Raw genomic sequence first — 72,089 nt, 5'->3', positions numbered from 1 at the left:
AAAGATTACCGGGATATATTCGATTTGGGAGAAAAATGGATGTGTGTAACGACCAGAAGGAAACATTTCCGAACCCATAAAGAATATATATATTCTTGATCAGCATTAATAGCCTTAATAGCATTAATATCGGATCAGTTTTTTGGCAGTTTTTCATGCAAAACCTTCGTCTCTTAAATCGATCTACAAGCTGAACGACTCAAAAGCACAGAATGCTTAAACTTAGGTAATGGAATATTTAAAGAATACATACAAAAAATATAAAAATTTAGTTTTGTTAAATCAAAATAAATGGTTTGTTAAATTAGTTTGTATTTCGAACTGTCTATTTAACGGATCAGTTTTTTTTATTGAATATTGATATGTGTACATATGTATATGTACATATATGTAATATGATATGATAAGAATGAATACTTACACCTAATAAAAGATACCAGGAACACAACCACCGGAAAGAAGAAGTTGTGAAGAAAAGTTGAATAAATTTTGGCACACTGAAACAATTTCAAACTTTCAGAGCACATACTATCTCCTAAACTAAAAGTCAGATTATTTCGAAAATTTCAATTTTTAAATGCTCTGGTAATTCATTTTATCCAAAGCGCTCATCGAATTCTTTGAATTTTACCAACTCTTTTCGTCTATAAAGTGTATCCGAGCACGTAAATTACATAAAAAATAAGTTTTTAAAGTGCAAAACTTTAAAGAAGAAAAATTTAAAGAAAAATATACCGCCATGAATTATTGTATTTTAATTTGAAAAAATTAATACTTCTAGGCGGTAAACTAAAGCTATAAAGATTTCGGGTTTTGTATAGCTGCATGTATCAGCTTTTTAGAATTGCAAAGTTCAATACAACTAGATATCAGATACTTAAATTATGTGAAAAATAAAAGCACTGCTCACAAAAACATTAGAAAAAAAATATTTCTAAAAATTACCAAAAAAAAAATTATGACACCATAGAAAAAACAAATTTTTTTAAGCTATTAAATAAAAATCACAGGTCTAAACACTTTTTTGGTAATTCTGAGCAAACTGAAGAAATTTTCCAATTTTTTTAATAATTTAATTAATTTGATTCCTTTATGTAACTAATATATATTTACGTTGTTTATTGTTTGGAGTTCAATGGTCAATTAGAATTTACAGGACAAATTTACAACATAAATAACTCTACAAGCGGCAATGGCAATTTCTATGATATCAAAGGAAAAGAGATGGACAAATTTATTGTAGTTACGGTAGAGGCCACGAAAAGATTCATGATCAGAATAGTTAGAAAGACAGAGTTGAAGATGAAGAGTAAAGTAATCCCTAGACGGGCGGGACGGAACAGCAATACTTATAACACTGATGAGGGCCGTTGATTCAACCCCACCAGAGAGAAGTTTGTGGGGAAAGAGAACTCCATGGCAGATCCTTCGGGGTTTCAGAGAATGGATTTTAATTAGTCGTAGCCGTCTTTCATAAGAAGGATGATGTATAGAAGCGTCCCAATTGATTCCACGGAGCGCAAAGATGGTAGTAGGAGACCAGACACAGGAACCACACCCCAAGATAGGCCGGACATGAGAAACACAAAGTGGTTTTGTGGTATAAGGGTCAGTGAATGCCTTAGACCATCTTTCGATAAAACGAAGGACCACTTTGGCTTTATTGGAAATAGTGCATTTATGGGAATTAAATCATAAATTGGGTACAAAGACAATGCCCAAGTCATTAACTTTATGCAGACGTTGTTAGGAAATAGTATCGGTTGAGTACTCGGAAAGGTATAGCTTGTAGCGAATGTTATGACATTATGTACATTTGGAAATGTTAAGAGTTAGAAGGATTATTAAACACCAATTATTAAAGCGTCAATATCCAATTGAATATATAACGGTGACTCGGGTCCACTATAGGAAAAAATAGCTTGACATTATCAGAACACATTAGGACTCGGAAATAAGTTGAGATTTGGGGAAGAATATAAATAAACAAATTAAGCAACAAGGGACCGAGATGGCTACATTGAGGCACAGCCGAGGAGACAAACACCGGATCAAGAGAGAGGAATTAGTGAAGAAACGCTGAGAACGATTTCAAAGATATGCATTAATCCCGCGAAGAGATAGGTAATGGATAAATCAATTATGATTTGCTGAATCAAAAGCTTCACTTAAATCACTATAAACTATGTTACATCAGTTTGACACTGTTTTAGAAATCCGCCAGTTACACGGGTGGAAAACTCAAGCAGTTTAGTAGAGACAGAGCTACGTTTCACTAGTCCGTGCTGAGATTGCGAAAACAAGAAACTACGGAAGTGTTGGATCTGAGACGTAATAATTTTTTCAAAGAAATTAGAAATGGAATGTAGGTTGGAAATACCATGGTAATTTGAAACATCCTATGTAGACCCCTTGTATGTGTATAGGGATTTTGATTGGTCCGCTTTGTACTTGTGCACTGATGTCACAAAAGGCACAAACATTTTTTACAATGCTTTTGGCACATTTTTTGATCTGGAAAACCCCCTTGGTTTACCAAAGAGTTATCCAGTCTAAAAAACTTAAAATCAAGACTTTATAAAAAATTTCAAGAAGTGGGCTCTCCTACTTCTCACTCTCGTTATGTAATAGCTCGGTCAAACTTTTCAGTTCTTAATGCTCGATGCTATAAGAACTACCTATCTCGTTGCAGGATACGTTTTTCTCAGGACCCTAAACAGTTTTACTGCTTCGTAAACAGTAAGCGTAGAACGTCCGCACACCCATCCTCGCTATCATTTTGTAATACGTCGGCAAATAATGATATGGCAATTGCCGATCTTTTTGCCCAGTTTTTCCAAACCACCTATTCGGAGGAAAGCTACTCTGGTCAACCGTACCCATACGGACTACCGAGGTCGAACGGCATTTTCAGTCCCTTGTTAAATGAATGTTCCCTACTTCATGATCTTCGACTAGTTAAGCCGGTGTTTTCACCGGGTCCAGACGGGGTTCCAGGTTGTGTACTCAGGTACTGCGCCGAGGCTCTGTGTGGACCTTTGCTTAAAATATTCACCCTGTCTATTGATTCCTCTTGCTTCCCCCCAATCTGGAAGGAATCGTTTATAATTCCACTCCATAAAAGAGGTAGCAAGTCTGATGCAAAAAATATAGAGGTATAGCAAAGTTATCCGCTATTCCCAAAATGTCTGAGAAGGTTTTAACTCCGGACTTGCAACATCTCTGCAAGTCACTTATATCTCCAACTCAGCATGGATTTATAAGGCGGCGATCAACCACCACGAACTTTTTAGAGTTTACCTCTTTCATTATTAAAGGCTTTCAAGGTAACTTACAGACGGATGTTATTTACACCGACTTTAGTAAAGCATTCGACTCTGTAAACCATGCCCTTTTAGCACATAAACTTGACCTTTTAGGGTTTCCGCCCAACCTCCTGAGATGGATTTCTAGCTATCTTTGTTCTAGGTCTCAAAGAGTCCTCTTCAAAAACTCCCTCTCTTTACCAGTAAAGGTTTCTTCGGGAGTACCACAGGGCAATAAGGCCATGGGCGTGCTTGGGTTTATAATGGTCAAAGGAATTTGATGACCCCAATATAACAAAGACTCTCTATACCTCGCTTCTTCGTACGATCTTAAAATACGGCTCCTGTCTATGGTGCCCTCAGTAAAAAGTACACCAGGACCGTATAGAATCAGTGCAGAAAAACTTTTTACTCTTTGCTCTGCGGGGCCTTAACTGGAATGCGGGTGTAAGACTCCCATCTTACTCTAGTAGACTACTATTAGTAAACCTCCCATCCTTAGTTAAAATGCTTGGTGTGATTTTTATGCACAACTTGATCAAGGGTGATATAGACAGCCCTGATCTGTTGAGCCGCATAAACTTCACGATTCCTATTAGACTGACTAGAAATTTTATACCTTCCACTTTGTAGATCGAATTATTCCTTGCATGAACCGTTTAGGGTCTTATGCTCGGATTATAATTCCCTCTACCATATTACATCCAACACTAATTCTCTTCCTCTTATTAAATTATTAATCCTTACACACCCTTCTATTAATTAGTAACTGTAGTGGTATTAGTATTTTGATTGCATGCTTAGTTTCTTAGTAAGTTTAGTGCTAATTTTCCTCGAATGTTAGTCTAATAGCAATCTTTCTTGCATGCTCGCGTTTGGTTCGGCTACGCACCGCGCGTCATGCGGCAGCGCCCCTCGGTCGGTTGGGCGGGAGGAGGGCTGCGTTTTGCCTGGGATCCGCGCGTAACAGCCTTCTGCTGGTGTCACACGGGCCACTTGACGGTGCAGTAACTGCATCGCCTCTTGAAAGATGCAGTCATTGCATGTCAACGTCCAAAAAAAAAAAAAAAAACAAATTTAAAAAAATAAATAAATAAATGGCACTGAAGAATAATGAAGAAGGAAATCGCGAAGATTTACATATGTAATTAACAAACCTAAAGAATTACTTAGGAACATGCTTGAAGCTCAAGTTTACATTTGGTCAAGGATGTAGTATTAAATTTAAAAATCTAGACTGTGCAACTGAATTGTTATACTTTAACAAATCCGACTTCGAACCAGATCTTTTAAACTTCTTATACAAACGAGATTTAATATTCCGTAGGTTTATTAAACGCAGAGTGAACCAGCTAAGTTTATTGAAGGGGAAACTAAAGGGAAGTAAGTATTGAAAATGTAAAATACAAAGCAATTGTGACTTGCTCAAATTCTTGAAAGTCATCGAGGAATGGCCAATCGATCTGAGAAAGTGAAGGACTTAAGGAGAAAGTCTGCTTTGTAGCCATTTCAGTCATATTCCATTTACCTGACCCAACGATTAATCGGTAACCAATAAATATTTAACCAACTTGCCTATCTATTTGCGAACGTTATAATTGTACGGTTATTTTTATTTTGTAGGTTAGACTGAATTTTTGTAAAAAACTCTGCTCAATGTTTGGATGTATATCAATAGAAATGCTTCCAATATTGTTAGCTTGATATTTTAGCAACTGCAGATATATATTTAACTCAGCTTGCAGAAAAACGATGAAATAAGTAAATATATTGATTTATCAGAAATTCAAATCGAAGTGAGCTTGCCAAAATGCTGTAGAAATATGAAAAATTTAAGGAGATTCATTTTGATTGGCTATTGTCTTAAGTAAGCATTAATAGAAGAAATATATAAATACTCATCAAATAATAACGTCAATAATACTATATTACTCAATAAAAACAACTAGTAACGAGGGGGAACGTTGTGAGTTGCTGCGGACACCGCAACTCTACGGTTATACCCGATACTAAGTCAGTATGGCTCTCCTCCGGCAGACGCCGCTAATATTTAACGACACGACAAAGAGTGCGTGCGAGAGAGACAGAAAATCAGTCTGCGCGTGACGTCGGGCGCTGCGTAGCCACTGCTAATTGATTTGTTCCTTTTGGCTATAAAAATGATCTGATCTGATCCAGATTCAGCAATCTAATAGATATGGTCATTATCTATGATTCTGCGTTTTTAGTTTTCTCGTATCGTCGAAATTGTGGATGCCACAGATTTTCGCCCTTTGTGGGGGCTGAAGTGGGCGGGGCAAAGTTTTGAAATATTTTTCGAGCAGTGACATATCACAGAAGTCTGGATCCAAAACATCGTTGCTCTAGCTCTTATAGTCTTTGAGCATTAGGCGCTGAAGGGGACGGACAGACGGACAGACGGACGGACGGACAGACAGACAGGGCTCAATCGACTCGGCTATTGATGCTGATCAAGAATATATATACTTTATAGGGTCGGAAACGATTCCTTCTGGACGTTACACACATCCACTTTTACCACAAATCTAATATACCCCAATACTCATTTTGAGTATCGGGTATAAAAATTGAACGTTGTATGGACAGTAGGGGTGGGCGTTGTCGGATCGGTCTGAAGTTTATCTCCAGACCTATATATACATACGTAAATGTATGTACCTAGTTTCAAGTCTCTAACCTAATTTTTCGAATGTGCATTGGCGCCATTTCTGGAGCATTTTTAGGGCCAAAAGTGGTACTTTTGCTGTCTTCTGAATACGCTACCCTCACAAAACCTTAGGGTGGCGTGCTGATATCGCTAGCTACCGACTAAAAAAGCTGCCTTCCAAAATCGTATTCCACTTTAAACCGATTTGCTCAAGCGTTTAAGAATACTATCCTACTTTGATGGTCGTTTGGGGAGGTCTTTCTTTTACTTACTGAGGTGAGGGTTCACTTTACTGAACCGCGTATTTTCGAAATTCCGTATAAAACTGTTTTAAAAAGACTGAATCATGGTGCTAATAATGCCATATCGGCTTTAGTATTTATTGAAATTTTTAAAATTTGTATGAAAAAGAGACGTTAATTAACAGCTAATGAATGTGTTTACACTATAAAAAGGTTTACCGACTGACTTTAAAGATTTGAATTACGCGCGATCGGTTGGTTAACGGGCAGTTTGTTTCCCGTTAACAAGCAGTTTCATACTTGGTTAACATGAGTGTCAAAATTTCACTGTCCGCTACTGTATAAAATATACTGACTAAAAGTATAAAAGTAAAGCCGCGGCCCTTGCCGTAACAACGTTCCCACTCGTTTTAACTTTAAATGTTTGCGAATGTCCCGTGCTACATCATGGAATTGGCCAGTAATATACTTTTTCTTAACAATTATAATTTATATTACAATAGTACAATACAGTACATATTACAACGGGGAGAGGCAACATACAAATTTATATTACGAAAGTATTATATAGTGCAATATGTGCAAACTAGGAAATTACAAAATAAAACTAAACATAAGCCACAAATTTGATTAAAAATAAGAAGCTTAATTAATTACAAAATCATTTACCATATCAAAGACTCTAAATGTTAGGAATGTATGTGCAATGCCATTATTTGCGTAACGATTTCTTATTTGTTTTGTAAATGTTGTGGGTAAATTAGACAAAAAAAAAATATAACAAGTAACAATTAACTCACTTGGGGCATTAAGAGTGGGGACATTATACTGTATCCATCTGGTGTTATGGGTGTAAACGAACCAGTATCACAAAGAGGTTTGAATATTGTATCGGGCTTAGTATTGGCCGAAGTGTTTAAATTGCTCAATTCCTCACATTCCTGTATTTGATCAGATTGACTTTCCGGCAATTCAATAGAAGTGGCAGGGACTTCAAGAGCAGGAGTTAATAGTCGAGGGTAGTTGGAAATGTACTCCACAACCTCCAAAGCAGTAGGACGTTTGCTTGCTTCCTGGCTCCAGCATGCCTTTAAGAGACCCTCTAGTTGGGGCTTAACACCTAACGGTATATGCATCGTTTTACCATTCTTAACATATTCAAGCACCTGATTATTTGTTAAACCTTGGTATGGATATGAACCGAATGAAATTACTTCATAGAGTACCACCCCGAATGACCATATATCAGAAGCTGGAGTAAACAATCCTAGGGCTAGTGTTTCTGGTGGCATCCAACGAACAGGAAAAAGCTTACGAGCACCCTTTCTGTTATACCTATAATAGTCACTCTCAAACGTTGGACGAGCCATACCAAAATCTGCTATTTTGACAACCCGCTGGGCATTAACTAGGCAATTTCTAAGCGCGATATCACGATGAACGTACTTCTTTTCTGCCAAGTAAGCAAGACCACATGCAACATCCATAGCATACAGCGTAAGACGCTTTGGCGAGATATCAGATTCATCTGTAAACTTCTCTTTCACCATGTTCCTGCGAGCCAATAGATAAGTTTTTAAATCGCCGTATAACATGAACTCCATTATTGTATATATTGGTTCATTCTGCAAGCAAACGCCTAGTAGCTTTATAATGTTTTTGTGATCAAATTTCTTCATAGCCTCTGCTTCTGACAAGAAGTCCAATCGATCTTCCATAGACTGCCCAGACTTCAGCGTTTTTACAGCTACAGCAGTCCACTGACCAGAAGTTATCTGTGCTTCTCCACCGTAAACCATTCCAAAAGCACCCTCTCCTAACCGACGGTTAACCACAACATTCTCCTTTGGAATTTCCCATTTATCTAAAGTGTTAGTTTTATTCTGCGATGGAGATAGCAGGTCTATCCCAAACATTTTCATGATCTGTGCCGATCGTTTCAGTTTCCGGCTATATCGTTTCTTCCAAAACCAGAATGACGTAAATGATATTAAAGATATTGCAAGTAAACACAATACTATCGCGAAAACCATCGCAGCAATATCACAGTCCACTCGCAATGTACGAGCTAATCTTGAGAACCGGCAGTCATATCTTCCATCCTCTGGCACCACACCCTTTAACCATAATATATTGTTTAAGTTCAACGATAAATTACCTCCGCATACATGCATACTGGCTCCCTTACCATTTACGCTAGGCTTAAACTTTCCCACTTTTGCAAGACTAGAATTTTTCCACTGTAAAATGTCCAAGTCGATAATACGGGATCCCCCAAGCTCTCCTTGGGCAAAGGACACATTACCGGACAACCCTTCAAAATTAGTTTGCCCAATTAATTCCCTGAACCGATTTACAACCTCAGTATTTCTTAAATAATTGACAGCATATTGGTCCTTAAGGAGCAATTTGTGTGCGGCGATCGCATAGGCCCAAACAGCATCGTACGTAAAGCCCGCATAGTTCGAAGGCTCTCCAGATTGGTTTCTATATTCATCTAACCAAGCCCTTATAGGCTTTCCTTCCTGCATTAGAGCTTCAGGGTTACCAAATGGAGAGTGTCTTACACTAAAGTGACCTTCGATTGCCTGTAAAGGATGTTCATTAAGTAGTTGATTTATTTATAAATAATATATACATCATAATTACATTTCTCAGCTCACTAGCAGTACAGCTACTGTTAACCATTCTTTGCCACATTTGAAAATCTTTTGGAAGCCAAGGTGGGAGAAACCAAATATAATCATCTTGTTGGGTCATCTACATATAAAAGCAACAATTTAAACAAAGTAATTTATATAAACTAATTATACAAACCCCTAACTTGTGCGCTTCACAAAATACGATCGCAGCATTTTGTACATGTACAATGTCTGCAATTATAATTTTAGCATGAGCTTCTTGTAATTTATGTAGATGCTAAAAATTTCAAAAATTTATAGTTATCGAATAATCATCAGTAACACAAACATATGTACCTCTTTCATTTCCATCGGTGTGACAACAGGTTGTAACTTTCGATTAATAATAAGAGTAAAATTTCGAAGTTTTAATTTCTTCTCCATGTGGGACGTATTATCATTGGATTCATTTTCCGTTAAAGATGCAACACGACTCCATTTAAATTTCTCCATGATATCGAGATATGCATCAACAAACAACCGATTTGAGCCAATTGTACGAAAAAAATTTGGATAGGCTTCGCGGTTACTAAAGGTAGCACCTTCTGCTGAATAAGACATTATCATCATATTCATGTGTTTTGAAATACCAGCTATTGGTTCTACAGTTTCGCTACACGCAGGTCCTAAAACACCCAGAATATTTGGAATACTGTAATAGTGTATAAAGGACTTCATAACCATATCCGACTTGCATTGCCCATTGTTTACTAAGATTTCCAAATGATAGCCAGGCAGTATTGTTTGGTCTTTATTAATTACTGATGCAGCATGTTTTGCTACATTCATTACATTTTCATGTCCTCTATAGGTTATATTAATTGGAAATATACCACCAATCAATAGAGTAATAGGTTGATTGCTTTCCTTCCACAAATTGTAATAGTTTCTATTTTCCAAAAGCCAATGGCATGCAGCTTTATCGTAAATTTCAGTAGCAGAAATACTCAGATCCTTTCGATAATACTTTAGATCCATTCTAATATTTGACAAATGTTTGTCAGATAAATTAAAATACCGTAGTGCATACATAAGTTGCTTGTCAGATGCCAAACTCTTAGCGTAGTATTTTAAAATTGGAGTAAGCTCATATTTGCAACCTGAGCGCTGTAAGTACGTATAATCTTCACATCTTGGCATTGTGATTTGTTGAAAAGTGTTCTGGGCAAAAATTATTTCGGATGGGGTCCAATGCAAAATAATCAGTCTTTTGGATCCATCGGAAAATTTCTGTTCGTACTTTCTGATAAGCCAGTCAATTGTCTCTCTAAACTTCTCACCAATCCAAAGTACATTAACCATCATTTCAGTTTCATCCAACTGATCCTCCACAAAACTAGAATCGTTTCTGAACTCTGCTAATATTGTTACACATTTGTATCCATCGCAGTTCGGATTTCTATATACCTGAGCGCTTAAAAAATTGATAATAATAAATACGTATGATTTAAAAAAGCAGCTATAGTAAAACATGATTTTGTGGAAATTCTGGTGCGTATATGTATTTGAAGGTAGGTCCACATATGTATTTCATAGATAAATAACAAAATATTCCCTGTTTTGATGGTTTTAATTGGGGATATTTTTAGAGCTCTGTGATTATTTTGCAAGTACATCAGGGGGAACAGAGATCATTCGGCACGAGTGATTCTGGTATTTCTACCAGAAAAAACTAAACAAAATTGAAGTCTGTAGCTAAGAAAAATTATAAACTGATTACTGATTTTATGCCAAACATATATGCTATGTTTTTTCTCAATTTCGTGCTTTCCAATTTACTTTTATTTGTGAATGTGGATGGCGTTCTAGTGAAACGCCCTTAAAGTTAACAAATTATATTGTATAATAAAATTGGATTTTGCTCAAGTTATGTTGGCGGGAATTTGTATATACATAACTGTTTTCAGCCATATGTAAGCACATATGTGAGAAACTCATACGGTCAGAACAACTGAACAGAACAACTCCTTACGGCAAAGTCTTAGACAGGCAGGCTCCGGCTTTCACTTACTTTTGCGTGTTCAGCAAAATCGTTTCGTTTTCATTTTTAGGTGCTCCCGTTTTCACAAATTCTTGTCACATTTTCTCATTTGCTGTTAAAACGCCCAATTTAGTGTAAATTAGGAAAATTATTGCGAAAGTAAAAACCGGAGCCAGCTAGAGAGTGTATTTAAGGAAATAAAATATTTTCAAACCTGCTAATTTGTAGAAGTTCATTTAGTACACTATCTTCCATTATATAGAGATCATAATACGTATTGTTGACATGTTGAAAGATTTCGTAATGTAAGCTTTCGTATGGTAACATGTCCTTTGTACCTTTTGATATCGGTACAAACCAGCCAAACCGACCAAGCGTTATTGAAGCACCCGCATTTAAAACATTCTCAGGTAAGGCACCAAAAGTATATGGCATCCAAGCTTGTAAATTAATCATACTGATATTTGGGTACCGATTATCTCGCCTAGGATTAAAATAACAAAATAAGAAAAATATTACATTTACCACTTAGCATATGACGCATTGTTTTACCTAACTAAATCCAACGTCGTCCAGGCATCATAAGTATTTATCGGAACAATTCGAACATTTCTGTAACCTAACACATCTTTTAAAAACATGAAGAATATACGCGTGATCACCTGGTGTAAAGGTCGATTGGTCATTTGTAGTCCAATTTCCAATTCATTAGTTTTTGGGTCATGTGAAATAATATCTAAAAATTAATAATCCATCAATATAATCTTAGTAAATGAGCAAGTTAAAGCTGCGGCGCACCCACAACAAATACCGGAAATTTTAATATTTTCACATTGAAATATTTATGCCATTGATTTAGAGCCAAAAGTCTAAATATTTAAAATGGAAGTGTTCTCACTTACAATTTGAAAGTAATATGCAAATATTTGTTTTAAACATATTTCATATTTAAATTAAATATTTAAAAACAATTAAATTTTATATATTTCCTACAAATGTAATATAATATATTTATTTAAAATTTTTTTGTATTTAGATTAAATATGGGCCGCTAAAAAGTGACTTTAATACATTTATACTTTAATCCAAGTGAATTCCTTTCAATTTTACTATGTTTGTTTTTGAAAGCCACATATTTCACTTAAACATGAGTGCCCTTCTTTTTACTACTAATACTTTTTTTCTCTCAGTGCACTCAGACCACTAAATGTTACTTCCTCTACGTAAGGGGCCATGAACTTCTATTACACCATTGAATCTAATATTAACTACCACAAATGTATTAAATATTTCAATAGGCCTTCAAGGAAATCTACAGATGGACTTCATAAAAGCATTCGACTCTGTAAACCATTCCCTTTCAGCGCATAAACTTTACCTTTTAGGGTTTCCGCCCAACCTCCTGAGATGGATTTCTAGCTATCTTTGTTCCAGGCCTCAATAAGTCCTCTTCAAAAACTCCCTCTCTTTACCAGTAAAGGTTTCTTCGGGAGTACCACAGGGCAGCCATCTAGGCCCCTTACTCTTCACACTCTTTATTAATGACTTGCCTTCGGTATTAACATACTCTCGAGTACTTATGTATGCGGATGATGTTAAATTCTGTTTCCAGTATAAGGACGTTTCATTTCATTCTCGCTTGCAATCCGATCTCAATAACTTTCAGTCATGGTGTTGTGCAAATTTGTTACACCTTAATTATGACAAGTTATGACATTTCATCGTTCTAGCCCCTTGTTGGCTCCCTATACCCTATTTGGTGGTTCTCTTGAGAGACTATATTGACTATATATGTATTGTAAATAAACGTCGTTTTCCAAGTTTTGCAGCCTTAGAGCCTTTTACGCGGCCTATCGATAGTTGGAAAACACATTGAAGAAAGTAGAGACGAAGAAAAGCTATCAGCTAGAGGTTATGGCGAAAAGAAAAAACGGAAAGACTTTAACAAGATTAAGTGTTTATATCACAGAACCGGTAGACTGCACTACCTTGGCTGCTGCATTCCACACCGTTCTACCATCCCCCAACCTGAAAGGAACATTCGCTCGGCCCGCCTAATAGCAAAATCATTATGATTTTACATTTTTTTTCGTAACTTCAAAACTGGAGATGCCACTGTATTGGTTGACGCTTCTTCCGAGGAAACAGACCATACATTCACATGTACTTAAAATATCCCTATCAACCTAGCAACTTTGAGTACAGGGTATAAAACTATTTAAATACTCGATAGGCAGGAATGAAGAAAAATTGTCAGTACGTACCATTGTTGTTAACGCAGTGAAATTTAGAACTATCTATTCCGGATGACACCAGAAGGATCACGAAAAATGGTAAAAGGCCAATCATCTTAATGTTACAAATATTTTGAACAATAAAACCATAGCACTGCTCTGTAAAAATAAAAATAAATTCATTAAGAATCCGTTGATCAAAGCTCAAAATGAACAAAAAATTAATTTAAAGTAATGTAGGCCGAAGTAAAAAAAATAATAACACTAGGTAAACAATTCTAACTTTTTTCATGAACCAAATCGAGTTTTTCTGATATATTTTAAACACAATTGTTTACTAAATTATAGAAATTTTTTCTATAAAATGTTTTAAAAATATAAAATTTCACATAACTTTAACATTACTAAGCTTTTAAATGCAAAATTGATACATGATCAATACATATGTAGATTTTTACCCCAAATCACTTTTTTATCATAAAAATTATAATGTACGATCTAAGAAAATATATTTTCATTGAATGGTTTTACATATGTAAATATATCTCAAATCAATTGTCAATCACGCGCTTTGCGTTGGGAATGTGCAAAGAAAATATGTAGATGCATGTCGCACCTTGAAAACTGCCATCGAGAAAATATGGACATAGATATATTGGTTTATAACAGTCGTATATTGAATATGCTGGAAGCACAAATGAAAATAAAAACGAAAAAAGCATTCTAAACGCTGAAGACGAGAAAGCATACATCACATATTTTTGTGAAAATATACATATTACATATGCGGAACATCAGAGCCGAATTCCCTGGGATCTACCTTTGAAGATTAGCTCTGCGACATGTTCGTCACTGGCACATCTACATACTGTAGTGATTCCATATACATAATAGCTTTATCTTCATATGTCTCCTAAAAGTATGCACTCAAAAGCGGGAAGGGTGGCCATTCTGACCTCAGTGCTGGCACAGCAATAACTTTTCAGTTTAGTACTACGATAAATGAATCCATTTTCTATAAGACTTTGTAATTTGCCAATATAGTTATTTGTATTTTTTGGACATGGACTCACACTTGTTTCCAGTTCTGTGGAACTGTCCAATATTTAATCTCGAATTACCTACAATGGTCGCCAAATCGCTCAAAACCACAGAATCTCAGTATAAAATCATTCTGCATTTTCCCAACCAAGCCCAATCGCAAGATGGAATTGTGGAAATTACAAATAGGGGTACCGACTTCCAATCGGCTCATCGTTCAACGGTTCAAAAGAGCTTCAAAGCTATAAACTTCGAAACAGCAGTAAACTGAAAAGTTATTGCTGTGCCAACTTTATAGTCAGGCACTCTACATATATATATATGTATGTATATATATATATATGTATGTATATATATACATATATATATATATATATATATATATATGTATATTATGGCAATATAATATACACCTGTTTTTATACCCGATACTCAAAATGAGTATTGGGGTATATTAGATTTGTGGTAAAAGTGGATGTGTGTAACGTCCAGAAGGAATCGTTTCCGACGCCATAAAGTATATATATTCTTGATCAGCATCAATAGCCGAGTCGATTGAGCCCTGTCTGTCTGTCCGTCTGTCCGTCCGTCCGTCCCCTTCAGCGCCTAGTGCTCAAAGACTATAAGAGCTAGAGCAACGATGTTTTGGATCCAGACTTCTGTGATATGTCACTGCTACAAAAATATTTCAAAACTTCGCCCCGCCCACTTCCGCCCCCACAAAGGACGAAAATCTGTGGCATTCACAATTTTAAAGATACGATCAAACCAAAAACGCAGAATCGCAGCGAATGACCATATTTTTTAGACTGCAGAATCTGAATTGGATCGTATTATTATTATAGCCAGCATCAAGAAAAAAATTTCATTTTTTCTCGCCCTGTCTCTCTCTAACACACACGTAGCATAGGCGGCTTTTCTTAGAGTAAAACATTAGCGCCTAGATCTCAGAGACTATAAAAGCTAGAGCAACCAAATTTGGTATCCACACTCCTAATATATCGGACCGAGACGAGTTTGTTTCAAAATTTCGCCACACCCCCTTCCGCCCCCGCAAAGGATGCAAATCTGGGGATTTTCACAAATCTCAGAGACTATTAAGGCTAGAGAAACCAAATTTAGTATCCGCACTCCTGTTAGATCTCAATATAAAACGTATATCTCAAAATTTCGCCCCACCCCCTTCCGCCCCCACAAAGGACGAAGAACTGTTTCATCCACAATATTGCACATTCGAGAAAACTAAAAACGCAGAATCATAGATAATGATCATATCTATCAGATTGCTGAATCTGGATCAGATCAGATCATTTTTATAGCCAAAAGGAACAAATCAATTTGCAGTGGCTACACAGCGCTCGACGTCACGCTCAGACTGATTTTCTGTCTCTCTCGCACGTACTCTTTGTCGTGTCATTTAATATTAGCGGCGTCTCCCGGAGGAGAGCCATACTGACTTAGTATCGGGTATAACTGTAGAGTTGCGGTGTCCGCAGCAACTCACAACGTTCACCCTCGTTTTTTTTTGATTAACGGATATAATGTCGCTATTTACCAAAATTAAACCGATTAAACGCACTGTACATACTATAAACTACAATTTGCCATTGTTCTGCCACCAGCTAGACAGAAAGCAAAACAACAGCTCACACAGCTTGCATTTTACATAAGGTTTTTATTCCAGGTCGCACCAATCTTCCAGTTAGTGACAAGTTTGAAATACGGCCATTATGAGAGCGCGACTAAATGGAACAAAATCGAAAAACAGGAAATGAATGGGATTCTTTCCAGCTTGATTTAATTTAGAACGGTTCTCTTGGATGCAAAAGAAAATGATCCATTACGTATGTATGGGACATATTTGCACATATGTACATAGTACAAACATATGTGCAAATCTCATAGTTTATATGAATTATTTATTTATTAAAATACACATCACATATATGTATATATATTATGTACATATATGAATATACGGAATTTTCACTGTACCGGGAGAAAATGAATTCAATATTTTTTTCTAGATTTATATATATATACTTATACATTATACATATATTGGACATATAATATTATATAAAATATTATTATTAAATATATAATTTTATTATACTGTATTATATTAGTATGAAGCCAACAAAAAATTAGGTACTGGTGTAGGCTCCCGGCACGGTGACAAAGAATTAAAAATTTTTGATTGACCGGTAGATACTAGCAATACTTGTGCAAAGCTTGATCTGGATATCTAAGAAATGAACATAAACACCTTTTGGAAAACCGAAGATTGTGTTTTTGCGGACGCTCAATGAGTAGTGCCAAAATGTTTAAAAAATCTTTTTCGCGGTCATTGTAATAGTATACACACTAAAAAAGTTGTGGTATCTTGCGTCTTAGCAAAATTGTACCGCATTTTTCCAATTCAGTTTATATTTAGAATGAAGAGACAATATTCTACGTAATATACATACATATATACATATGTATATTATCGGATTAGCTGGTGTTTTACACCGAATAAAATATTAATAAATATATATACATATGTATGTATGTGTGTCTTCAAAGTATAATTTGTTTATAATTTTTCTTTAAGTTTTGAAATATAAAGTTCATGCTAAAAATGTATAGTGTATATGATTTCCACCCTTCCTCATAGTAACTCAATTGGTTCTTACCCGTCTAAGGACGGGTTGACTCAAATCAAAAAATTATATTCAGTGACGAAACTGCTTCCATGTGGGAAATGTACGTATTTTAAATATACTACGTCACTATAATTTTGTATATGTCAGCGTTTGTGATCTTAATAAAAAAGACAAATAAAATGTATAATAAGAATTTACATATGTGCAAATTATAAATAAACAACATTTTCTTTGTGCGAGTATTTGTGAACCGTTTAATCTAATTTGATCAAAATTATATCCACCACCTATGAATGTCACTTGAACTACATATATATGAAAATATACTTACTTAATTGCGTTGTATTGTTTTATTTATTTAATATATTACTTAATTAATTCTTTTATTTTTTAATTGAATCTGTCTTGACAACTACAAAATGTGGTTAAACCTTTATTCTGTTGAAAAAATATTCAAATAAACACTCAAAATATTTTTTATTGATCGTATCCAAGATTTGTTGTGTTAAAGGTTTTTTGTTCAGTTTTGTTGTATTTGATCGCTGTCGGTGCGAATTGAACGATCAAAAATTAACCATATACATCAATATGTATCATCTGTTTTTAAATATTCATCTTTTTTTTATGTTTAAAGATTTTTTAACATCGACAGAGAGATACGAAGTGGTATGTAGATTAAACCAAACAATAATTTTATCTTAAAAAATGAATAATCGGATTAACGCAGCAAGCCACAGATATTTTCAAATGACACTATTTATGTACATATGTATGTATATACTTCGGTTTTAATAAGTATGTGCTTTCGACAAAGCTTGAAAAGTGACTGAAACTGAAAACGCAGAAGCATCTCGCTGAAGCTAATAACAGGCGCATTTTGTCCATGTTTTGACGATCACGAGAACCAACGAAATACTCTTTGTTGTATTGTTGCATTTCGTTGCTAAGTAAACAAATAATTTGTTTGCTTCAATCAGTTACAAACCATTAGATTTGGAAGGAATTTTAACAGCCAACCACTTTCTAGTAGACTTTTATTAGTTTATTTAAATTCTTGCAAGCTGTGTTCAAAAATGCAAATAGTCGTTGCTAGAGTATAAAAGAAACATAATCATATTTATAATAAAAAATTTGCTTTATATGCAATTTCAAACATTTCAGCTAAGTATTTTGATGACCATTTTCACAATGTTAATTGCTCAGAAGAAAATTGGCATAACATGTATACATACATATGTTGTTAGATGTGCTAATCGAGACTATAAATAGCTGTTACATCCAGTTTGACCTTTATCCATTCATGAGTACCGTGTATAACTGTTACAAAATGAGGATGACAGTATATTGAAAAAATCTTTATTTTACTTTCACGTGACACTTATGTATCATGCACGTTTTCATATATTTCTGTATTTGTATTTCTTGTAATCATTGTTTCTCGTTTCCTGGTCTTCCTCTGACATATCTCAAATTGGTATGTTAAATGCAAATTTTACCATGGTCTAAAAAATTATGAATCGTAGAAGTAAGCATTTTTCAGGATATTAAAAAAAGGTAGATTCTGCTGTCTTTAAAGCCTGCGCCATCCCAGTTTTTGTATTGAATAATATTAACAATGAATACACATAATTAAAACACTTAATCAAGAATTATACGTTACATAATTTACATTTTTTCTATCTGAAAGATGTAGTGTGTAAGTGAATACAAATTGACCGAATGGTTGCTCTCCAACAAAATGAGCAACTTGAAATACTCATATCTCCTAAATTAAAAATTTGATTTCCTTAAATTTTGCATTAACCAAAGCGCGTGTAAAGTTTCCGACTTTTGTCACCTGATTTCGGCTGAGGCCTCACTGTGCGACGTGTACTCGTACTGCATTAACTTCCCGGTACAGGTTCTTGTCTTCTTGGTCAGGTTGGATTAACACTTCACGAACGTCAGCTCGTTTGTCAGAGAACTGGATATATTGTCAAGCGTGCTAAAAGCGGCCCATACAAGAACCTTACCGTTCGTGAAGATTGGGTAAACACACTTATCACCGCCGAGGTCATCTTTTATAATTGGTTGGCTAAGCGCCGATTTCAAAGTTCTCTTAACGTAATGTAACTGTTTATTATTGTTTCGTTGCTTCTGCCCACGCTCTTAATTGTTTGGATCGCCTTTCTCGACGTTCGTCATCCAGCGAGAACTCTGAGGTACGCTCGTCTACATAACAGAAGGCCCTTTAAAATCGACGATCATCGTAATCAAACGTCTCGATGCCCATCCCAGTGACCTGGCTGCCACAATTATCCTAAACTAAACCAAAACTCATTGCTATCGCTTTAACACCAAGTCGGTGTTTTTGTTTCAGTGCTCGTAGTGTGCATAGTTGTTGACGGCTGCACATGTTCAGTGCGCTTCAAACTTTGAAATCTCGCTGGGGACTGTTAAACTGGAAGGCCCGTGAGGCTGTAAGGCTGACCGTAAGAATAACGAGCATCATAACGACCTGGAAAAGGGCTCTCGATAAGATCGGTAGTCCCGTGAGAGACGAGTTTGACGCGTGTGTGATTGTGCAAGATATTACCATGAAGTTGGAATTCAATAATGCGGATGCACCAAATCGAAGAGCTCTAATACGGTCACAGTGTATTGCCGGGTTCGCCAAACGGAGTTGACACAGTAAGCACAATATGCCACCTTTTGGGGCATGCCTTCCTCCTTTATGGATAAGGATCCTGACCTTAAAAAGTGTTGAATCTGCAGCACCTATGGAGCTCCTTCTGGCTATAATATAGATTTGGCTCTTCTCTTGCATTTGTGTGTGTCGCACAAATGTAATCCGATTCCATGCATACAACAATCCTTTAATATATTTTATTAACCAATTCGTGCGTTATTATTTAAAATCAAGTTGATATAATCGATATCTTCTACCAAACATTTTTGTTACCAATAACGTTCAGGCAATTTATTATTCGCATGCAGTCTAGTGCAAAGTGTATGTATATATGTATATACATATATATTTTATATATTTTATTACTATATTATATTATATATTGTATTGTATTGTATATATTGTATTATATTACATTTATATTTATATTTATTATATTACTAGCTGACCGGCAAACTTCGTACCGCCTAACAGTCGGATCTTTAATTTTATTATACCCGATACTCAAAATGAGTATTGGGGTATATTAGATTTGTGGTTAAAGTGGATGTGTGTAACGTCCAGAAGGAATCGTTTCCTACCCCATAAAGTATATATATTCTTGATCAGCATCAATAGCCGATTCGATTGAGCCCTGTCTGTCTGTCCGTCTGTCCGTCCGTCCGTCCGTCTGTCCGTCCCCTTTAGCGCCTAGTGCTCAAAGACTATAAGAGCTAGAGCAACGATGTTTTGGATCCAGATTTCTGTGATATGTCACTGCTACAAAGATATTTCAAAACTTTGCCCCGCCCACTTCCGCCCCCACAAAGGGCGAAAATCTGTGGCATCCACATTTTTAAAGATACGATAAAACCAAAAAAACAGAATCGTAGACGATGACTATATCTTTTAGAGTGCAAAATCTGAACCAGATCATATAATTATTATAGCCAGAATCCAGAAAACAATTTCATTCTTTCTCGCTCTGTCTCTCTCTAACACACAGGTTTCATGGTCGGTTTTGCCAATTGCAAAATATGAGTTCAAGGATCTCAGAACCTATAAGAGCCAGAGCAACCAAATTTGGTATCCACACTCCTGTGATATCGGACCTTGACCGTTTTGTGTCCAAATTTCGCCACACCCCCTTCCGCCCCCGCAAAGGACGAAAATCTGGGGCATCCACAAATCTCAGAGACTATTAAGGCTAGAGTAACCAAATTTGGTATCCGCATTTCTGTTCGATCTCACTATAAAGGACCCCCACAAAGGACGAAAATATGTTGCATCCACAATATTGCACATTCGAGAAAACTAAAAACGCAGAATCATAGATAATGACCATATCTATCAGATTGCTGAATCTGGGTCAGATCGGATCATTTTTATAGCCAAAAGGAATAAATCAATTTGCAGTGGCTACGCAGCGCCCGACGTCACGCTCAGACTGATTTTCTGTCTCTCTCACACGCATTCTTTGTCGTGTCGTTCAATATTAGCGGCGTCTGCCGGAGGAGAGCCATGCTGACTAAGTATCGGGTATAACTGTAGAGTTGCGGTGTCCGCAGCAACTCACAACGTTCCCGCCCCTTTTTTTTTTTAAATTTAAAATTTAAAATTTAAAAAATTTAAATAATTTAAATCGGTTTAACAGCGGCCCCGAGCAGCTCTAACGCTCTCGGGCTATCCTACTCTCTCGCTCGCGTCTAAGCTTGCAGCATAGAGCCCGGCAATTTGGCCCGTCAGCCCTTGCATGGGCAGTCTTGAGCTAATCGTCGCAGCTATTAGATTAACATCCTCGCATCAATCGATCGCCCAATCATCCCCATATTGTTCATACGCGATAAGTTGGTTTACCTATGCAAATAAATTAACTGTCACTAATAAATCAAAATGAAAATTAAAATTTCAGTTTTCTTATTCTGGTAGGTAATTATTATATTTCATATAATATAAGCGATGTGTTTTCTTAATACGTTGTAATTTATTATTTCGACGATGTAAAACAATATCACGTGACTCCGAATTTTCTCCAACCAAAACTATGGCAACTTAATCGATAGTAGGTGCATTAAAACGGCCTGAATATTTTATCTACTCTAATAAGAATATTGTGATCATCAGCAGGAATCATATCCATTGCACTTTTAAATAATGTAATCAATTGAGTGTGTTTTATGAAAAAAGTTTTGTAATTGTTCAACTATTCACCTTTTCACTGAATTTGTATGTGCACAACGTAGATTGATTTCTTGTGGACTATTTCCCATAAAATAAAATTTGCAAAAATGCGTAGTCACTATCTGGCACTAACAAAGAACCTGTTCTGTGATATATTTGACCTTGTATCTGTAAAAGGAAAAAAAATGTATTGTAAAAATATATATGGGCTATAATAGTAATGATTAATAAACATACAACTGCATATACTATTACAAACTATGAAAGTTGGCATGAAATTTTCGGAACTATATTTATTGCTCCAAATTATTGTCATTTAAAAGCAGTTATTTTATTGTTGAATATTCTTTAAAAAGTGTATGGAATTAGGAATATAGGAATGTATAGGAATCCTATTTCTAAAACCAATGAGTACAATGGCTCTGGAGGTGGAAGCAATGCTATCAATGTCACCTTTCCATTTGCGCAACACAATACATTTGCTTCATTTTAGTATTTCAATGCCCTACAATATTGGCAAATTGAGCTCATAGGTCCAATAGCAACATAGAAAACATCGTAACAGAAAGCAGCTCGATTCAAATTTGCACCATTATTAGTCGAATGTCGTGCTTCACGTTCTTTCACGTTCATTGCGATCTTCACGTTCCTGGGCAGTACGATTAGATTGATAGTTAAATTTAATCGTTGCATTTCGGGTTCTTCTGCCTAAACTTGTCCGCCGCCCTATAGAAGGCATATTTAGTGAGTCACAAACACACAACCCTTTTTTAATTTTATAGAATTTTGTGGCTTTTAGATTTAGTCATATAGATGCACAGAAAAGAGGCATTTACAGCGAAGAGACGTTATAGAAAAATAATAAGCAAAGTCGGTTCAGCTGCTTTCTAGATTTGCGCTTATCAGCACATTCAGCGATTCATTTTTATATTATAGACAGATAGATATGTAGATAGATAGATCTATGTACATATATATGTATATAAAATAAATTCGTGTTAGTTTCGATATTTATAGGTTAAGAACGGCTAAACCAATTTGGGTGAAAATTGGTGGAGAGGTAGCTTAAATTTATGAAACTGCTGTAGGATTCTGGGGGATATCCCTTGCGACCGCGATCACGTGTGACCGGCACCATATTTAAAAAATTCTTAAAATTGTTTGGAATTGATTTTGATTGCCGCTTTTTGAACCTTTTTTCGAAATAGGATATTTTTTTCGAAAAAGGATAATCATTGAGTTATAAAGTAGATTCGATAGCAATGCGGAAGTATCATTTTCATCTTATCTCAAGTCGTTTAATCGATATTGTAACTGTACTCAGAGAAATAAGCCCTGACCCCGAATATTTACACTTATATTTATGTAAATACTTATGCATTATATTTGCCCCGACAGTGGAGATATTTAACAAATATCCTTCACATTGATTTATTTAGATAAAAGTTGCATTCATAACTCTTATTTGCGGTCCCTGTTTTTTTATACCTGATACTAAAAATGAGTATAGGGGTATATTCGATTTGTGGTGAAAATGGATGTGTGTAACGTCCAGAAGGAATCGTTTCCGACGCCATAAAGTATATATATTCTTGATCAGCATCAATAGCCGAGTCGATTCAGCCCTGTCTGTCTGTTCGTCCCTATCAGCGCCTAGTGCTCAAAGACTATAAGAGCAACGACATTTTATATCCGGACTGCTGTGATATGTCACTGTTACAAGAATATTTCAAAACTTCGACATTTTTACATTTTGACACTGCGTGCGGCGCGGAGTTTGGCATCATCAGAGGAAATTTTAAATGGGTTTTTCAGGAACCAGGCTGAGTTCGGCTGAAGTACAGCCGGATAAGGCTGAGGCGCGGACAGATAAGGCTGCGCGGCCAGTCGGATAAGGCGAAGGTCAGTCCGGATACCCGCGATGTAACCGTGGGCTCCCAGAGAGGAGAAGTAGCCCGCTCTTTGAGAGGAGGACGGGCAAGAGGCAGACGAAATGGTGGGATCGGGCCGGCAGTGGCCCAATGCATGACCAAATCGCCTGTCCATCAGAGTGCTTTCAAATTGAGTGGTGATCCACATCAACCGGCGGGAACCAACAGGGAAGGGCGAGTCGTAGCATGCGGATTGGAGTGTCGGGCCAAAGCAGACGCTGAAGTCAATTTGCTCCTAATCAACAGCACCAACTCTGCCGCACCCAGGGAGAGCCCCGAGTGTGGTGGAAACCCGTATTTAAGATAATATTGTCATCCCTAGTCGTAAGTCCTAGCATAACGTAAAATAAATAAAATACAAGAACAAAAATGTCATTAATTTTTAAGCTGGCCTTAATTAGGCACTTACAGAACATCAAATTGTCGCCACTTTGGTGTCATAAATCACATCTTATTACATTTAAACGGTGGTTCTCTTGAGAATATTAACGCCAAGTTAAAGTTTCAGAACACATTTCTACCATGGTAAATTAGGTCATAGGAGTGTATGGATTTATAAAAAGGTGGTCAAAAGAATTTGATTCTCGGATTATAATTCCATCTACCAGATTATATGCACATCTAATTCCCTTCCTCTTGTTAAATTAATAATACTCATATACCTGTCTCGTAATTAGTAATTGTAGTTGTATTTGTATTTTCTCTTAGAAAGTTTATTTTCGTCGCATATTAGTCTACCATTTAAGAGCGGACTACTCATATGGTGTGGCGCTACATACCTCTCAGAACCCAGAGGATATCTTGTTCTGAGGCGCTCTGCCATCAGAACTTCTGGAATCGCATCTTTAGTCCCACGGGTTGTTGGTTGTATGTAGATTGGTATGTATTTGAACGATCGATGAACAACGATGTGATTTTGATGGCTACGAAGATCAGCTCGAAACGAAATTCTGTAAAGTGAGAGAACGAAAAAGGGCAATAGAAGGAGAGCGCTAGAGCAGTTCTATTGGTAGCTAAGCCGACAACGAACGATACATAGAGCGTGAGAGAACTGCAGGAAGGAAGCAAGTGGATAGAGAGGCGAAAGAATGGCCGATACCGAGCGTGCAGTGCAAATAGCGTACAATATTGGTGGATTTATGCTACTCTGCTTCACTGGCTATTATTTAAGGAATTTGTTGACTAATATCGGGCTGGGAGACCCAACCCCATCTGCCTGCACGTGGATAGGTACTGCCTATCCATATATGACATGGGAAAGGTGACAAAGCTGATCGTCGGAAAAGATCACATTCGCAGGGCAACCGAACTAGAAGTGATTTTTTGAAGAACAAGATGCTAAGCGCCTGCCCTTGGCAACAAAAGTAAGTAAAAATCGGAGCCTGTATTTCTTGCGCGTGCTCGATAGCTTTGCTCTATTTTCGCTGTGCCTGTTCTGCGACGAGAGATATTTCTATACTTCGCTCTTGCCCAGGAAATACCATCGGTTGTTTGCCCAGTATTAATCGATAATTTGTTCGAATCTGAGCAAAAAAAGCAGCTTTTCGGCGAATAGCAGCAAAAGATTTGGTTGACCAAAATACAGGCAGGATTTGAAATCTTTTCCATACGAAAATTATCCCTGATTTGACCGGTGAAAATTTTCGCTCTGAATATAATTCTAGCCTTTCCGCTAGCGGTAGAAAGTGTTACACTGTTTAATTTTTTTTTTTTACCAATTTATTCTGTTAGAAACTCAAATTGTTTATGAAAGCAAGAATTAAAACAAGTAAAAATGTATTCATAAGTAGATTCTTCTCGGTTTTTGGTTAATGAAATTTTTGTTGCTGTTGTTTTTTTGACCCCCAATACTCATAGTAGTGTTTGAAAACTTGCAGTAAGTTTTATTATTCTGCTTCTACTTACACTTCTGAAAATAACTTAGGTCGAAGCAGCAGCCTGCAATACGAACAACTTTTATCACAAAAACCACTTTGATTCCATAGCAAGAAATATGGGGCCGCTGAGTTTAATAAAGATGGTAAACGTCAATTACAAAATATATATATGTATGGCTTTCAGCGAATAGAACCAGATAATAATGGCAAGAAAAGTGACATACACGATAGGAAATGCTAGGGGATTTTCCGTTGCAAAAGCCATTTGCCATGACAGCCAGGAGTGGAAGTTTCCTCACAGAGCCGGTAGGTAATATTATACGCAATACTGTTATAAATCTCGTACATGCATACTGAATGTCGATGTCGACTCTTAGCACTGTCCTTAGAGGATATAGCCGCAGTGTAAGAAAAAGCTACCCAGTTTATATAGACCGAGAAAACGGAGTTAAGCAAAGCTACAATTTTGTATCGTAACTAGCGGTTGTGGTTTCTGTCTCTCTCTATGTTTATCCCATCTCTCATGACAAGTTTAAACAAAATTGAGAGAGCTCGCTGTCTGTGTTGGTTGTCCAACCAAAATCCCCCTTCCCCGCATAAGCCAACAAAATCGAAGTTTACCGACAAGGCCTCTAAAAATGGCATATAAAATATCGAACAATAACAAAACTAAATTAAAACTAAACAACGGAGAATAACAACGAATAAAACTCGTAAGTGTGGAGTCAGAGCTGCCGAAAAAGCTCGGTAGCTTCCAACTTTTAGGTGACCCCGACGTGATCTCTGTGGACTTAAACGTGTTTAAACCAATTAGTTAATCAAATCAAATTAAAACGAGGGGGAACGTTGTGAGATGCTGCGACGAATCTCCTCCGCAGGACGGCGCTAACATTGCACGACAAAGAGTGGGTGATAGAGCGAGACAGAAAATAAGTTATCACGTGGACGTCGTTCAGTAGCCACTAAAAATTGATTTGACTATTTTGGTTATAACAATTATCCGATCGTATCTCGTACGATCGTTGTATCTCTGGATACAACATGTCGTTTCTCTATCGCCTATAGTCTCTGAGCATTAGATGCTCATAGGGATGGACAGACAGACATGACTCAATCGACTCGGCTATTGATGCTGATCAAGAATATATTTACTTTATGGGGTCGGAAACGCTTCTTTCTGGGCGCTACACACATCCAATTTCATCACAATTCTAATATACCTCTATATATAGGATGTAAATCCTCTTTAAGATCCTCTCTTTCGCCGTCTGCTTCAGCCTGCACAACGCACTGTCGAGATCAGCTGCATGGAGTTCTAAGCGTGGTTCGTTAGTTTTCTTTGCCTCTTCTTTCGGCTGCATTTAGGTCTCTCTAAAATTCGAGCTCGGAACAGAGAAAAATTTCAATCGTTCGCTCGTGCATTTGGTTTGTTTTTCGGTCGTCACTTCGTTGCCGCAAAAGTGTACATAGAAAAATTTTGAACTCGACTGAGCTAACGCGTTGCCTAATTATATGGACTCAAAAAGAAACGTTCGCGTTGCTTCCCAATCTCGCAATTTGCAAAGGAAAAGAGAACGAAAGGGGATCGTCCCGTCTAACTAAAACCAAATTTGCAGTTTTCGCATCGATTGTGCCTTTTGTGAAGTGAAGAGCTTTGTGTTTAAAGACTTTCTGCTGTGCAGAACGGCCTGGTCAGGGCAGAGCTGAAGGAGTTCAAGAACCGTCGGAGGCCTCGCCAGTTCCCACTGAGCCACAAATAAACCCCTTTGCGTGGCACAAAATCGAACATGATAATTATGAAGATTACCTGGGCAGTGACAGTGAATATGAATATCTGATGAATGTGGAGAACGATGATCCCGATCCTGGCAGGATCATTCTCAAATGGGCTAATTCCAATGCAATCACAAACGATTCTTCGCGCCAAATGCGCTCTGCCAAAGTGGACCACAATGAGGAGTCCGACCAAGAGGGCGACGATTGTACAATCGTAGATCTGGACAATCTCGACGAGTCGACGACAAAGAAACCACATTCCTGCTCGCACTGTGACAAGACCTATCAGGAGCAGAAAACTTTGGATCGGCACATGGCACGCCAGCACGTTGATCCCGAGGTGGAAACAGACTACGGGTTCCGTCTTCACCAAGCGCCACATGCGCAATTACTCCAAAGTCCACACGGGGGAGAAGAACGTCAATTCTGAAAACTGAGGCTACAGCTGCCGCAACAAGAAAACGCTGCGCGTTCACAGCTGGGTGCTGGTTTGGGTGTAAGGTGTGCGATAAGCGATTCGCATCTCATTTGGGCCTGCGCAATCGACAGATCGGCCGTATGTGTGCAATGTCTGCAATGAAACCTTCTCTCACAAGTTCCTGCACTCGGATACAAACCAGTTTGTTTACAAGCTGTGCGGAAATACCTATGCATAGGGCCAGGCGGCCGGATTGTCTGGTCATATGCGCAAGCATCGCAGCGAGGAGCTTAATGGTCGATCATAGAGCGAACAGGAAAGAGATAAATATAGAGAACATACGATCGGAGGGATATGGGATTAAGTTAGACACTTTATATACCTTCCAAATCATTTACGACTTTTTTTTGTTATAATTTTCGACTACGTGTAAGAACTCAGGCATAGTTTTTATACCCGATACTCAAAATGAGTATTGGGGTATATTAGATTTGTGGTGAAAATCGATGTGTGTAACGTCCAGAAGGAATCGTTTTCGACCCCATAAAGTATATAAATTATTAATCAGCATCAATAGTCGAGTCGATTGAGCCCTGTCTGTCTGTCCGTCTGTCCGTCCGTCCGTCTGTCCGTCCCTATTAGCGCCTAGTGCTCAAAGACTATAAGAGCTAGAGCAACGATGTTTTGGATCCAGACTTCTGTGATATGTCACTGCTACAAAAAACGAAAATATGTGGCATCCACAATATTGAAGATACGAGAAAACTAAAAACGCACAATTATAAATAATGACCACATCTACCACATTGCCAAATAGAAGAAATTAATTTGTGGCTATGCAGCTCTGTCTCTCTCGCACACACTTTTTGTCCGGGGAGAACCATACTGACTAAGTATCGGGTATATATTGACGTTGACGTGCAATGACTGCATCTTACAAGAGGCGATGCAATTAATGCACAGTCAAGTTGCCCGTGTGACACCAGCAGATGGCTGTTAGGCGAGGGTCCCAGGCAAAACGCAGCCGTCCTGCCGCCCAACCGACCGAGGAGCGCAGCCGCGCGTAGTATTAATTTAATAAGAGGAAGAGAATTAGTGGTGGGTATAATATGGTAGAGGGAATTATAATCCGAGCATAAGACCCTAAACGGTTCATGCAAGGAATAATTCGATCTACAAAGTGGAAGGAACAACGGTAAAAAATTTCTAGTGAGTCTATTAGGAATCGTGAAGTTTGTGCTGCTCGACAGATCAGGGCTGTCTATGTCACCCCTGATCAAGTTGTGCATAAAAATCACACCAAGCATTTTCCCACGGTTAACTAAGGATGGGAGGTTTACTAATAGCAGTCTACTAGAGTAAGATAGGAGTCTCACACCCGCATCCCAGTTAAGGCCCCGCAGAGCAAAGAGTAAAAAGTTTTTCTGTACTGATTCTATACGGTCCTGATGTACTTTGTACTGATGGCACCATATACAGGAGCCGTATTCTAAGAACGGACGAGCTAGCGAGGTATACAGGGCTTTTGCTATATACGGATCGTCAAATTCCTTTGACCACTTCATTATAAAACCAAACACGCCCATGGCCTTATTTACCATGGTAAAAATGTGATAAGAAAACTTTAGCTTGGCGTCTAATATAACACCAAGATCATCCACTAAGGTAATTCTCTCAAGATAACCACCAAATAGTGTATAGGAAGCCAACAAGGGGCTAGAACGAAGAAATATCATAACTTTGCATTTCGAGGCATCAAGGTGTAACAAGCTTGCACATCATCATGACTGAAAGTTATTGAGATTGGATTGCAAGCGAGAATGAAATGAAATGTCCTTGTACTGGACACAGAGTTTAACATCATCCGCATACATAATTACTTGAGAGTATGTTAATACCGAAGGCAAGTCATTAATAAAGAGTGTGAAGCGTAAGGGGCCTAGATGGCTGCCCTGTAGTACTCCCGAAGAAACCTTTACTGGTAAAGACAGGTGTTGGACAGAATTTCGCTGCCGTTGCAAGGGAAGTTCTTGTACCGTATGTACCTTGTATGTAAGGTTTATTTGTGACTAAAAAATGCTCTGCTCGCAGGCAGATAGAGACCGAACGAAATAGAAAACAAAAGGGAGATAAGAGAACGTCGCTTCGTTACGTCTCTCACTCATACATACGTCTACATACTCATATGTCTGTCAATACATGCGTGCATTGCTAGAGATGGTCATTCTTCAACAACAGGGAGTTTTTGAAGAGGACTCTGTGAGACCTAGAACAAAGATAGCTAGAAATCCATCTCAGGAGGTTGGGCGGAAACCCTAAAAGGTCAAGTTTATGCGCTAAAAGGGAAATGTTTACAGAGTCGAATGTTTTACTAAAGTTGGTGTAAATAATGAAAGAGGTAAACTCTAACAAATTCGTGGTGGTTGATCACCGCCTTATAAATCCATGCTGAGTTTGAGATACAAGTGACTTGTGTGTTTCAAGTGCGGAGTTAAGACTTTCTCAAACATTTTAGGAATAGCGGATAAATTTGATATAGTTTTTTATATAGTTTTTTGCATGAGACATGCTACCTTTCTTATGAAAACTAATTATAAACGATTCCTTCCAGATCGGGGGGAAGCAAGAAGAATCGATAGACAGGGTAAATAGTTTAATCAAGGGTCCAGACAGTGCCTCGGCGCAGTACCTGACTACACAGCCTGGAACCCCTTCTGGACTCGGTGAGAACACCGGCATAGCTAGTCATAGATCATGAAGTAGAGAACGTTCATTTAACAAGGGACTAAAATGCCGTACGACTTATATAAACCGTATGGATATGGATGACCAGAGTAGCTTTCCTCAGAATAGGTGGTTTGGAAAAACTGGGAAAAAAGATAGGCAATTGCCTGATCATTATTTGCCGACGTATTACAAAATGATAGCGAGGATGGGTGTTTACGAAGCAGTTAAACTGTTTATGGCCCAGAGAAAAACGTATCCTGCATCGAGATAGGTGGTTCATTAAGCATTAAGAACTGAAAAGTTTGACCGAGCTATTACATAGCGAGAGTGAGAAGTGGGAGAACTAACATCTTGAAAATTTGTATAATGTCTTGATTTCAAGTTTTTTAGACTGCCTAACTCTTTGTTGAACCAAGATGGTCCTATATCTAGCGAAACGTCGAAGGTAGGATGGTAGGCGTCTTCAGGTATAGTGAGCGGAAGAGCTCAGGTTAACAACACTTTTTTCACATGATTGACTTGAGACAAGGACAGGTCAATCAAGCCGTCAACAAAGTCATGTCGTGACATGGGAACTAGGTTACTATACTCGTTTACCGAAGACCAAACAGTTCCTGGCAAATTGAAGTCACCACGAACTTTCATGTGATCTTTAGCTGATAGCGAGGAAGAAACAGCGGTTAAAGCGCACAAGTGCTGCTCATATATAGAGATATCCCAACAAGGTGGAATATACGAGCAAGTAATGAATATAGCGAAAGCGGGAAGAATCAGTTTTACACACAGAAATTCCAGTTCCTGTTGAACTAGGACTGTGAAGTGAAGTTAGAGTCCACTGCAATCAGAACCTCTCCTGCACGTCGAGTCGAACGGTCTTTTCTTAAAGTTGTGTACCGCCCCCCTGAGTTTAATACGCAAGACTCTATCATTCTGATAGGTTACTAAAAGAGAAGTTAGTTTTTTGGAAGGGTGGAAGCAGGACGGGAAGATGAGGAAGTTGAGGCTGAGGTTGACGTTGGCACACTGGCATGATTTGTAAGAGTTATGGGGGGCCTCTTCTTCTTCTTAGCCTAAACTCCTTCACCAAACTGAGTTGCGGAGATGCTTATCTTAAACGAGGCTAACTCCCTGGTATAAGAGAAGTTAAAATGTTTGCTTTAAATAAAAGCAATTACATCATTAGCTGTGAGGTCAGGGGCCAGCCGTGAAACAAAAACTTGTCGTTTTCGTGGGACTCCCACCACTGTTTTGGGCACCACAGGCCTAGTACCTGTGGCAATATCCGGAGGTCCGGAACAACTGATCACTGGTGGGATCGGAATAGACGGGACAGCTAGCATAAATGCAGAGTTGCGGTCACAGCAGCAACTCGAACCGTTCCCCCTCGTTTTTTCTGCTCTTAAAATTTTTGAATTGACAAAAATATATGTACCTACTGTACTATATTTAAATGTGATCGACTAATACACTCCTCGTGAAAGTGTAAGTGCGAACGCAGCCAGAACCCAGATCGCTGCATCTCAGATTTCCTTCATGAGGCTGAAGGCTAGAGCAATTTTTGATAGGCTAGAGTTCATACGCACAGAGATGGATAGAGAAAAGCTGAGTCAAACGGATGAATATGACTTGTGAGGACCATTGGAATCATTCGCGGACCTGAAATCAAATATTGCTGTGCCACACACCAGTTTGGAGGAAGCGAATTTTGAGTTCATGTCCAGCAAAATACCTGGAAAATTCGACTCGTCCATCCTATCATTGAGAACCATTCTACAGCGTGAGTTGAGCCAGCATTCTCAGAGACGCCCACGCATTAAATACATGCCAATCGATCGTGCTTGCCACAGCTGCAGCTACCCAAGTTCAGCGGAGCCTATGCAGAGTGGATAAGCTTCTATTCCATGTTAAAAGTATTATTAATAGTGAAGCAGAGCTGACTTCTATCGAGAATTTACAGCATTTGCGCTCATGTTTGAGCGGAGCGTCTCAGTTCGTTGGAGATGGGAGAGGCTAACTACAAACGCTGGCAACCAAGGAAGAAATTGCGGATAGCATAATCCTCCACGAAATTTGTCAGAATTTGGACAGGGCGATTCAATCTAAATTGGAAGCAGCTTTGTCAAATCACCATCTTCCATCCTGAGAAAAATTATCTGCCTTTCTGCAACAAAGAAAGTCCATTATCATCACTGATTCATCAGCGTGCGCTCCCGTTTCCTGTGCGTTGCACCCGGGCACAAACCATATGATTGCCAGTTGTCAACGGTTCAAAGGATTATTGCCGAATGATCGTCAAAAGGAAATAAAGAGGCTCTTTCTATGCGTTAATTACCTACGAAAGTGACGTGAAAGATTGTAAATCAGGTCCCTGCTGTACTTGCCAAATCATAACGCCATGGTTAAATTGTGTGTCTCCTTGCCTTAAGCTCTTATATCCCAGAGTCCGTCTGATCCTGTTCGATTAGCCACCGTCGTCGTACTGGTCAAAAACAGCACTGAAACTTTCTTGCTATGTCTTGCACTGTTGGACTCGGAATCGCAATTGCATTTTATAGAACTCGTTTAGCTCGAAAAACAAAATCACTTACCACAATCTCTGGCATAGGAGATGTTATCTTTTCAACTGAAGGTATCTCGGTGTATCTCCTTCTGAAATCGTGGATTTCAGATTAAGCAACTAGCATCACTAGGCTATGTTGCCCAGAAAATTGTGAACAATCCACCTTGCTTCTCCTTTAGCACTGCTAATTGGCATGTACCTTAACCCTTCGTTTCACAGACCGCAGTGTATTGATTCTCTTTTCGGAGCCGGACTTTTCTTCAAGTTGTGTGTGGGACAAATTACCGCCTGGACGGGCACTCGGCCCCAACTTCTCGTCGCTAATGGCAGCCCAATATTCGGCATTTATGAAGGAGTACCTGTCCCTCGATCATATGTTTCTGGTGACCAATGAAGATAGGTACAAGTGCAAATATGTCTTGCCATATCATTATCAGGACGGCTTCACAACAAAGCTGAGGATCATGTTCGACGGCTCTGCAGCTAAGGTGTTTCACACACTGATTTCGTACATTTTCGTTTAATCATATAATCTCATTAATCCGCGGCATGAAAACTGTTGCTCGCGCCTTGCTGTAAAGCGGCCTATCCAGACCTCATCTTGTGGAACACATCATGGCTGACCTACCGAAGGATCGAGTACAGGATATGCCTGCTTGTAGTGTCACTGGAATTGACTACTGCGGTCCTTTCTACTATCGCCTTTCTATCGCTCTGTGGGATCTTCACTATTTTACTGTAATCAAATCTCGTCCTCTATTCTTAATTACCGAAAATTGTTTAGTCGGTGGTCCGCTGATGTAGTTTCCTGATCCAGACGTTACGAGTCTTAACTTCAATTGACTTGGTTGCTGGCAAAGAGTTGGAGTGAGGAGTATTCGATTCTGATCAACGACGTCGTTTGTATCAAGGACAAAAACTTGCCGCCGTTAAAGTGACACTTAGCTCGTGTGATCGAAGTCATCGCTGGAGCTGATGGCGCTGTGCGAGTTGCCGTCCTGCGGACCCTATCTGGAACCACTCGTCGAGCTATCAACAAGCTGTGCCTCCTTCCCGTTGAGGGTCTTGTAAATAGCCCTGGTCTTTCAACCGGCGGGAAGTATGTTCGGAGCAGCAGCTGTTATTAGCTCTGAAGCTATTAGCTATCTTATATCATTTTTATTACGCTCTCAGTGCTTATGATACTTTCTTACTGCTTGCGTTGCATTGCTTCGACTTTTTCGAGTCTGTGGATACTAGGCTTAAGTTATTAATTAATGTAATCTGAATTCATACGATTTATATGATATACTCGAGCAGTCGAACTTCTCTATTACGAACTTTCGTACAACGAAAGAAAACTGTATAACGAACTCGTTTCCATAACACTGCAATGCTATATTCTGCAAAAATGCATTATATATTACGAATTTTCCGTATAACAATTTCCCCTTGAGATTCGCTTTAGTGAATCTTTTCATATATTATATCACTAACCATACAGTATATAGATGTGCCAGTTCATACAACGAAAACGTCACACACTGGCTTGCGCGATCAATACCCCAGAGTGACGTCATCATGAGAGAGAGAGCGCAGAGAGAATGCATGTGCACCCATACACTAAAACATGCTGGTGGCAAAACAGAACCTGAGAGAGTTCAAAAAATCTGAAAAAACATACAATCACATATTTTTGTCGAAACATCCCAGTAGACCAAAAAGCGATAGTAAAACGGAACTATCATAAAATGTCCGGAAACGGACTTAGAAATGATAAAAATCCGGGAGCGATGAGTGAAGTCTCGCAAAATGCTCGCAGACGGACTTAGAAAAGAGCATTTACCGGATAAAAACCGAGTGACGACAAAGTCTCGCAAAACTATCACAAACGGACTTAAAAACGGGTGAAAAATGGACAGAAAAGTGAAACATAACGGAAAAAATAGCTAGGTACGGGTGAAGTCTCACAAAATGCTCGCAGACGGACTCAGAAAAGAGCATTTACCGGACGAAAACCGAGTGACGACAAAGTCTCGCAAAACTATCACAAACGTACTTAAAAACGGGCACAATACGCAATTATTATTTATTTAATAGTATAGTATAGTGCACAAAATTTGAGTTTGGGAGCAGTATAAGACCCCAAAAAGACAACAATCTACACATTCTGTGTATATATTTTTTTCTAGCCATCCGTAGTAAGTATTATTTTCAAATTAATATGTATATTGTAATATAATAAACATGATTATTTGTTTACAGCGGGATTTAAGGAAAGATTTTCGTTAGAAGACGCCGATTTCGACCGAATCACGCAAAAATTTTTCCAGTACGCCCAGGACAGAGTGTCGAAGGAGAAAAAACAAATTAAATTTAATTCACTAATATAATTTTTTAATCTATTTATGTACCACCAAAATTAAAAATTAAAATTAATTAAAATAAAATTAAAAATTATAAAAAACAAAAAAAAATTGTGCGTCCCTTTTCATATTACTTTCGGCTCGCAAAAGATATCATAAAGGGCTCGCAAACGATATTGCAAAAGGCTCGCAAACGATATTGCAAAAGTCTCGCAAAAAATATCATAAGCGGCTCGCAAAAGTCTCGCAAAAGATATCATAAAAGGCTCGCAAAAGATTGTGAAGGCATAAGCCTCCACAATAGAGATCACGACATCATCCCTTGAAGGGACCGCCCCGACGGTTGTTACCTAGTTTCATTATTATCTACTGTTATCTTTATCTCATTATATTACTAGTACTATTATTATTACCAAGACAAACAAATGAATCCTCAGTTCCTTAATTAAAATAAGAAATAGGCTAAGAAAACCAAAACAGTGGGGTTTTTTCTATTAGTAAGAGTACACACCCGAAAGAGAGACGCACACGACGGCTATACACACACGAAAGAGAGAACGCAACGAAGAGAACGGCTATACACACACGAAAGAGAGACGCACACGACGGCCACGCAGCGAAGAGGGAACGCAACGAAGAGAACGGCTATACACAGAGGAAAGAGAGCGAAGCGGCAGAGAAGCTGCCGATCGGCCTTACGCCCACGCAGCCGAGGAAAGGGCCGACGGCGAAGCAGAGAATACAGAGACGCAGCCGATCGCCCACGCCGCCGAGGCCGACAGCCGAAGCTGCGCAGCCACGAAGCGGCAGAGAAGCTGGAAAAAGACAAAGGAGAGGCCTGGCACGGTCCAGCGCGGGCCAGACTCGGGAGTGATCTCCGAGGGCTGAACAAGACCGGTTGTGTGACGGAAAAATAAGCCGCGACCGCGGTGTGTAAAAAGAAAAGAACAAGCTGTGAGCACGCGGTGTACGAGATAAGCCGACGTGACGAGGACCCGCCGCGGTATACCAGGACCCCAAAGGAGGAAAACAAGGGTGAGCCACTTCACGTATGTGAGCTCTGGGGGGGAACAGATCGGTGCAGTAGGCAGGCATAGACAGAACATTCCCGCAGTTTTTTTTTACATATCCATGCACACATGTGGTTTAATATAAGTTTTTTGGCGCCTTTTTCCCCGCTGCAGGCGCGGGATTTTAAGTAGGGAAATGATCCGAAAAAATAAAGACACCAACCTCCACCCACCTGTCTGAGAACATTCGCCCGTAGGAGTAACTCACTCCCCCTCCCCCTCTCTTCCCTTTTCCCGGGAGGCCCAGCGGATGTGAGTCGTGGATCACGCGGCATTCACCAAGCTGGGTTTCTCCTCTCCTGTACCTTTTCCCCCTGGGGACCCGGCGATGCTGGATGTGAGTCGTGGATTCACGCGGCATTCGCAAAGCTGGGTTCCCTCTCCTACACCCTCGCCCTGGGGACCTGGCGACGCAGATGTGAGTCGTGGATCATGCGGCATCTGCTAAGCTGGGCTCCCCTATCCCATACCCTTCCGATCCCTGATCCAAACCTCTTCTCCCGCCACACATGACCCGCAACGCACGTCTCTGCAGCTCCCACGCACGGCTTCACCCACGCCTCGTGGCCGGGCCAGGCCCGACCGCCCCACGATCCACCCCACGGGCGCGCTTTCGCCACGAGCGGCTCTCCCCTTAGGTCCTCACACAACAGATTTTGCTGTGGGGAAGGACCGGGCCCTGGACAGACTGAGAAGCTGTACCTCGGCCTGAGAACTTCCTTACAGATGGCGCCCGAGCAGGGACCCACGAGGGGAGAGTCGGTGAGCATAGGGAACAAGTGAAAAGTGAAAAGGGAACCAAGCAGCAGCCCACAATTAAAAAGCAAGACCCACCAAAGTAAAACAGCAAACGATGCTTAGGACCCACGGATCAGGTAAAGCAGCAGGAGAAAGGAAAGGAAAACTTTAAATCAGTGATTAGCAGCCCCAAAATCAGAGTCCCGGCGAATAGCCAGCACCAATCTTTGATCCCTCGACTTATGTACAGCTGAGGCTGGTTTCTCTAATACCCCCCTAGCAACAGCCGCCGGCACGTGTCCCAGACGCGCCGGCGAAAACCACGCGAAAAACCACGCAGCCAGTCACCTACGCGACAGAAAGAGACGGGGAGAGACGCCGAAGACACAGCACCGCGTGCCGGGAGAAAATGGCCGCGGACGGCGCTTAAAACTTTGGCACGCGACGGCGACAAAGCGGCACCAGCGACAGAGTAGCCAAGCAGAAGCAGCGGCAGAGCAGAGAAGCAGCAGCGAGGCAGCGGCAGAGCAGAGAAGCAGCAGCGACAGAGCAGCGAGGCAGCGGCAGCGCGGAAGAGCAGCAGCGACAGAGCAGCGAGACAGTGACGGAGCAGCCAAGCAGTGACAGAGCAGCGAGAGAGTGACCGAGCAGCCAAGCAGCGAAGCAGCAGTAGAACACGGAGCAGCGAGGGAGAGGAGCAGCTACATGGCAGAGGAGCCCTCGGCCACAAAGCCATGGCCGCGGCCAATATAAGGCGGAGCAGGTCGAGGCAGTTGTCACCGGGCAGTCACACAGTTACCACTGAGCAGTCAGACAGAACCTTTCCCTGTACCGCGCCACGTATCCTTCGACAGGATCATCCAACCCAGTGCTGTGTATCCTAGTACAGGATCACCGATCTAGTACCGTGCCGCGTGTCCTTCGACAGGATCATCCAACCCAGTGCTGTGTATCCTAGTACAGGATCACCGATCTAGTACCGTGCCGCGTGTCCTTCGAACAGGATCCCTCACCCCTGTGCTGTGTATCCTAGTATAGGATCACCGACCCAGTACCGTGCCGCGTGTCCTTCGAACAAGACTCTCACCCAGTGCCGTGTATCCTAGTACAGGAGCCCCAGACCGTGCTGATAAGGACTCGCCCCGGTGCCATCAGGATCAGGATGAACATCCGCTGGATAGCGTCCCGCAGGAAGGACGAGCTGCAGAGCCTAGCTAAGGAGTTTGGACTAGGGGAAACTGGGACTGTAGAGGACCTACTGAACCGGATCACCGCATTCATCGCACGCCCAGGGCACCCCGAAGCCGTGCAAGCAAGGCTGGACGAATTGGCCACGCACTTTGGGAACATCCCGAGCCCCAGGGACCACCGGAGTCCAGCCACGTCACCCGGGCCAGAGAGCCCGACGAAGATGGAAGACAGCAAGGAGGGACCAAAACTGCGATTAATCGTACCCGAACTGCCCAGCACGAGCCAAGGATCCACCCACGGATACCGCGAGTCAGCAACCGAGACACCGGCCGCTCAGGACGAGCAACCACGACGAGATGCCCAAGGACCACTCCAAGGAATCAGACCAGAGGCGGCCAGCAAGAACCACGAGCCAGGACCCACTACCACTGGACCAGTGGCCACGCCTAGCCACCAGACAACCACGGACGGAGAACAGCCACGTCTTCCTCAGGGACATCGGGTCTCACGCCCCGGAGGGGGTGAGATTTCATACTCATTACTGGCGGACAAACTCCGGAAATGGGGAGTTACTTTCGACGGCCACGCGGACCCACTAGCGTACATCGAAAGGCTCGAGGAGCGAGTGGAATCATACGGCGGGAGCCCAGAGCAGTTGCCGCGAGCCATCTCCGGTCTCCTTACAGGTAAGGCCGAAGGATGGTTCTGAGCTTTTCAGATGCAGGGACAGAATTGGACAGACTTTCGGAAAGAATTCCTAGAATTCTTCCTGCCCCCCAGATACTTCCAGCGGCTGGAAGACCCCATACGAAGTCGGGAACAGAAGCCCAAGGAATCCTTCCGGGATTACCTTATCGAGTTGCGTCTGATGATGCAGCGAGCCCAGTATACTCGGGAACAGGAACTCGAGCGGATCTACGAAAATCTCCGTCCGGAGTATCAAATGTACACGCGCAGACAGGATTTCCGATCACTCACAGAATTGACCCAGCTCGTCTCGGCCTACGAAACCGCGCGGGACCGAGACGCACTCCGTAGCATCGGGACCACGCAGAACCATCGAGCCGCCTATATCGGCAATGGAACCAACCCCCAACGAGGCAACATACACGAGACACCCGGGAAAACCGAGATCGCCAACCGAGGAATCGGCCAGGAGCAAGAGCAGGCGATCGATGTACAACGAGCCTGCCGGAACTGCGGGGAAAACGGCCATTTCAGTAGTGCGTGCACAAACCGACAGAAGCTGTTCTGTTGGGAATGTGGCCACCGAGGGGTCCGGACCATCAACTGCTGCCGGAAACCCGCGTCGGGAAACGGGTCGGGTCTCCGCCCAACTGGGACATGGACGGAGGCGCGCACCCAGGAACAGGAGAAACCCACCCATTAAGCATGACCGGAGGAAGGATCGCTGCCCTGGTGGACATCAATGGGAGAGCATTTGCGGCCACCCTCGACACTGGAGCCACACGATCCTTCATCAGTGAGCGGCTGGCGAAGGAGATAGGGACGACCGAGAACAGGCGAGAGGTGAGGACCAGGATCCGCCTGGCAGATGGAACCAGGAAGGAGATCAACCAAGCGATAGCAGTCACAGTGCGCCTGGATCAGCAAGAAACACAGGTATCTCTTCTTATACTCCCCACGGTATTAGACGACTTCATCTTGGGACTCGACTTCGTCTGTGGCATCCGCGCGAGGATCCACTGCGGACGGGCATATCTACAGCTGAAGTTGCAGCAGAAACCCGCCGGGACGATACCATCATGCACCGCCCAGCCACGCCCACGGTCTGTCACGTTTGCGGACTCCACTGCCATCCGAGACCAGCCGCAGACCAACACCCCACAGCCAACCACGAACTACCCAACCGCAGCGACAACAAAGCCCTACCAGACAAGATCAAGCAACAACCCCAGGACTACGCCACCACAACAGGACACGAAGAAAGCTACGACGGAACGAACTGCGACACCGAGGGAACCAACCATGGCCAGTTCCCCAGCACGAACCCCGACACCAACAGGACACAGCAGGAAACAGAAGACTTTGGCAGAGACAGCTTCGGCTCCACTGGATCAATCCAGGGCCAGCTCGTCGAACCAGGAGTCACCAACAGGACACGGCCGGAAACAGAGGACTTTGGCAGAGACAGCTTCGGCTCCACTGGATCAATCCAGGGCCAGCTCGTCGAACCAGGAGTCACCAACAGGACACGGCCGGAAACAGAGGACTTTGGCAGAGACAGCTTCGGCTCCACTGGATCAATCCAGGGCCAGTTCGTCGAACCAGGAGTCACCAACAGGACACGGCCGGAAACAGAGGACTTTGGCAGAGACAGCTTCGGCTCCACTGGATCAATCCAGGGCCAGCTCGTCGAACCAGGAGTCACCATCAGGACACAGCAGGAACCAAAGGACTTTGGCAGAGACAGCTCCGGCTCCACTGGATCAATCCAGGGCCAGCTCGTCGAACCAGGAGTCACCAACAGGACACGGCCGGAAACAGAGGACTTTGGCAGAGACAGCTTCGGCTCCACTGGATCAATCCAGGGCCAGCTCGTCGAACCAGGAGTCACCAACAGGACACGGCCGGAAACTGAGGACTTTGGCAGAGACAGCTTCGGCTCCACTGGATCAATCCCGGGCCAGCTCGTCGAACCAGGAGTCACCAACAGGACACAGCAGGAAACTGAGGACTTTGGCAGAGACAGCTCCGGCTCCACTGGATCAATCCAGGGCCAGCTCGTCGAACCAGGAGTCACCAACAGGACACGGCCGGAAACAGAGGACTTTGGCAGAGACAGCTTCGGCTCCACTGGATCAATCCAGGGCCAGCTCGTCGAACCAGGAGTCACCAACAGGACACAGCAGGAAACAGAGGACTTTGGCAGAGACAGCTCCAGCTCCACTGGATCAATCCAGGGCCAGCTCGTCGAACCAGGAGTCACCAACAGGACACAGCAGAAAGCAGAAAACTTCGGCAGAGATAGCTTCAGCGCCGCTGGACCACTCCAGGGCCAGCTCATCAAACCGGGAGTCACCACGTAGTAACCCAGCACGACAGACATCACGCAAGCCACGAACCCCGATACCACAGGACGAGATCACAGAAGCCACGACGACGGACTACCAACTGGAGCCATTAGCCGACACCGAGATAGCTCGGGAACGCAACCCGTTTCGCCCAGCCGACTCGGATGACTACGAGACCGCGATCTTGGCCGCCATTACCGCTCTGGAACTGGAGGACCTATCGCCGTGGCAGCAAGACCCAGACCCCGAGCCACCCCCCACGCCGTGGGCAGGCAAGTTTCTGGAAGAAGAACTGGCAAAATTCGACGGACTAGGTGGAGTCTCCCACATCGCCGAACACACGATAACAATGCGAGACGACAGGCCCGTGAAGCAACGCTATTTCCCGAAGAACCCGGCCATGCAGAAGATCATCAACGCGCAGGTGGACGAGCTGCTACGGGACGGAAGGATCGAGCCATCCCACAGTCCCCACAGCGCCCCAATCGTCTTGGTAGGAAAGAAGACCGGAGAAATGCGAATGTGCGTGGATTATGGCCAGCTAAATGCCCGCTCGGTGCCAGACGCATATCCGCTGCCACGGATTAACCACATTCTCGAGAGACTTCGCCACGCTCGCTACATCTCCACGCTGGACCTCAAAAACGGATACTGGCAGATCCCGGTGGCCGAGGGCAGCAGAGAGGCAACAGCATTTATCGTCCCCGGCAGAGGACTCTTCCAGTAGAAGGTCATGCCTTTCGGCCTGCACTCAGCCCCAGCGACGTTCCAGCGAGCTTTGGACAGCGTCATCGGACCCACCATGGAGCCGTACGCGTTCGCGTACCTCGACGATATCATCGTCATCGGAGCCACGCTAGAAGAACACATCGCTGCGAGAGGCGAACCTCCGACTGAACAGAAACAAGTGTAGTTTCTTCAGGAAGAGTTTAGTCTACCTCGGCCATGTCATCAGCGAACAAGGCATCCACACGGACCCAGACAAGGTCAGCGCAGTCCAGAAACTAGCACCGCCCACCACCCTGAAAGAACTGCGACGCTGCATCGGGATGGCATCCTGGTACCGACGCTTCGTCCCCAACTTCGCCACGGTGGTCCAGCCCATGACCAACCTGCTCAAAAAGGATCAAAAGTGGGAGTGGACAGACGAACAACAGCAGGCATTCGAGACTCTCAAGGAAAGACTTACGCAAGCACCAGTCCTGGCATGCCCCGACTTCGCCGAGCGATTCGTACTCCAAACGGACGCCAGTTCGTATGGCCTCGGAGCAGTATTGACACAACAGATCGACGGAGCAGAAAGAGTCATCGCCTACGCAAGCCGTCGACTACTCAAGGCAGAGGAAAACTACTCGGCCACCGAGGAAGAGTGCCTTGCCGTAGTCTGGGCAATCCGGGACCCTTGCCCCTGCCCCTGGCTGCAGAGGCCCCGCAAGCGGATCCAGGAACAGCCGGAAGGACGTCCGGAGTTCATCATCGAGAGCGACCAAATATACAAACGAGCCAGCAGCAGAACCAGCGAAGAAGACCCTATCAAATGGAAACTATGTGTCCACAAGGACCACCGCCGACGCGTGCTAGAAGAGTGCCACGACCATCCGACACCTCGGAATCAGGAAGACGGCGACACGAATAGCCCAGAGGTACTACTGGCCCGGACTGCACCGAGATATCGCCCGATATATCCAGCAGTGCACCAAGTGCCAGCAGTACAAGGTGAGTCAAACCAAACCAGGAGGGAAGATGCACACCCGCCAAGCCCAGGAACCACTGGACATCGTCTGCGCCGACTTCATTGGACCATTGCCCCGATCCAAGCACGGCAATACTATGTTGCTGGTGTTCTTCGACGCCTTCAGCAAGTGGGTGGAGTTGGTCCCACTCCGCAAGGCCACCACCGCACTACTGGAGACCGCTTTCCGGGAACGGATCCTAAGCCGCTTCGGAACACCACGGAAATTCGTATGCGACAACGGGACCCAATTCACAAGTCACTCTTTCCGAAAGTTCTGCAAACTAGCAGGCATGGAGCTGGAGTATACGGCGCCCTATACGCCACAACAAAACCCCACGGAACGAGCCAATAGGACGATCAAAACCATGATCGCCCAGTACATCGATGGAGACCAGTGGACATGGGACGAGCTGCTGCCCGAACTCAGCCTAGCCATCAACAGCAGCACATCGGACACCACAGGCTTCAGCCCAGCATTCATCGTACTCGGCCGGGAACCTCGGTTGCCTGGAGCCTTGTACGAAGAGACGACCCCAGGACTAGGCGAAGTGACAGAGACCCCAACCGACAAGGCCAAGCGACTCAAGGAAATCTTCGCCATCGTACAGGAAAATACCCAGCAGGCATCACAGACGCAGAGCAGGACCTACAACCTACGTCGACGCGAATGGAGACCCACGATCGGGACGCTCGTGATGCTACGCCAACATCACCTGTCCAAAGCGGCGGACAACTTCGCTGCCAAACTGGCTCCCAAATATGAGGGGCCTTACAAAGTGATTAAATTTATTTCTCCCACCATAGCACGACTCCAGAAGCACCCGGGAAGACAACGACGAACGGCCGGACTAGCCGACCTCAAGGCCTACCACGACAACGAGCACACACTCACTAGCGAAGACAACGAAGACAACGATGACGACGACCCCAGCACCAGGGAAACCGCGAGTTCATGAGGGCCACTTATGGTGGTGCGCTGCCATAATGTCCTCGCCCCGCAAGGGGCAACCGCGTACACACGCAGTAAGATAGCTTAACTCCCCTTAAGGGATTAGAGTAAGAAATAGCCAGAACTAGAAAATGCACCGATCAGGGAAACCCAGGGCACAGGGCACATCAGTGGCACAGGTCAGGTTCTAACCAAACAAGGTTTCTTCCCCCCACCAGATCCGACATGGACAACCCAAGGACGAGCGACGCACAGCCTCTAGAGGCAGAGGATGGCCCGGAGGGGCATCCTAGGGGTGCGTCGCCGCCCAGCTCAAGGCAACCACGGTCCACGACCAGCCAACCACCAACAAGACACCACGCCCCGGACCCGCAAGCAGAACCAGGCAACACAACGCAGCATGGCCCAGCGACAGGAGCCATACCACGACCACCCAGGCCACCTAGGCCATCCCGACGTCGGGCCCGCCCCGAAGGCCCACCGTCGTCCCGCCGACCGACAACCACGACCTGGGCATGGCTCAACGACGTCGTCCGTCCGAGCACGTCGCGAAACAATCCGTCGGGAATCATCACAGTGGAGGCGATGCGGTCATCGGACTCAGACGGGGAGGTCCGAGCAGGACGGGCCCAGCAGGAGCCACCAAGACGCCCACGCCGCCGCAAGCATCCAGGCCAAGGAACAGGCACCGCCGTCACCCCACGCGCGACTCGAAGACGCGTCGAGCCAGGGCACGTCAGCCTGGACCCCAACTCCGAGGAACAGAGCAGCTCCCCAGTCGCGCACAAGCTGCGGCTGCGGTCCCCACCACCACCGCCCTATTACCTGTACCGCATGGAAAACCCGCTGACCCCACGGCCGAACTACGACAGCAGCTCCGACGAAGGGTTCACCAGCCGATGAAGAGGTCCTGTACGACCGACGTTTCGGGAAAGCGGGTGGCCGTCCATGGGTCAAGCACTCCGTCCGGGAGCTAAACCGCCAACTGGAGGCCGAGCGGGCCGCAACGTGCCCATACTCAGACGTGAGCGAGGACGAAGATGGGCCGGCCAACTGCCAGAAGGACACTCCAGCCAACATCGCGGTGGACGTGGCCCCTTGGACCGCCTGGAAGGACGCCGATAAGATCCTGCAGCTGCTGCTCGCCCATCCACGGCCCATCACTCCACCCAGGCCCAAGAGGGAGATCATCCCGGCGGCAGACAACGACACCGCAAGCGGCGAAGAGGTACCGCTCCTAGGAGAGGACGATACCACTCCGCTACGGATCCGCGACGACAGTCTGGGCGATGCGCTGCCCCGACGGCTCCGGAACCTCGGCCTTCAGGATGAGCACGAGCCACCCAGCCGCGTAACCGGCAATGAGCTGCCCCAACTACTCCAGGAACCCGGCCTACAGGACGGCCCCGTGTCCCCGATACCCAGGGATGACGGAGACGAGGAGGTAGCCTGGATCTTGGGAGGACAGGCGAACCCAAACGGCCCGATCCCGGACACCAGCTAGGACGACGGGTGGCACGCCAGACTACAGGAGTGGGACGCGCAGGAGGAGGCGACAGCCCCGGAAAGAAGGGTGAATCCCGACTGGCAGCCGCTGGACCACGCACCAATAAAGTGGCTATCGCCAGTTCCCACCGACCCCAACGCACCGAACCCGAAATCGACGAGCTGCACGACCCGAGAGGCCGAACCAGGAAACCCGAGCCACCCAAAGGAGGACAGCGACCTGTCATTGGGCTTGGCAGAAGCAGAAGCGGGCGGACTGCTCACAGCATTCGACGAGATGCCCGAGCTAAACGCGCTGCAGGAGGAGCAGGAGTGGCCAATCGCCCCAGTCGCCTGGCGGGTCAGCACGCCTGACCGTCGCATCCCGCAAAGCTTGCTGGAAGGCGCCAGCGCTCAGGTAAACGCGGCGCGTCACGGAACATGTGGTTTAATATAAGTTTTTTGGCGCTTATTTCCCCGCTGCAGGCGCGGGATTTTAAGTAGGGAAATGATCCGAAAAAATAAAGACACCAACCTCCACCCACCTGTCTGAGAACATTCGCCCGTAGGAGTCACTCACTCCCCCTCCCCCTCTCTTCCCTTTTCCCGGGAGGCCCAGCGAAGTGGATGTGAGTCGTGGATCACGCGGCATTCACCAAGCTGGGTTTCTCCTCTCCTGTACCTTTTCCCCCTGGGGACCCGGCGATGCTGGATGTGAGTCGTGGATTCACGCGGCATTCGCAAAGCTGGGTTCCCTCTCCTACACCCTCGCCCTGGGGACCTGGCGACGCAGATGTGAGTCGTGGATCATGCGGCATCTGCTAAGCTGGGCTCCCCTATCCCATACCCTTCCGATCCCTGATCCAAACTTCTTCTCCCGCCACACATGACCCGCAACGCACGTCTCTGCAGCTCCCACGCACGGCTTCACCCACGCCTCGTGGCCGGGCCAGGCCCGACCGCCCCACGATCCACCCCACGGGCGCGCTTTCGCCACGAGCGGCTCTCCCCTTAGGTCCTCACACAACAGATTTTGCTGTGGGGAAGGACCGGGCCCTGGACAGACTGAGAAGCTGTACCTCGGCCTGAGAACTTCCTTACAAGATCCGTTTGAGCTACCGAAGATGAAACTTTCACTGCCACACACTGAGCGACTAGTGATTCATTTTCTTATCGTTTTCGGATCTCAATTCAATAGTTTTACACGGCTGAGTTTCGCTTAGCTCTCGTTTGCGATATCTTTTACGAAGTTTTGTTCCACTGGGATATTGCGTGTGTACTAACACATGCAAAGATGTTCTCTCTGCGCTCTCTCTCTCATGATGACGTCACTCTGGGGTATTGATCGCGCAAGCCAGTGTGTGACGCTTTCGTTGTATGAACTGGCACATCTATATACTGTATGGTTAGTGATTATATACACTGCATTCTGTATACCTGAAAAATATAGTTGATAGTATCGATAGCTGTTTGCTCTCATTTTCTGGGTAGGAATTTCCACTCTTCGTCGTGGGAATTTTCAGCTCAATATGTTGGGACGTTCCATACTCCAATACGTTTTATGTTTTGACCTTATCCAATCTTTTAGAAAATTAAATCATCGATCGGATAAAATTTGTTAGTGTTGAAGGTCCTAGTTACCTAGTAATATTCAAACGATTATCAAAAACGAGGAATATAATGGAACTTGAATACAAATGGTCCGTAAGTATATTTACGGTATATTTTGAAACTTGAGACTTATATTTCGGTATATTTCTAAGGGTCGGTCACACTGCTCATATGTCATGAAAATCCGATACACGCATTCTTCATACACATTCCCTCAGATCAACCTTAGTATGGACCTACTAAAAAATATAGATAACAAAGAAATCTTTGTCGAGGTAGACCTATGATATTAAAATTTGTTTACCTAATTTTAAATATTTTTACAAGGTTCTTCATTTGGCTGTAGATTACCTTATTGGAAATATAACAGAGAAACAGACGCTCCGGCTGTCGCACAAATATGGATTTCAAAACCCATACGATTTTTTGCTGGCCATTCGAAGTTTATCGGCTTACTACATGAATTACAACTTAGATATCAACAGAGCCGAATCGTCAATTTTATTTTCCTACTTTAGTCCTGAAATGAACCGGCTTGTGCCCGTTGTGTTTGCAGCACGACAACCAGAAGTAGCAACACACAAGTTAAAGTGCTCCAAAGACACCATGTTTTTCATGGAGTCCTTTTCGTGGGATACACGTTTAATATTAGGAGACAGTAGATTCGGTGAAAATGTACATCAAGTAATAACTCTAAATTTGAGCTGCCGGCAAAATAAAACCAAAAGAATCGTATTTTTTGAAATGAATAAGATAAATCTGAACTCGTTCATATGCTTATTAGAGAATATGCTTGAAAAATAAAAAGCACTGAACAAATTCAATTGGAAAAAAAGTTCATTCAATATTTAGAACCATCTTAATGTTATACTTATTGTTTATTTGTAATATTTTTGTTCGTAAAAACAAATAATTATTCACTATTATTTACATTCATATGCCCAAAAAAGATAAATTCATTCAATTTAGAATTCATAAAATCAACTTAAGCACACTTATTTAAAAGATAAGAATTCTTGGCCAAGCCAATTTTACCTATTTATTTGAAAGGCATTAAGACGTTAAAGCGAAACCTCAGCCATACAAATCCATTTCGGACGAATGGGTTCAAATCGGACTATATATCTCGGGACTAGAAAAAAATAAGCATCCGAAACTCAGCTAATCCCCGCCGCCAGATACTGGTTCTTGTAGTAATATGCACAAACTCCAACTACAATAGAAACAGCTGTTGTCACTAGCAAAGACTTTGGTGTCAATAAGTTTGGGAACCAGTGGCTTAAGCTGTAGCTTGGATTTTTGGACACAGAGCGCGTAAGCTTCTTTCGTCGCTCCAGAAGCAGCTTTTCTTCGACGTTCCTCTGTTCTTTTCTATTGTCAGAAGTGAAATATTATAATTTTATTTTGATTCAGAAAGCTGTACTTACTCTTTAAGAATTAGAATTTCAACTTCCTTTTCTATTACAGTCAAGCTGTACTTATCATATAGCTTGCTGGAAGTTTTCAATAGAACTTCAAATGGCAAATCTTCTGGTAGCTGCAAATATTAAAATAAACTTAAATTTCTTTGACTTAATTAAATCAATCATACCCTTGATAAAAGACAATGCACTGATGCCATATCACAGTCCTCCTTAAATATTTCATTTGAACGATGCAGTAAAATCGCTGCCGTCACGAAGATTGGTGTATACATGGGTGATGCAAGAAAGTAGTCGTATAGACGGACTACAGCTTTGTATGAATTTAAACTGTGTCCAAACCAGGTCAAGTACCACGGTAAAGCGAACAAAGTGCCTACCGTAGAACGTTGAAGAAACTGGTAAAGTTCTGGGTTCTCAAAATTTACAACAGGCCAGATAAACATCAGCCGCCTTTGGGTGGCCTCCATTGTCTCTTGCATGCACTCGGAGAAGTGCGTGGTGGACAGTTGCTCCATTATAGCATACGCCACTTCTTCTCCAGCAACCAGGAGAAATGTAACTGCCACATCATGATAACCTTGATAGTAGCGCAGATTCGGATACTTTTTAATAACCCGTAGTATTAGAACGGTAAGTTGGTCCTGAAGTGCAATACGTTGTTCATATGGTATTCCAGGAGGAAATCTTTTCAGAGACCGATTTACATCCAAGACTACTTGGTTGTATTCAGGGTGGTTTTGCAATTCATCAAGAGTAGGAGCTCGCTCTAACGTAGTCACATCAACGCCAGCCAACTGAGGCCACAGAATCCGTCGCAAATTATCGTTTACCAATCCATAGGACGTCAAGGCTAACTTTTTTAGAGTATTCAAAGATATATTTTGGTTGTCGCTCTGAGCAATTAATTCTTCTATCTCCAGCCGTTTTCTGTGCTCATCATCGTTCTCGGGTGCTGTTCGAACAGATAGAAATTGTTATTGGATGTTCAATTACATCATTTTAATAATTTCTCATACAATTTTCAAAACTAAGAGCAGGCTGATCGATTTTTATTTCATCAACATTGCTCATTGTTCCCAAATAAGCAATTTCCGTAATGCTCTCGTTAATATAATTTAATAATTTTTTTTTATTTTGCTTTGCAGCAATTTATTTTTATTAAAACATTCAAATTTAACATTCGTGAAAACATAAAACATAGGAGATTATATTTATGCAAAAAACAAGATGTGTTAAAGTACAGAAAATTTTTATCGATGTTTAAACGCTTCATCGATACCATATAATAAATGTTCTCACTATGAGAAGATATACTAGTTGCGCTTAAATTCTTAATTTCTTCAGAGTATATACTTTCGATATAGAATAGTGCTCAAACAAGATGAGTTTTACTGGCGAAAACAGGGAAGATATTCGTATGAAAACGATTAAAAGCATTTCCTGTTTTTAGCCAGTAAAAACCTTTGTTGTCTAAATTACCTTAGAAACCAAAACATATGTAAACCTGGTCATATTCTACAGTCGCCGAAATATACGGCGATTTCGCTAGAGAGATATGTATCTTATTAAAGTATTACGCTTAACGACAGGCAAAAATTATATTTTCTACGTAGTAAACCTTTATATGCAATCGGGTCGTGTCGGGTTTCGTTACCCACGCACCTCTAAATAAAAACTGCGGGTTTCATGCCTTTGAACTCAGGAAAGAAATCTGTCTTGTTGTCTTGGAGAATTTTTAACTTGTTAAATATCAAAAATTTTTGTTGGTCAATTTTCTTTCACATTTTTTTAAACACGTTTTGCCTTTTAGTCAGTATTCCTGACTGTTTAGGTCTGCATTTCAGATCTTCGCCACGAAGATAACACCTTTTGACGAGCATGGCGGCGTTACCATAGACATGGACAGTTAATAACCACAAAAAAGATGGTATGCATTTCTACTACGTGGAATTAGCGGCTCTTGCTGTGGAGGCGAAGGTCAAATTGTTTTTTATAATAATGTAAGTGAAAATAATTAATTAATTATATTATCCATACAGTTGTACATTTTACTGCTTTAATTGTCCCAACATCCTTAATATTAGTCTTAATTCTTTAATTCTTTACTACAAAAAAACATCAAAACAATCAAACCTAACGAAAATCCGTATAATTTTTCACTATTTGCACGGTCCACTGTAGCAGTTTCTTCGTCTACCTATCGAGCTATCTTCGTTTCGTTTCTAGAGTTGTCTCATCAAGTATTGTCGTACGAATAAAATATATAATATGTACAATAAACGTGACGTTTTAAATTCCTTAAGAATCGCAGCAGCTTTGTTTGGAAGTTCGTTTGAACGTTTTGAAAATTGAAACACGATTTGAAATATGTCTAGGCGCGAACTACTAGGCCCCTTACTCTTCACACTCTTTATTAATGACTTGCCTTCGGTATTAACATACTCTCGAGTAATTAGGTATGCGGATGATGTTAAACTCTGTGTCCAGTACAAGGACATTTCATTTCATTCTCGCTTGCAATCCGATCTCAATAACTTTCAGTCATGGTGTTGTGCAAATTTGTTACACCTTAAGGCCTCGAAATGCAAAGCTATGACATTTCATTGTTCTAGCCCCTTGTTGGCTTCCTATACACTATTTGGTGGTTATCTTCAGAGAATTACCTTGGTGGATGATCTTGGTGTTATATTAGACGCCAAGCTAAAGTTTTCTGAACACATTTTTACCATGGTAAATAAGGCCATGGGCGTGCTTGGGTTTATAAAGAGGTGGTCAAAGGATTTTGACGACCCCTACATAACAAAGACTCTCTATACCTCGCTTGTTCGTCCGATCTTAGAATACGGCTCCTGTGTTTGGTGCCCTCAGTACAAAGTACACCAGGACCGTATAGAATCAGTACAGAAAAACTTTTTACTCTTTGCTTTACGGGGCCTTAACTGGGATGCGGGTGTAAGACTCTCATCTTACTCTAGTAGACTACTATTAATAAACCTCCCATCCTTAGTTAACCGTAGAAAAATGCTTGGTGTGATATTTATGCACAACTTGATCAGGGGTGACATAGACAGCCCTGATCTGTTGAGCAGCATAAACTTCACGATTCCTATTAGACTGACTAGAAATTTTATACCGTTGTTCCTTCCACTTTGTAGATCGAATTATTCCTTGCATGAACCGTTTATAGGCTATTTACACTGACGACCATCCACCATCCATTTCGGGGATGGTCCGTAAGGTTATGCCGTTCTGAAAATTTCCCAGTTAGTCCACCATCCAGCTTGGATGTTCCTAAACCGCACGTTTTCAAATGCAACTCTGAATAATTGTCACTCACAACGAAAAAATGGAATTCACTGCGAAAACGTAAACAATGATTGTGACACAATAAACAAAAAACAACAACAATCATGCCCAATGGCTCGGATGCATTCAAGGCTGGCGATGAGATTGAATGCGGCATGGCCGAGACTGCCAGGCTGAAGTTGCAAGTGTGTGGCGAATAAATGGCAGACGACTGCCAACATAGAACAAATATTTGTATGCTCTGTAATTGCTTTGTTATGCATAATTTATTCTTTAATAACATTATCGGACATTATCGAGTCGAATCTGGACGGATCATGTACCTCTAGCACCTTTTCTGGCTACAAAGGCCCCCGCAAAAGCGAACCAAAAAAGTCGACACTTCTTGGATGGCAGAGATCGCCAGAGAGCGATTCGAAGAGCAGAAGGACCTTCACAGAAAGAAGGAAGAACATGATATGAGGCATGAAAATATAGCCTCATCCACACGCAAAAAAAATTCCAGAATGATTTATTGGAAGTGCTGAGAAATATAAATAAATAAGTTTATAATTTGCATTATGGTCTAAACAATATTTTGCGATTGCAGATCGTATCTGTTCTGCTGACTGATTAAAATCACCACAACTGTTGCTGCTATCGGGCTCTTCCGCGCAAATTTAATGTACTTGTTTAGGCATAGGCATTAGATGTTTTTGACGGATGGTGGATGGTGCCAGTGTAAATCGGAGTTTCACATCTGTCAAAAAATCCCACCATTCCCCCGGGGTGCACTCAGTGTGCAGAGCCTATTAGGGTCTTATGCGTGGATTATAATTCCCTCTACCATATTATACCCACCACTAATTATTTTCCTCTTATTGAATTTCTAATTTTAAACACCTTTATAGTAATAAGTAATTGTAGTGGTATTGTATTTGTAATTTGAATGCATGCCTAGTTCTCTTAGTACCTTTAGTGCTAATTTTCCTCGAATATTAGTCTTACAGCTATCTTTCCTGCATGCTCGCGTAACAGCCTTCTGCTGGTTGACACTTGACACTTGACAGTGCAGTAATTGCATCGCCTCTTGCAAGATGCAAGTCATGCATGTCAATGTCTAGAAAAATTAATAATTGTCATATACAACGAAAACGTAAAAAATTGTGACAAAATGAACAAAAAAAAAAAACAACAGCGTAAAACAAAGCAAATATAAAATGGAAGAAGAGGCAGAAAACTCCAGTGGTAAGTATTCTAGTAAGTATAGATCTAGAGAACGCATAGAAGAGCAGAAGGACTATCTCTGGAAGAAGGTATAGCAAGATGAAAGGCAGGAAAAGCTCGTCCAGGACCTGATCAGCACAAAAAAAAAAAATTTTAAATGATCCTTTGGAAGTGTAAAGACATATAAATAAGTAAGTTTTTCATAATCATTACGGTCTACACAATATTTTTCGATTGCAGATCGTATCTGTTCTGCGGACTGAAAAGCCTTCCTGGCATTTGTTTTTTTAGGGCGTATACCACGTCAAGCAAGAAAATATTTTGATGGTGAGCCACAGACAAAATAAATGCAATAATAAATTTTCCGCTGTTTTTGACGGATAGAGGAAAAATTCCCACCGTTTCCCCGGGATGGGCTCAGTGTGCAGAGCCTATAAATATCCCATAAAAACGTACTGCCCACACAGTAAATCTACAGGAAACGGTGGTATTTTTTGACAGATGTGAAACCTCTATTACCACTGGCACCATCCACCATCAGCAATCCATAAGAAAAAACTGAGGACGAAGACAACGTTTTTGGCTAAATTGTGATAAATCACATATTGAAAATAATAAATTGGCGATTTTTTTGGCTATAATAAAACTATACACATAAGCTCTATATAACGTTACTCTTTGGAATCCCTTTAAAATTGCAGCAGGAAGTTGGCTTGGCCTTGGCTGCTTCTAATTTGGTGGAATATCTCTTGCTTTTTTTATGAGAGTCCAACGGATAACGTTTATTGTACATATATGTTATGCTTCATTATATCGAATGAAATGACCAATTTAAAATATTTGAAGTTTCACAATTGAGACCAAAAATTGGTTGTTTTATGCCTGATGACTGATGATGCCAGTGTGAATCGGCTCTTCACATCTGTCAAAAAATCTCCCCGGTCCGCCGTTCCGTTCACACACATACCGATTTGTGTACATAAGTTATATAAGTTTTATATTTAAATCGAACTAAAAATCAATTCGCTAGTGCAATTTAGTGCAACGGAACTTTCGAAGCGGAGCATTGAGATCGGCAAGCTCTTATTTAAGCAGGGCAAAAACACCAGTTCGTACGTGCGAACATCACTCGGGTCTCCTTGGAAAAGTCGGAAAAACGGAAAAATCCCATCCAGCTCTTCCAAAGTTCTGCCCCTACACCAAACTCCCACCCTTGACGGGAGTTCTCTTCGGGAGCCGACCTTGGTGTGGGGCCGAGATTATTCTCCTGCGGAAATCGTTGGAACAGCTCACCGGCCCGGTGACATAACCTCCACCGGTCTTAGCCCTTGCCCCATAGAGGGCATAGAGAGCACCCGCCTTCCGCCGTATGCTCCACTAACTCACTTTCGATCCGTTACGGATCCTGATGAAGATGTTGTAGCGTAGTGTAGCTTTAATTTTCTTTTTTTGTTTGGTTCCTTCTGAACCCTGCTATTCTATGTAACTTTCATTAACTCTGCGTCACAGTCCTGCCTCGATAGCCGTGAAAGTTCTCCAAACTTAATTTATTTTGATGGTTGAAGAAAAAACACTTAATAAGAGATACAACAAAAATAAATAAAAAAAAGAAAAAAACCCAAACCTTTCAAATATCATCTCGACTTCCATCTCGAGACCTCATGCCAGCGATATTTTTGGAACTCACAGACGAAAGCCCCTAGTACTTTCGGGTACGCCCTACGTATAATTGTGCGGTGTAGTTTTCGTGGGGCAGGTTTTTTTTCCCCAATTCCCACTACTGTCTCTACCCAGTTGCGCGCTGGTGTGTAACGTTGTTACATAACTTTTTGGCGCCCAACGTGGGGCACTAGAAGAACATTTATAGATATTGTAACTTTAGCAACAATATCAGCGATCGGCTCGTCCCACATTTTGCTCGTTTGTATTCATATGCTTAATGCTGACTTTAGTTTTCTCCGAACGATCTTATCATCGCTCCGATACAATTCCAGAATATTGCGGATTCTGTTTGGAACCCAATACTTATTGTTCCTCTGAGTCTTGTTTTGTTCTTAGACCTTGACAAGCAATGAGAGCATCTTTCAAGAGGCGATGCAGTTACTGCACCGTCAAGTGGCCCGTGTGAAACCAGCAGAAGGCTGTTACGCGCGGATTCCAGGAAAAACGCAGCCCTCCTCCCGCCCAACCGACCGAGGGGCGCTGCCGCATGACGCACGGTGCGTAGCCGAACCGAACGGGAACATGCAAGAAAGATAGCTATTAGACTAACATTCGAGGAAAATTAGCACTAAACTTACTAAGAAACTAAGCATGCAATCAAAATACAAATACCACTACAATTACTAATTAATAGAAAGGTGTGCAAGGATTAGTAATTTAATAAGAGGAAGAGAATTAGTGGTGGATATAATATGGTAGAGGGAATTATAATCCGAGCATAAGACCCTAAACATTTTTCCCCCAAGCATTTTTCTACGGTTAACTAAGGATCGGAGGCTTACTAATAGGAGTCTACTAGAGTAAGATGGGAGTCTCACACCTTCATCCCAGTTAAGGCCCCGCAGAGCAAAGAGTAAAAAGTTTTTCTGTACTGATTCTATACGGTCCTGGTGTACTTTGTACTGAGGGCAGCATACACAGGAGCCGTATTCTAACATCGGACGAACAAGCGAGGTTAAATTCCTTTGACCACTTCTTTATAAACCCAAGCAAGCCCATGGCCTTATTTACCATGATAGAAGTGTGTTCGGAAAATTTTAACTTGGGGTCTATCATAACACCCAGATCATAGACCAAGGTAATTCTCTCAAGATAACCACCAAATAGTGTATAGGGAGCCAACAAGGGGCTAGAACGATGAAATGTCATAACTTTGCATTTCGAGGCATTAAGGTGTAACAAGTTTGCACAACACCATGACTGAAAGCTATTGAGATCGGATTGCAAGCGAGAATGAAATGAAATGTCCTTGTACTGGACACAGAGTTTAACATCATCCGCATACATAATTACTCGAGAGTATGTTAATACCGAAGGCAAGTCATTAATAAAGAGTGTGAAGCGTAAGGGGCCTAGATGGCTGCCCTGTGGTACTCCCGAAGAAACCTTTACTGGTAAAGAGAGGGAGTTTTTGAAGAGGACTCTGTGAGATCTAGAACAAAGATAGCTAGAAATCCATCTCAGGAGGTTGGGCGGAAACCCTGAAAGGTCAAGTTTATGCGCTAAAAGGGAATGGTTTACAGACACGAATACTTTACTAAAGTCGGTGTAAATAACATCCGTCTGTAAATTACCTTGAAAGCCTTTAATAATGAAAGAGGTAAACTCTAACAGGTTTGTGGTGGTTGATCGCCGCCTTATAAATCCATGCTGAGTTGGAGATATAAGTGACTTGCAGAGATGTTGCAAGTGCGGAGTTTCCAAAAAACTATCTGCTCTTTTAGAAACTTATCAGAATGTTAGAGGCTTACGTATTAAGCTCAGAATTCTTTTCCGGGATAGTGTTGTATTTGCTTCCTACGTTATTGTGTTTACTGAAACCTGGTTGAAGCCGGACATTCTTAGTTTCGAGGTTTTGGCAGGTCGGTACACAACTTTTAGAAAGGACCATTCGTCTCGACGTGCAGGAGGGATTCTGATAGCAGGGGACTTTAATTTCACGTCAGAACACTTCACTGTCCAAGTTAAACAGGAACTGGAATTTCTGTGTGTAAAACTGATTCATCCCACTTTCGCTATATTCATTACTTGCTCGTATATTCCACCTTGTTGGGATATCTCTATATATGAGCAGCACTTGTCCGCTTTAACCGCTGTTTCTTCCTCGCTATCAGCTAAAGATCACATGATAGTTCTTTGTGACTTCAACTTGCCAGGAACTGTTTGATCTTCGGTAAACGAGTCTAGTAACCTAGTGCCCATGTCATGACATGACTTTGTTGACGGCTTGCTTGACCTTCCCTGTCTCAAGTCAACCATGTGCCAAATTCCTTGTGTCGATTGCTTGATCTATGCTTTGTATCGGATCCGACCTTAGTGTTGTTAACCCGAGCCCTTCCGCTCACTATACCTGAAGACGCCTACCATCCTATTTTGGAAGTGTCGCTAGATATAGGACCAACTGTATTGGATCGGTCGAGTAGGCTACGTGAACGTGTCCGATGCTTTCGTAAAGCCGAGTTTGCGAAGCTTAATAACCTCATACTGACAGAAAGCAACACACAAACAACAACGCAAACGCACAGAATTTATATAAAAAATTAAGCAAAACAAAAACACGTCTGGTTACTACGAAGGAGAACGGACGAAATGAATAGTTCTGATCCTTCAAAATATTTAAAGATTTTATCATACCATTCCAAGGATAGTTTACCATTGTAACTTATGTAATTTTAAATTTATTTATGTCTTTTTCAAAGTTGACATCAAATAGAAAATCCTCAACTTCTTTATCCAACTCTATATTTTCTTTGGAAAGCATCGACGACCATTTTGATAACTTTGAAATTAAAGGATCAGATGTAAATAGAAGAGCATGAATTCCATCGTATTTTTTTGTGAAAACTTTCGGGTGTGAGCATTTTAATTTTGCGTTTCTCAATAAATAGCTTGGAAAAATATTTGCGTTTTAAAGTTTAGTTTTCGTTTTTACTATCTTATATGCATTTTTCGTGAAGCGCCCATCTACATTAATCGCCAAAGCTTCCTCAGAACTGAATTTAATAGGAAGTTTGGGATCACTGCTAGCTCACTTTATTGTTTGTGCCACGACCTCTTCATCTGAACTGAGCAATGATATAACTTTAAAAGCTCTGAAAAAAATGGTATTCACTGCGAAAGCGTAAACAATGATTGTGACCAAATGCCCAAAAATAACAGCAATCACAGCAAAAAACAGATGAAACGAGGGGGAACGTTGTGAGTTGCTGCGGACACCGCAACTCTACAGTTATACCCGATACTAAGTCAGTATGGCTCTCCTCCGGCAGATGGCGCTAATATCTAGCGACACGACAAAGAGTGTGTGCGAGAGAGACAAAAAATCAGTCTGAGCGTGACGTCGGGCGCTGCGTAGCCAGTGAAAATTGGTTTGTTCCTTTTGGTTATAAAAATGACCTGATCTGATCCAAATTCAGCAACCGGATAGATATGGTCATTCTCTATGATTCTGCGTTTTTAGTTTTCTCGAATGTGCAATATTGTGGATGGCACAGATTTTCGTCCTTTGTGGGGGCGGATGGGGGTGGGGCGAAATTCTGAGATATACGTTTTATAGTGACATCTTAAAGGAGTGTGTGTACCAAATTTGGTTACTCTAGCCTTAATAGTCTCTGAAATTTGTGGTTGCCCCAGATTTTCGTCCTTTGCGGGGGCGGAAGGGGGTGTGGAGAAATTTGGACACGAAACGGTCAAGGTCCGATATCACAGGAGTGTGGATACCAAATTTGGTTGCTCTAGCTCTTATGGGTTCTGAGATCCTTGAACTCATATTTTGCAATTGGCAAAACCGACCATGAAACCTGTGTGTTAGAGTGAGACAGAGCGAGAAAGAGTGAAATTGTTTTCGTGATTCTGGCTGTAATAATTATACGATCTGGTTCAGATTTTGCACTCTAGAAGATATAGTCATCTTCTACGATTCTGCGTATCGTCGAAATTGTGGATGCCACAGATTTTCGCCCTTTGTGGGGGCGGAAGTGGGCGGGGCAAAGTCTTGAAATATTTTTGGAGCAGTGACATATCACAGAAGTCTGGATCCAAAACATCGTTGCTCTAGCTCTTATAGTCTTTGAGCATTAGGCGCTGAAGGGGACGGACAGACGGACAGACGGACGGACGGACAGACGGACAGACGGACGGACAGACGGACAGACAGACATGGCTCAATCGACTCGGCTATTGATGCTGATCAAGAATATATATACTTTATGGGGTCGGAAACGATTCCTTCTGGACGTTACACACATCTACTTTCACCACAAATCTAATATACCCCAATACTCATTTTGAGTATCGGGTATAAAAAGTCGAAAGCTGGAAAATAAATATAAAATGGAAGAAAAAGGAGCAGCAAATTCGAGTGGTAAGCTTAAAAGTTATATTGTTTATTTATTTATTTGATTATAATATATAATAATAATACACAATTCAATAAATAAGAGAACAGCAGGCGGCAGGCTGAAATGTAGTGCCACTTTAGAGACCTGCTAATAGACATTTGGCAGGAAAAAATATAAGATTTGCGTGGAGCACGACTAAAATTGGACCGAGCGGGGGTGCTCCATCTGAGTGGCACCACTACGAACAGCTTAACTGGTTTCTGGGATGCTACCGGATTAACAACATGGAACAGAGCACATTGGACAACCATAGTAAGTTAAATTGAATATATTTTTTAACAATACACTAATAAAAGGTTTTCATTGCATTTGTTAATGAGTTTTTTTCTGACATTATCGAGGTGGATCTGGACGGATCATGTAGCTTCAGCACCTTTTCTGGCAACAATGGCCCCCCGTCAAAACGAACCAAAGAAGACGACACTTCTTGGATGCCAGAGATCCCCAGAGATCGACTTGAAGAGAAAGAACGACCATCACAGGAAAAAGGAAGAGCATAATATGAGGCAGGAAAAGATGGCCAAGGAACTCATCAACACGCAAAAAAAATTCCAGAATGATTTATTGGAAGTGCTGAAAAATTTGCATTTCTACACAATATTTTGCGATTACAGATCGTATCTGTTCGTCTGACTGATTAAAGTCATATGTTCACATATTTTTCTGTTGAACAACAGCCGAAATAATTGCTAAATCTTCATCATCCTTATAATGGATACAATGGATGTAATGGAACAAAAATTGTATATCTTCCGCGCAAATTTAATATACTTGTTAAGGGCATCAGCTTTTTTTGACGGATGGTGCCAGTGTGAATCGGAGTTTCACATCTGCTAAAAAATCACATCATTCCCATCAGTGTGCAGAGCCTATTAGCTTTGTTGAATTTGGTTTTTAATGAACAATCTGCCAACCATTGCTTGTTATGTTTTTCGAAATGTGGCAATGTTCCATTAAATATTTTCCATTTTTGCAGCAACGTTCTTAAAAATGTTTTCTTGCATTTCTTTGTGTAGTTCTTGTGAATTATCATTATTATTAAATACATTTGAAAATATGTAATTTTCAACCGCAATAGACTTTTTGTACCGAAGTGAAAAAATGGTTCGTCTTAGAACGGACATTTTCCAAAAATTAAATTAATATTATTTTTATGCAGATCATTTTGGGCATCCAAATTCACAATAAATTTGAGAATGTGTATAATAAAAACAATTGAAACCAGATCGCACCCATCTCACAAAATGCATTTCAGCAAGCAATGCAATATATGAGAGAAAAACAAAATTGCAATTACTTTCATATTCAGTAAGGTATTGAAAATTGATTCCACAAAAAAGTTTCAACAGACTCTAGTCCTGGAATTTGGACCAGTCTTTCGAGGCAGAGGCTCCAGCTGCCAGGGTTGTTAAGGGGTCCGCGGCCGCAAGGCGTCTGCCAGCCGCGATATCGCTCTGCATGGCAGCCACCACGGGGCTGAGGCCCCGTGGATTGGCACAATTGGCTTTTCGGACCTCTCCTCGCTGCGGCTACTGCTTGAAGACGGTGGTCCGACTGAGTCTTCTTCCCCGTTTTCCTTGAGTCTGGTTTCCCAGGCGTTGAAGTAGAGGGATGGTCTTGTCTTTCCGGTAATTTAGAAGGAGTACCTAGGTTCTTTGCGGTGTTTTTAGCATGGCATTGTTGGTCCCACGATTAGGCGGGAAGGCGTTAGTCAGCCGAGGCATAGCCCGCTTGCCCTGGGAAGCCTAATTTAAACTGGACGTCAGTAGGTATCCAGAGTCCGCATATTTTCGACCGGGCACCCCATCGGCCAAGCATCCCTCGGCATATAAGAGTGTCACCTTGGATTGTGGTAATTTCACTAAGAGTTTTCTTCTCTCCGCCCGACTACCATTCGCCAGCATCCTGACAGAGACATGACCATACCAGGACCTGTTTCCAGCCGCCCTCACGGGAAGAGTATAGTCGCACTTCCTCCGGAGTGTACATTTACGGTGGGTGACGGTTCACTCGCAACCCTCTGTATCATAGGGGTGTGGGACACAGGGGAAACCCAAACTCGGAGTGGCTGCGCCTCATGCCGAACTTACAGTTGTGCAAGACGACCCGCCATCCGTTTATCCTCCTGTAGCATCCAATGGCTGACGGCCTGGTATTTTGTAAGGCACTAGCAAAATATAAAAATATTCTATATTCCGCTGCGGAATACGGCGTGTGGTTGGAAGAATTCTGAGTACTAAGCTTAAATAGACAGAAAAAAAAAACAAACGAGGGGGAACGTTGTGAGTTGCTGCGAACACCGCAACTCTACAGTTATACCCGATACTAAGTCAGTATGACTCGCCTCCGCCAGACGCCGCTAACATTAAACGACACGACAAAGAGTGCGAGAGAGACAGAAAATCAGTCTGAGCGTGACGTCGGGCGCTGCGTAGCCACTGCAAATTGTGGTGCTTCTTTCGATATAAAAGTGATCTGATCTGACCCAGATTCAGCAACCTGATAGATATGGTCATTATCTATGACTCTGCGTTTTTAGTTTACTCGAATCTGCAATATTGTGGATGCAACAGATTTTCGTCTTTTGTGTGGGCGTAAGGGGGTGGGGCGAAATGTTGAGATATACGTTTTATAGTGAGATCTAACAGATGTGCGGATACCAAATTTGGTTACTCTAGCCTTAATAGTCTCTGAGATTTGTGAAAATCCCCAGATTTGCATCCTTTGCGGGGGCGGAAGGGGGTGTGGCGAAATTTTGAAACAAACTCGTCTCGGTCCGATATATTAGGAGTGTGGATACCAAATTTGGTTGCTCTAGCTTTTATAGTCTCTGAGATCTAGGCGCTAATGTTTTACTCTAAGCAAAGCCGCCTATGCTACGTGTGTGTTAGAGAGAGACAGGGCGAGAAAAAATGAAATTGTTTTCTTGATGCTGGCTATAATAATAATACGATCCAATTCAGATTCTGCAGTCTAAAAGATATGGTCATTCTCTACGATTCTGCGATTTTAGTTTTCTCGTATCGTCGAAATTGTGGATGCCACAGATTTTCGCCCTTTGTGGGGGAGGAAGTGGGCGGGGCAAAGTTTTGAAATATTTTTGTAGCAGTGACATATCACAGAAGTCTGGATCCAAAACATCGTTGCTCTAGCTCTTATAGTCTTTGAGCAGACGGACAGACGGACGGACGGACAGACAGACATGGCTCAATCGACTCGGCTATTGATGCTGATCAAGAATATATATACTTTATAGCGTCGGAAATGATTCCTTCTGGACGTTACACACATCCACTTTTACCACAAATCTAATATACCCCAATACTCATTTTGAGTATCGGGTATAATAAATAAGTATGGCACTCGACAACTGACATAAGGAAAAAGTCGCAAACAAGAATAGGCCAAGGCTCAAAGGCTTTATCCATGCAAAAAAAAAAGCCTGCGCGGCGATGAGCGCTGGAGTGCACCCATATAGTCAAGATCTCTAGACTCACTGCGAAGCGCTCAAGATTGCAGTCCAACTTTATTTTGGACTCTGAGCTTAAGGAGCCCGGACCTTCCAGATCATCTTCCACCACTGTAAAGTAGCATCCGATACCCTCGGGGGAACACTTGACATCTGTCCGACAAAAGCTCGCAGACTGTGATTCGATCGAAATGGAACTCGATATATTTTGTAAGTAGAAGATTCCACCTCTCCAGCCTTCTAACTAATTGATTTCATTATCTCCTTCAGCAACAGTGGTAATTAATTAGGGTTGGTAATTGACAAGAAGTTAACTGGAACCTAAATGTCAAATAAAGCTCGCTATACGAGCTGACTACAAACAACCTCCAAGACAGGGAGTATATTTGTTCGCCAATGGCGACTTGCAAGCTTATTACACAATACAACACCATATTTACACTTCGGGCCAAACCTACTTTTTCTGATTGATTTATGGCTTTAAATTTTCTAAACGAAATATGGTTTTTTTATACCCTCTACCCAAAAAGTATATAGGAGTATATTAGATTTGTGGGGAAAGTGATGTGTGTAACACCGAGAAATAGGCGTTTCTGACTCCAAAAAGTTTCCGATTGAGCCATATCTGTCTGTTCGTCCCCATGAACGCCTTGCTCTCAGAGGCTATAAGAGCTAGAGAAACCAAACATTGTATCCAAATTCCTTTGATATCTCACTGCTACAAATGTATTTTAAAATTTCGCCCCGCCCACTTCCGACCCCACAAATAACAAAAATCTATAGCCTCCAAAATTTTTAAAAATACAAGAAAATTAAAATTGCAAAATTTTTCTCAAATGTATTTATTTCAGAGTTTGAGCTTCTTATTTCACTTAACTTTAGTATCTTTTATCTGTTTTTATTGAACATTGCCATTCCGGAAAGCTGATAAGTGCAGCACAAACACTTCTTAGCTTTAGCTTATTAATGTTCGTTCGCTCATCCTTGTTATTGACACCTAATTCGACGCGACCCATGTAGATGATTTTATGATCGCTTATTACTATTTGTGTCCTTTTTCTCAAGTGTCCTCCATCAAATGGACTGTATTTTTTATGGGATGATCTGTGTCGCATCTTGTTCATGCTCATGAATATCTCGCCCGCGGTCCGCTTGAGATGTAATTACGCCGTTACGTACCTTCCAAAATTCCATTTTACCTGATTTAAAGAAACCTGATTTTAAAAAACTTAAGTATTTAAAAAAAAAAAAAATCGGTTGTATTTCGAGTTCGAAACGATACCATAAACGACGCCAAGTTAATGTTTAATGTTTAGAGTTTAACTATGTAGAGTTAAACTGTATAAAAATTGGAATGTAAAAATTATAAAATTATCATAATACAAGGCAGAAGAAAGCTAACTTAAATTATTCATTAAAGAAGATTTGACTTTAGGAGCGCAAGCTTCATAGGAAAAACGGTGGAAAAATGTATTGTAATCAGAGAAGTTTGAAGGACAGAGAGGAAGACGGTGAGGAAAGTAATGCCTAGTCGGGCGGGATGGCGGGATGACAGCAATTCTGATAAGGCTAATGAAGGCCGAGGATTCAACCTCGCCTAGGAGAAGTTTGTGGAGAAAGAGAATTCTATGACAAGTCCTACGGCTTTCAAGCGAGTGCAAGTTAATGAGACGCAGCCGACTCTCATAAGAAGGAAACTGACGAGAGGGGTCCCAATTAAGTCCGCGCAGGCCAAAGATAAGGAATTGTTTTTGAACGGACTCAAGCATATCTTGATATTTTTGGTAATGGGGAGACCAGATACAGGAACCATATTCCAAGATATGCCGTACAAATGACACGTAAAGTAGTTTAGTGGTATAGGGGTCAGAAAATTCCTTCGACCATCCAAATAGCGGATATATGAGAATTAAAACATAAGTTAGGTACGAAGATAATGCCTAAATCATTAACTTTGTACAGTCGTTCCAAGGAAATGTTATTAATTGTGAAGTTAAAAAGGTAAGGCTTGTTGCGATGGAAGGTCATGATGTTACATTTGGAAATGTTTAGAGGAAGAGCGTTAATAGTACACCAATTGTTGAGAGCGTCTAGATCCGATTGAAGAAATAACGGGGACACCGGGTTGCTGTAGGAAAAACATAGCTTGACATCATCAGCATACATTAGAACTCGAGAATTAATTAAAACTTTGGGAAGATCATTAATAAAGAGGTTAAATAATAAGGGCCCTAGATGGCTACCTTGCGGAACACCCGAAGAGACAAAAACTGGTTTAGAAAGAGAAGATTGGAAGCAGACACGCTGAGATCGATTGCAAGGTACGCAAAGAGAAAGCAAAGATAGTTTGTGGATGGGGAGATTATGATTAACTGAGTCGAAAGCTTTACTAAAATCAGTATAAACTACGTCAGTTTGGCATTGCTTTGCAAATCCGGCAGTTAAATAGGAGGAAAATTCAAGGAGGTTAGGCGAAACTGAGCGACGTTTTACAAATCCGTGCTGTGACTGTGATAACAGGGAACTAAAAAAGTGTTAGAGCTGAGAAGTATTAATTTTTTCGAAGAGCTTAGAAATGGCAGATAGATTGGAGATACAACGGTTGTTTGAGACGTCTGATTTAGACCCCTTTTTATGAATAGGAATTATGTATGATTCCTTCCAGATGGTGGGAAAATCAGCAAGCTCGAGAGAGAGGTTGAACAGTTTTAAGAGAGGCACGCAAAGTGAATCCGCACTAAGTTTAAGCACGGCACTGGAAACCAAATCTGGACCAGTGGAGAAAGAAAATGTACCCGATTTTCAATTAGTTAGAAGGCCATAATCGATAAAGGGGGGATGGATACAACTTGTGCTATTTAAAGGGATAATATGAGTGCGCGTCAGGATAGTCGTTAAGTGAAGGGAGAATAGAGGCCATGTTATTAGAAGGAGCAGAGTAGCAACGTTGAAAAAATTAAGGAAATAGGTTAGCAATATCGGAATTGTTATCTGCTTAAGTACCATTTAAGTGTAAAGAAGAGGGATATTGTGAAGAATTAGGTTTAGAGTTAACAATCTTAAAGAATTGTTTAGGATCTCGTTTAAAGTTGAGCTTGCATTTAGACAAATAACTGTTATAGCATAGGATATTACAAATGGAAAATTTAGATTTAGCAATTGAATACTTAGAAAAATCTGACTGCGAGCCAGACAGTTTAAACTTCTTGTCTAAACGAGATTTTATATTCCTTAGGTTTATTAGCCGCAGAGTGAACCAAATGGGGCCAGAAAGATTCTGAGAGGGGAAACTAATGGAACAAAGGTTGTAAAGATGGAAAAAACAGTGCTGTAGAATGCGTAGTGGCGGGTTCGATCTCAAGAAAGTCGTCGAGGAATGACCAATCCATCAGAGAAAGTGCGCTGTTCAAAGGGATAAAATCAGCCCTCTTAAAGCAAAATATAGCCAAAAGCTTTATGCAGCATTGGTGGGACCAGGAGAAGGCAGCTGAACATCAATTTCCAGGGTGGGATGGTAAAAGTCTTCGGGACCGTTTATTTGACCCAATGATGAGTTGGAATGCTTGAATGGGAACATCTGGTTGGAGTCTTCGGATGGAGACCAGGAAATATTTGGAAGATTGAAATCTCCGAGGACGATAGAACAATCGGGAATTAAGTTGGGACGAAACAGTTTGAAAATGGACTGCGTTAATCCTGTAGGTTGAAAATTGAGAGGACGGTGGGATGTAAGAACACGATATAGATAGATTTATTGAGGAGAGTCGTAGTTTAACCACTATAATTTCAATATTGCTATGAGCTTCGACAGAAAAAAGTTGGGATGTTATGTCAAAGCGGACAGCAATCAGGACACCTCCACCACGAGATGGACGATCCGATCTATAAATGTTAAATTTGTCAATAATGATCTCGGAATCAGAGATTGAGGAATGAAGCCCGGTTTCGGAGAAAGCGTTAATGTCGGCCTCAAAAGTTGCACTATCAGTATTTAACTTGTTGAGATTTCTGCCCAAACCACGAACGTTCTGCGATTGTTGAGACGGGAGCAGTGGACGGAGAGGTGTTAGTTGGAAGAGTAGTAGTTATGGAAGTTGAGGTTGAGGGAGCCTCGACATTCCTCCGGACGGCAGCGTTAGCGGCTTCAAGTATGACCACAGAAGCGCTTGCGAAGGCTTCCTCGTTGACTTTCGTTCATAATGTATCTATCAATAAACAACGAGGGGGAACGTTGTGAGTTGCTGCGGACACCGCAATTCTACAGTTATACCCGATACTAAGTCAGTATGGCTCTCCTCCGGCAGACGCCGCTAATATTAAACGACACGACAAAGAGTGCGTGCGAGAGAGACAGAAAATCAGTCTGAGCGTGACGTCGGGCGCTGCGTAGCCACTGAAAATTGATTTGTTCCTTTTGGCTACAAAAATTATCTGATCTGATCCAGATTCAGCAATCTGATAGATATAGTCATTATCTATGATTCTGCGTAATTGGGCGGAAGGTGGTAGGGCGAAATTTTGAGATATACGTTTTATAGTGAGATCTAACAGAAGTGCGGATACCAAATTTGGTTACTCTAGCTTTAATAGTCTCTGAGATTTGTGAATATCCCCAGATTTGCATCCTTTGCGGGGGCGGAAGAGGGTGTGGCGAAATTTTGAAACAAACTCGTCTCGGTCCGATATATTAGGAGTGTGGATACCAAATTTGGTTGCTCTAGCTTTTATAGTCTCTGAGATCTAGGCGCTAATGTTTTACTCTAAGCAAAGCCGCCTATGCTACGTGTGTGTTAGAGAGAGACAGGGCGAGATAAAATGAAATTGTTTTCTTGATGCTGGCTATAATAATAATACGATCCAATTCAGATTCCGCAGTCTAAAAGATATGGTCATTCTCTACGATTCTGCGTTTTTGGTTTTCTCGTATCTTTAAAATTGTGGATGCCACAGATTTTCGCCCTTTGTGGGAGCGGAAGTGGGCGGGGCAAAGTTTTGAAATATTTTTGTAGCAGTGACATGTCACAGAAGTCTGGATCCAAAACATCGTTGCTCTAGCTCTTATAGTCTTTGAGCATTAGGCACTGAAGAGGAAGGACAGACGGACGGACGGACAGACGGACAGACAGACATGGCTCAATCGACTCGGCTATTGATGCTGATCAAGAATATATATACTTTATGGGGTCGGAAACGATTCCTTCTGGACGTTACACACATCCACTTTTACCACAAATCTAATATACCCCAATACTCATTTTGAGTATCGGGTATAAAAATTAGGCATTACCTAAACTTAAGACCACCGAAGAAATTTTTCCTCGTGAAGGAAATTTTCTTGGAATCATTTGTCTATAATAAAATTTATAAAGAGAAATGGCTATGTAGAAGTGAAAATTTTAAGGTTTAGCCTTTAGCACTACCATGAGTTTAGTATTTGACAAATCTATTTATTTATTTGTTGGGTTTCAAAGTAATAAAAAGTTAGGCTTAGTTGTAGAATAAATCGTAAAAATATCTAAATATATGTATATACAGACGATAACGGTGTTTCTTAGAAAAGTCTTCTTTCTTGTGTGGTTTTTTTTGTAGTCTAGGAAGGATTTCTTCCTTCGAAATATTGCAGAAATTAAAAATCATTATGGAAATGAACAAGGCAAAACAATGTTATGATTGGTACTACGTAACACGTTTTGATTGGCATCCATAGAATTTTGTGGGTCTTTGTATAGGAAAAAATAACAAATAGATTTTATGCAAAAATCTAAACCATACATATATAAAGAAAAAATAAAAAGTTACAGCATTTATTTGCTATATATAAGTAATAATCATTTCACAACTATTAATTTGGGTTCCAGAATTCAATAAACGGAAAGCACCAGTTACTGTTCATTCAAAATAAATTATTTGCATTATTTAGGCATTTTAAGCTTACATAGTAACTAAATTTATATATTTTGATAAGGTCCTTTGGTATTGGAATGCAATCATTTGCATGAGTTTTAAAATAACAGGCATTCTTAGTATAGAAGTACAAAAATGAATGCTATCATTGGTTTCATCCCAGTTTACAGGTCAGACAAATCTTATATTGACATTAAGAAATCGACCCCTATTCTTTTTTGTGTTTCATATTTGTACATACATACATACATACATATATAATATAAATTATTGTGCAATTATTTGGTATTACACTAGTCAGCAGATAAATGTTATAATCGATCTCGTATAGACTTATAAACATTTTGGAGGAGCTGATTTATAGAACTTGGGTAAAACGGTACACTGTTTTATTTGAAAAGTTTTCCAAGGATTTTCCTTTTTGAAAAATGGGTTACATAAATAATAGAAATGATTTATATTTCGTTTTTAAAGAATAGAGTAGAACCCCAAAATATACGTTTTCAGTCAGAGGGGGTACTTTAATTAATCAGTATAGGTCCAGCTTTCCCGTTCTGATGCAATTTTTGTTACACTGCATTTGGAAGTCGCATGTATTCATCACAGATTTGCTTTCCATATTTATCGGCAAACTCGGCTAACTTCCCAAAAGCAGTGTTATAATCCCATAGTATTTTTCCGTTCTGTGCGCTAATCTTCGCATGATTCCTAATCTGCAGTAATACTTCATTGTACAACGCATTCAGCAAACCCGATAAATAATTTTGTTTTAAAATTATAATAGTTAATAGAATCTTAAAGTCATAATATAGTATTTTCAAACATTTAAATGTTTTGACGGATGTATGATTGAATATAGACATACACGTGGGTATAATGGCCATAACAATAGTTAGCTAAAATGTCTTTAAAAAATTGTTGCAGTTGATTATACGCCATAGGTATGTATCTTTAAGCTGTGTAAATAAGGAAAAATTAAGTAAGTAAGTGTTCTATATTCGTGTTATATTGATTGCATCAGTAATAGACTCCCTTCTTAACAGCTGTTTCGTATCATTTTCTATTTCAATCGGCGATATTCCTGCACTTCTGTCATTTAAATAGGGAGTATCTTCCTCTACAATTTTTTCGAGAAGTATATCACCAGAGTTATTCATACCTAAAACATAAGTTCAATAAATAAATTGAATAAGGGATAAAAGCGATATACGCTAACAATTACGTCCAACTATCGGTCCGTTAGATAAGTTATCCGAAGATGCGCAGTTTACGACTGCGACATCTGTGGGCGAGTTATTGCGGCCGCTTTTTTGTAAGGCTACAGCTTTGCGAGCATGGCGCGTGGTTAGCACACCAGTTTCAACATCTCTTTCAAGGCGGTGCCCTGAAACACATATGCATATGTATATCTTAAAATAATAATATAAAAAAAACTATGTCTTACCAGGACGTGATCGAGTAAGCTGCCGTTGTACGTAGTCTTCGAGATCCTCCTCTTCCTTTCTACTTATGAGGCAATTCAAAACTAACAAAAATAGTCCAAGTCCAAGGGAAAATAATCCTGTGCAAGTCACCTCATTCCACCACGCAGAGCTGGAGCCTGAAACAATCCGTAAAGCTCAACATATACTCGTATCTGAATATTTTGAAAATATATGTATGTATGAGTGAGTATATAACTTACTAAACACATTCCAGGACATTGTTTCATCTGGAATAATTCCTGCCCCGATAAGAAAAACTCCAAAAACAATGAACACAATACCAATATGAAGCATTCCAATACTGGTGACAACCTATTTTATAAAGAAATGCATTATACTTGTGTTATTAAAACATTACTTTCTAAAAATCAACCTGGCTGTCAAGCATTCCTGGTCCAGGCTTGGCCGCATGATGGTGATGATATTTGCGTCTCACAGACCCACTGGGTGAATGGAATGTTTCGCCACTCTCGGAGCTTTGAGTGCTATACCTCCGTTCTCGAGCTCTTTTCTGTTCATCTCTTCTTTTACGCTGGCGCTTAATAGCCATAGCAGAATATATTCCAACCGAATGCATATTCGTCCTACAAATCGGGTAATGTTTCAAATATTTGTATTTTACTCTTAGATGTCATTTTTTCAATTGGGAGCAAAGTGTAATAGCCTTCGTTCTTGTGTCGGTGGCACGTTTCGACAAATAGATTGTGTTGTGCCAATTAAAATATTTTCAGAATGGTTAAATACGGAGAGGTAAAAGTTGAACAGTTGAAAAGGAATTGTCTGAGCGGGGCTTACCGACGAGCGGCTTGAAAGCCGAACTGCAGCTGCGGTTGGAAGCTGAAATGGAGAGAGCAGGCCTCAACGTCGACAAGAAAATCTATAAAAACTCAGAAGCAATTCAGCGTTTGGATGAAGAGATCAAGCAAGAGATCACACGTCTTGATGAGAAAATTCGACAAGTGGAACATCGTCTCGAAGATCGGCTCGAGGACCGATTCCGTCGATTGGAGTTGGGTGTTCCTGTCAACAACATGACAGGACAAAAACCGAAATTCAGTACACCTATTTTTGGGGGCACAACAACATTTTGCGTTTTCATGACGCGATTCGAGATGTCAGCATCGAAGAATAATTTGATGGAAGCTGACCGCGCGGCCTCTTTGGCGCTTCCTTTGAAGGGTCTTGCTGCTGATCTGCTATAATCGATTCCCGACGCAGATAGATTAAATTACGAGGCTGTTAAGCGTGCCCTGGAGCGTAGATATGGAGGTGACCACAGGCGGGAAGTTCCCTTGGAGCTGAAGGGCAGGAAACAACATTACCGCTAGAAACATATAGCGACTCCCACGCCTGGCTTACAATGATGCTCAAGAGGTGTCGAGAGGTATTTAACGGAAGATGCTTCATTTGCAACCAAGCGGGTCATATGTCGCTATATACAACGAGGGGGAACGTTGTGAGTTGCTGCGGACACCGCAATTCTACATTTATACCCGATACTAAGTCAGTATGGCTCTCCTCCGGCAGACGCCGCTAATATTAAACGACACGACAAAGAATGCGTGCGAGAGAGACAGAAAATCAGTCTGAGCGTGACGTCGGGCGCTGCGTAGCCAATGCAAATTGATTTGTTCCTGTTGGCTATAAAAACTATCTGTTCTGATCCAGATTCAGCAATCTGAGAGATATGGTCATTATCTATGATTCTGTGTTTTTAGTTTACTCGAATCTGCAATATTGTGGATGCAACATATTTTCGTCTTTTGTGTGGGCGGAAAGGGGTGGGGCGAAATTTTGAGATATACGTTTTATAGTGAGATCTAACAGGAGTGCGGATACCAAATTTGGTTACTCTAGCCTTAATAGTCTCTGAGATTTATGAATATCCCCAGATGTTCATCCTTTGCGGGGCGGAAGGGGGTGTGGCGAAATTTTGAAACAAACTCGTCTCGGTCCGATATATTAGGAGTGTGGATACCAAATTTGGTTGCTCTAGCTTTTATAGTCTCTGAGATCTAGGCGCTAATGTTTTACTCTAAGCAAAGCCGCCTATGCTACGTGTTTGTTAGAAAGAGACAGGGCGAGAAAAAATGAAATT

The 72,089-nt window shown here is 41.6% G+C and overlaps 4 protein-coding genes and 1 pseudogene across 4 annotated transcripts; 2 read left to right on the top strand and 3 right to left on the bottom strand.

The window, feature by feature from the left end:
* Positions 1 to 10,201: 10,201 nt before the first annotated feature.
* Positions 10,202 to 17,148, bottom strand: LOC113565561. The gene is made up of 5 exons (XM_026987878.1): positions 17,132 to 17,148; positions 13,142 to 13,270; positions 11,430 to 11,613; positions 11,092 to 11,361; positions 10,202 to 10,303 (listed from the first exon to the last, which is right to left on the bottom strand). Exons 2-5 carry the CDS (start codon positions 13,224 to 13,226, stop codon positions 10,264 to 10,266), a joined length of 579 nt encoding a protein of 192 aa, XP_026843679.1. The 5' UTR covers positions 13,227 to 13,270; positions 17,132 to 17,148; the 3' UTR covers positions 10,202 to 10,263.
* Positions 17,149 to 25,782: 8,634 nt separating this feature from the next.
* LOC113565546 lies at positions 25,783 to 27,937 on the top strand (annotated as a pseudogene).
* Positions 27,938 to 47,306: 19,369 nt separating this feature from the next.
* On the top strand, positions 47,307 to 47,900 carry LOC113565411. The gene is made up of 2 exons (XM_026987320.1): positions 47,307 to 47,351; positions 47,404 to 47,900. Exons 1-2 carry the CDS (start codon positions 47,307 to 47,309, stop codon positions 47,878 to 47,880), a joined length of 522 nt encoding a protein of 173 aa, XP_026843121.1. The 3' UTR covers positions 47,881 to 47,900.
* A 174-nt stretch (positions 47,901 to 48,074) lies between these two features.
* LOC6597917 (TBC1 domain family member 20) lies at positions 48,075 to 49,617 on the bottom strand. The gene is made up of 4 exons (XM_026987319.1): positions 49,517 to 49,617; positions 48,668 to 49,452; positions 48,504 to 48,613; positions 48,075 to 48,447 (listed from the first exon to the last, which is right to left on the bottom strand). Exons 1-4 carry the CDS (start codon positions 49,569 to 49,571, stop codon positions 48,234 to 48,236), a joined length of 1,164 nt encoding a protein of 387 aa, XP_026843120.1. The 5' UTR covers positions 49,572 to 49,617; the 3' UTR covers positions 48,075 to 48,233.
* Positions 49,618 to 69,331: 19,714 nt separating this feature from the next.
* LOC113565502 lies at positions 69,332 to 70,568 on the bottom strand. The gene is made up of 5 exons (XM_026987713.1): positions 70,365 to 70,568; positions 70,192 to 70,303; positions 69,952 to 70,107; positions 69,724 to 69,891; positions 69,332 to 69,666 (listed from the first exon to the last, which is right to left on the bottom strand). Exons 1-5 carry the CDS (start codon positions 70,566 to 70,568, stop codon positions 69,500 to 69,502), a joined length of 807 nt encoding a protein of 268 aa, XP_026843514.1. The 3' UTR covers positions 69,332 to 69,499.
* Between the last annotated feature and the right edge of the window lie 1,521 nt (positions 70,569 to 72,089).

Source organism: Drosophila persimilis, unplaced genomic scaffold (assembly GCF_003286085.1).
Source record: "Drosophila persimilis strain 14011-0111.01,24,50 unplaced genomic scaffold, DperRS2 tig00000124-arrow-pilon, whole genome shotgun sequence".
In the NCBI taxonomy this organism is placed as follows: Eukaryota; Metazoa; Arthropoda; class Insecta; order Diptera; family Drosophilidae; genus Drosophila; species Drosophila persimilis.
Note: the sequence above shows the minus strand (reverse complement) of the source record. Positions and strands in the feature narration are given on the sequence as shown.

Bases quoted from the DNA above. Each gene is read 5' to 3' on its own strand.
- LOC113565561 (XM_026987878.1), bottom strand. From the start codon at position 13,226: ATGATTGGCCTTTTACCATTTTTCGTGATCCTTCTGGTGTCATCCGGA. The intron at 11,614-13,141 runs GTACGTACTGAC...ATTAATTTTTAG, and splicing joins TCACTGCGTTAACAACAATG to ATATTATTTCACATGACCCA. The intron at 10,304-11,091 runs GTTTGAAAATAT...TTAAGCGCTCAG, and splicing joins GAACTTCTACAAATTAGCAG to GTATATAGAAATCCGAACTG.
- LOC113565411 (XM_026987320.1), top strand. From the start codon at position 47,307: ATGGACCTACTAAAAAATATAGATAACAAAGAAATCTTTGTCGAG. The intron at 47,352-47,403 runs GTAGACCTATGA...TATTTTTACAAG, and splicing joins ACAAAGAAATCTTTGTCGAG to GTTCTTCATTTGGCTGTAGA.
- LOC6597917 (XM_026987319.1), bottom strand. From the start codon at position 49,571: ATGAGCAATGTTGATGAAATAAAAATCGATCAGCCTGCTCTTAGTTTT. The intron at 48,614-48,667 runs GTATGATTGATT...TAATATTTGCAG, and splicing joins TGCATTGTCTTTTATCAAGG to CTACCAGAAGATTTGCCATT. The intron at 48,448-48,503 runs GTAAGTACAGCT...TTCTGACAATAG, and splicing joins GAAATTCTAATTCTTAAAGA to AAAAGAACAGAGGAACGTCG.
- LOC113565502 (XM_026987713.1), bottom strand. From the start codon at position 70,568: ATGCATTCGGTTGGAATATATTCTGCTATGGCTATTAAGCGCCAGCGT. The intron at 70,304-70,364 runs GTTGATTTTTAG...TTTATAAAATAG, and splicing joins CAGGAATGCTTGACAGCCAG to GTTGTCACCAGTATTGGAAT. The intron at 69,892-69,951 runs GTAAGACATAGT...TATGTGTTTCAG, and splicing joins GCTTACTCGATCACGTCCTG to GGCACCGCCTTGAAAGAGAT.